At 41.3% G+C, this 72089-nt stretch overlaps 1 protein-coding gene across 2 annotated transcripts; it reads left to right on the forward strand.

Annotated features, from left to right (window-relative positions):
* The first annotated feature begins 20223 nt into the window (after window positions 1-20223).
* On the forward strand, window positions 20224-39952 carry USP38 (ubiquitin specific peptidase 38). Of its 2 annotated transcripts, XM_054392266.1 has the most exons (10): window positions 20224-20908; window positions 21887-22022; window positions 26536-26665; window positions 26945-27046; window positions 29337-29495; window positions 30484-30677; window positions 31229-31322; window positions 32135-32241; window positions 33332-34682; window positions 39627-39952. In XM_054392266.1, exons 1-10 carry the CDS (start codon window positions 20224-20226, stop codon window positions 39786-39788), a joined length of 3120 nt encoding a protein of 1039 aa, XP_054248241.1. In that variant the 3' UTR covers window positions 39789-39952. The 2 variants fall into 2 exon arrangements, with proteins under 2 accessions (XP_054248241.1, XP_054248242.1); XM_054392267.1 differs by lacking the exon at window positions 26945-27046.
* Window positions 39953-72089: the final 32137 nt, after the last annotated feature.

The following is a 72089-nucleotide window of genomic DNA, read 5'->3' on the forward strand; positions in this document are numbered from 1 at the left end:
TACTTTTGTTGCTTTAGACAAGCATGGCTATGCAATAGACCTTGTTACTTGAATCTGTAATTTCTTCTAAATTGTTTTGAGTACATAACTTTAAGGGCTTTAAGTCACCCAAGGCTTTGCTGACACATAAACCTCATGATTTTATCCTGGCATCTTTGACCAACCTCCTGCAAAACACAGACCTGATTGGCAGGGAAACAAGTTTTCATCACTAATACTGAGATCTAAACGGTTTAGCAAAGAGAAGATTAAGATATCTTAATTGGTCTGAAGTTCCTGGAAAGAATTCTTGAAATAAGTTACTTCCTCTCACAGAAAATGAGGAGCAAAAACACTGTTTGAGAGATGCTAAGTTATTTTCTACATAAAGCTAATATAGCTCAAGGGAAGATATGGAATGGCAGCAAAAGGGAATGGCTATTTTTGAAAGAAAACACTGCTGAAGCAGTATTTCATGTAACAGATTACAGCTAAAAGTCAGTAAGTAGAGATCTTCTCAGATGTTACTCTGGCAAAGAAGCACTTAGATAATTGTGAGTTGAGGAGAACTCAGCAAGACGTGGAACCTGCAGTGTGCTGCTTAATCTTTTGTCGCCTGCTTTACACAGCAATATGAATGACAGCTGAATGACAGTTGTTCTCTACATTCTGGGTTTTTAATTGGATTAACATTTTGTTTGTTCTTTCTGTAAAGGAAAAAAAAAGGAATAAAAAAGGGTTCTAGGGATTGAGACTGATGTAACAGTTTAGATTAGCCATTGCACCTCGAAAAGCAGTTAGGCTGGAAGTGAGAAATCAAGCTCAAGCATGTGCTAAATGGAGCAATCATCCAGCAAGGTGAGCAGAGGAAGGATTTTGAAGTTATAGCAGAAGAATCATTGAAACATCCATCTGTCCACTACATATATGCAACGGAGAAGGAGACAAATGAAGTACTGTGTTCTAGATGTTCTGCTGTGTGACCAGAATACAGACAAAAGAGCTTACAGTATGTATTGTAAAAGTCTCACTGCTTGCTGTGTGGGCACCACACCTTTTGAGAGCTACAGAGCAATAGAAATAATACCAGGTCCCAACACCATAAGGCAATTTCTGTGGAGCTGGATATACACTCGTGTGAAAATAGAAGATTTCAGCATGGCCTAACACGACTGGAAACTGAAAGGGACTAGCAAAACTGGTAGAAATAAAGTTTTAATGCTAGCAAGACATTTACAAGCTAGGGGAAATATCTCCAGGCAGCCTACTCATTGTTTGACTAAGGAAGTCAGACAGCTATTCCATTCAAACACCAGCAATCACACTGAATAAATTACCAAATAATCAAAACAAACATGAAATGAATTCAATGAATGCAAGTGCCAGTTTGTTTATTTTGGTGAGAAGGCAGAAGACACACCTAACAAAAAAATAATCTGCTCATACAGAGCTCTGAGTGTAGCAAATACATCCTGGGGCAGCACTGAAAATGCTCAATTTCATAGTTAGGAAATAGTCAGTGAGCTGATTAGTAGGAGACAAAGGTGGCATTTAAACCAAGAATGGCCTATTGATTTCTGATCAACCTCCCACCACTGTTCTCTCAAGCACACTCAGCAAGCAGTCTCCCTTTCTAGTAGCTGCTTAATGTAATGCTCTGCTCTGCACATAGAAAAGTCCTGCCCCTTCAGGATCACACAGGAGTGCTCTCTCCTCTGCTCTTTAGCATGGTCTGAAGTGCAGTGTACAGGGACAACTGTCAAGAGATCCTCTTCCAACACACTCCCTGGATCTGTTGTACTAACGTAAAGTGAACGTAGCCAGCATTTCTGAGCTCCTGCTGTGCAGCACAGCCCCATCTACTGATGTGAGTGTTCACCAGGAATGGGGAACAGGATGACTGCTGCCTAGGTTTAGGCAACATTTTCTGCTTGTGCAGGTATCATCAGAAAGCATTCAAGGACAGGAGCACAAGAAGCAGGGACCTGCAGGGATATAATGCTAAGAAACATGAAAAACTGTAGCTCAGGTTTACACAAATGGCAAAAGAATTCATAACTTCTTCTGAAGCAGTGATATAAACTTCTGAGTAGCCCTCATGAAAGGCAAACCTCCATCTGTGAGCACTCTCTCCAAGTCACACCAGGAATGAACTTGACCCTGGCTAGAATGAGAACATCATCAAATGAGACTAAGTGAAAGGACTTTAATTAAGTAACACTTAACTGTAGTCATATTATTTTCTTTGTATCACTGACTTTTTGTTATGTATGACTTACTCTTCATCCAGTGTAATTACAGCAATATTTCCTAAGCTGTGTAAGATTTTATTAGCACTTTGTCTTTTTTGACAGCTTTATTTGGGCACCAGCTCAGGAGATGTTATAATTGTACTTTCCATCACAAATAAATTCCTATATGAACACTGGAGTAAGGTTTTGTAACAATCTAATTGAATGGAAAGGAACCTAATTTCTTTTTAAACTGCAGAGGTGATTCTGCTTCCAGCAAGCATGAGGAATATCATACCTCAGGATCTTCTGTGGGAACAAGGAAACCTTTTCCAGTGGTCTGATAAGTCCCACATTTCAGACTAATCTCAGGAAAGGAAGAACAATTTTTAATTGTTTTGATGATGATGCTAAGGTCTATCAGTTTTCCTTAATGAATGGCATTCACCTCCCCTGGGGAGCTACCTCAAATCCCAAACTTTTCCTGTCAAGTCAGGGAAAACTATCTGCACCCTTCTCTAACCCCTGCTCTCAGAATAAGGCTCATGTATGGTGTCCAATGTGGGGAACTGCCCTTTTGGCACCATACATTCACCTGGCAGATGTTAACCTCACAATGAAACATCTGCATCTCCAAACCCTCTGTGCTGAAACATTCCTCAGGGCAGATGAGGCTACCATTTCTAACAGCACCTCACAAGCAAGCAGCCAGGCAGGTGAACAAACCAAAGTACTGCTGAAGGAAGACAGCTGACAATGAAAGCTTCCAGGCAGGCTTTTTTCCCCCCAGATGCAATGACGCTGACACCTATACCTGGACACAGGGGTGAGAAGGGAAGACATGTTGTGTACCTTAGCTTAGCTAAGCACCTAGCATCTTCCCTGAGCAGAGGTGCAGCTAGACCCCGTGCTAAGAAGCCCCAGATGCACCGGGGAACATCTTCTCTCTTCTCCATCCTTGCAGAGTCCCAGAGACTTGTCTATCCCAGCACACACTGCAAGTGGTGGCTCAGGCCCAGACTGTCAGAGCCTCGGATTACGATTTTCATAATTTTTTAGCAATTTCATCTATTCTTTGAGAAACAAGCCTTACAGTTTTACCTTCTTTATCCTGTGGAGATTATTTAACTTTCTACAATAAAATATTCACCTTCCTTGTACCATTTACTTCTTAACTGAGGAAAGATACAAACCTCTTCATCTCCTGTCTTGTCCATCCTGCTTATGCACTCTGACATGACAGGCTGGCATTTAGACCTCTGCAGAGGTCTCCTGGTGACAACCATCCTGGAAAACCTTTCCTATGGTCACTCCAGCATATTAAACCATTTAGAGCTTTCTCCAGTTAATTCCTCTGTTGTCTCCCCTATGGCTTCTAGGTCACACTTTTGGTCCTGATTTTTAACCACAGTTGTCACTCAGGAAAGTCAGACAGCTCCCAGCAAGAACTAGGTTTCACACGCTAGAGCTGTTCAGGCCATACCTTTAAAAAGGAAGACAAATTTTATTTTCCTTATGCAAAATTTTCCTGTAATTATTACTAGCAGCAAAGAGCAGTTATATTAACATAGTCAAGCTGAATAAGCAGGTTGTTATAAGTTTCTTCTAGGAGGGAAAGAAAAAATGCATAAGACATCTTTCAGTGATGACTATGTGTTTTCTAAATGTCACCACGATTTCCAAGCCTTTATTCTCCAGCTGTCTCTTTTTGAGTGCAGCAAGAGCTGGCTGCTCCCTTAGGAATAGGATCAGGGGCAGTGAGGGCTACCCACAAGGGTCCTTCCAGGCAGGGTCATTCAGGGTCCATCCCACCACCCCAGCCAGGAACAGGGCAGCTGGAGTGCTGCTGGGTCAGGGACTGTCCTTTCTATGGAACAGCCCATCTTTGTCAGTCAGCCACTACACCTGTGGAGGCTGACAGTACAGACAGACAGGCTGCACCCAACACACCTGAGTCTCCTCTGCCAGTTCCTATTTTGTTATATTGTCTGTGGACAGCGTGCAGAAGTGGAAGAAGGAGAGAAATATGTTTCCCTATCTTTCAAATTGGGGAAATGAGGTATCGAGAACCCTCACTCCAAACTCAAACTGGGATGGAAAAAGGCTCACTTGACAAATGAAGTGTCATCAGTGCTTCAGATGAACACATTCATCAGCAGAAGTATGTTTCTGCCAGCTGCTTGTACATCAGGCTTTGAGGGAAAGCAAGGGGAACTGAAGAGACAGCTATGAAAAATAGTGGGTTTGCCATGGCTTTGAAGTGGCAGCAGCCTGCAGACATCTGACCACAGGAAAGGTTCCACCATTGTCCAGCTTAAAAGCCTGAGAAGGTGGTACCTCTCCTTTTGCAACTTTAAAACATGCAGCCAGCTTGCCAGTGCTGTTCTGAACAACATTATTTTCTTACCAAACAGACCTGCAATAGCAAATCATGGATATCCTGACCTGCTCCACTACTCCATAGCCACACCAGAGAGGGATTGCATCGTGTCCTGCTGCAGCCAGCATGTGCTGCACGAGGATGAGAGAAGTGTAACAAACTGCAAAAGCTTGCAGCTGCATGGATATCAGGAGCAGAAAGTGTGCCATTAAGTAAGAAGCTGATACACTATACTCACTAAAGCCTAAATGTATTTCTCCTCGGACAGAAAAGGATCTGTTTTAAATAAAACTCTTAGTGAATCCATTAAATACTGGAGATAGCACACTAGTATTATTTACAGAACATGGTGAGGTGGCCTTGCTATTTTAAGATGGCAGTGGCTTCTCTGCTTAAAAACTTTGTGACTGTTACAATTTCTAATTCCCACACTCCAGTGAGTTCGATTATCATGAGGCTCAAAAAGTCATGGAATTAATTGGAGGAACTCCAGTTCCTCCAGAGGGATCCAGAGGGACCTGGATAAGCTGGAGAGGTAGTGCCAAGGTGAACATCATGAGATTCAATAAGAGCAAGTGCAGGGTTCTGCACCTGGACAGGAACAATCCTCACTATCAATACAGACTGGGGGATGAGGTGATAGAAAGCAGCCCTGAGGAAAAGGACTTGGGGGTGCTGATGGATGAGAAGCTGGACATCAGCAGTGTGTGCTTGCAACCCAGAAGGCAAATCACATCCTGGGCTGCATCAAAAGATTGCATTGCCAGCAGATCCAGAGAGGTGATTCTACCACTTTGCTCTACTCTGGTGAGACCTCCCCTGGAGTACTGTGTACAGGTCTGGAGCCCTCAATATAGGAAGGACATGGACCTGATGGAGCAGGTCCAGAGGAGGGCCATGAGAATGATCAGGGCATTGGAGCACCTCTGCTACAAGGACAGGCTGAGGGAGCTGGGGGTGTTCAATCTGGAGAAGAAGAGACTCTGGAGAGACCTAATAGCAGCCTTCCAGTGCCTGAAGGGGGCCTGCAAGAAGGATGGAGAGAGACTGTTTGCAAAGGCCTGCAGGGACAGGATGAGGAGCGATGGCTTTAAGCTGGAGAAGAGCAGATTTAGATTGGATGTTAGGAACAAGTTCTTTACTGTGAGGGTGGTGGAGCACTGGAACAAGTTGCCCAGGGAGATGGTTGAGGTCCCTTCACTGGAGATATTCAAGGTGAGGCTCGATGAGGCTCTGGGCAGCCTGATCTAACTGGAGTGGTCCCTGCTGACTGTGGGGAAGTCAGACTGCATGACCTTTGGAGGTCCCTTCTGGCCTGGACCATTCTATGATTCTATGATTCTATTCACAGCATCAGAAATGTGTTCTACATGTCTATTCAAATCTGATTATCATCATGCCCTTCAGAAATATGTTCTATATTCCCATCATGTCAGATTTTACATAGCATTACCATTAAATGGGAATGACAAAATCAGAGACTAGGATAAGTCTGGTAATTTATTTCCATTTTAAAAGATTAATTATATTGATAACAACCAAGATAAGGTATTTGGGCAACGGCATTAAATGGTTCTGAATTTAAAAAAAAAATCTTAATTCTATGTTAAATGTATTTCTAAATTATAAGTAGCTAAGGTAAAATAAAGCACAAATAAAAGGAATTTTCATTGAGTGGAGTTTGCTGCATTAGGAGTAGAGTATTTTATGATTAAATGGAATTCCTACTTAGCTGGAAGCAATTAGGGGCACAAAATTCATACTAAAGGTACAGTTCCAGAATCTGCAGAATTACAAATCTGTCACATTAATGCAGAAGCCTGCAGACATTAAAGGAAAAAATGGATCTAATTCTGCTTCCTGAAGATGGTATGAATTTTGCCAGTGATTAGTGTGAACAAGACAGATCTTATTAAATACACTCAGACAGAAGCTCAGGGACTCATTTGCTGTTTCCCTGGTTTGCATCTAAAGCCAGCGTGGCTGGATTCTTACTGTCTTCTCCAAAAGGTAAAGATGGTGTCATGGATATTGGTATACTTGTTTGGCACCTGTTGAGAAAGCAGGTTATCACTGTTGCTCCAGATCCAGAAACAGGATGGCTGAGCTCACTTAAGAAACATGTTAATTTAATCCCTCTGAAACCAGGAGCAGAGGGCAGGTTGTAACAGGCAGTATGAGACCTGGGCTGCACTCAATCAGCCCAGACTAGGATCCAGTTGTGTTAGTTACTGAAAGCTCCTGCCAGAAGGACTGTCTCATTATCTAGATAAAAACAATGCACAAAGCCTCACCAGAAGGATCATATTACAAACTTCTCAGCTTCATGTACCTCAGCTAAGTTATAGAGGGCTCAAATATTATGCTGGTGGTTACACGAAATGTGAAATGAATGTAGACCTGCAGCAGGCAGTGAGCTCCTGCCCCATGTCACCTAGTATGCAGGGAGGACAACGGGAACCAACAGCTGGGGTGTGCATCCTTCATCCATGCAACCTCTTAGGTACAATGCAAAGTGCTGTGCAATTAGTAATCCTTCCAAATGTTCTGCAATATTAGATTCACCTGCTGCTCACCTGTGTTGGTCAGTGCCATTCAGAGGATATTTTGTTGGCTGCATGAACATAAAAGGAATTATGCTACAAATAAATGGAGCTGTGTTATTATGCATGCTCTAAGCTTTGTCATGTCTCAGTTTTAATTAATACCAATTCAAGGACAGGAGTAAGGCTGTTGTTCTTCTGAATCCCTTCTTTCTGTAAATCTTTTCTGTCCCAGTTAAGCTAATCAACATTCTTATAATACTTTTTCATATGAAACTGTCACTATTCCTTAAATGCGTTACTATCTACCAATTACCATTTTCTATCTCTCTAACATTTCTTCTTTCTTTCATTTGCACTTCAAATAGTCTCACGTTCTACAAGATCTCATTAAATGGGAATCTTGATTGTTTCTATTGTGCTAGCCAGTGTGACACTGGCACTATAATGGTTATCTTTTTTTTCCCCTATTTTAACTATTCAAAAGAAGCAAAAATCAGTTCCACGTCACTCTTGTCAGATGAAACCCAACTCCTTTTTATTTAAACATCCCTATTTATACCTATTTCCAATGCTACACTATCCCTCTGTGTGGTGGGTTGACACTGGCTGGATTCCCACTAAAGCTGCTTTACACTCCCCTCCTCACCTGGACAGGAGAGAGCAAGTATAACAAAAGGTAGTGGGTGGAGATAAGGCCAGGGAGATCACTCACCAGTTACTGTCATGGGCAAAACAGACTCAAATTGGGGAAATTAATTTAATTTATTGCCAATTAAATAAGGGATGGATAAATTGAAATAAACCTAAACCTTAAAAACACCTTTCCCCAACTCTCCCTTCTTCCTAGGCTTAACTTCACTTCCAGTTTTCTCTTCCTACTCCTCATAAGCACCACAGGAGGATAGGGAATGGAGGATTGGTCAGTTATTCACATATTGTCTCTGCTGCTTCTTCCTCCTAAGGAGACGGACTCTTCCCCTGCTCCACCTTGGGATCCCTGCCACAGGAGACAGCTCTCCATGAACTTCTCCAACATGTGTCCTTCTCAAGGGCTGCAGTTCTTCACAAACTGCTCCAGCTTGGGTCATTTCCTCTCCTATAGCCCCCTGCTACCAAAACCTTGCCACACAAACCCAGTACACACTGTCATGAGACATCTTTTCATGGCAAGTCCTTTGCAATCTTACTGTCAGGACATAATTCTGCATACTAAGGCAAAATTATGAACAAGGCATTGGTAATCACTCCAATCTGAAGCTGTTCTTAGCACTGCAGTGCCAAACCATCCCTGTGTGAGTGGGGTTTCCTGTTTACATGTTGTCAGGTGCACCTGTATTCATCTCATATCCCTTTTTTCCCTGCTGTGCGGTGGGTGCATTATTATTTTGTCATTGCTGGCAACGTTCACTGTGGAGCAAGCCATGCTGTACATGGTATAGAAGTACAAAGTGGAGAGTAGTCCAGTTCTTGAACACTGCCAATGTAAACATGAGCCAAGAGAGGAGAGATAACAAATAGACAAAGTGTGGAGGTAATAACAAGACAGTCAAGGCCAGTACAACAGGGAACAACCACAGAAAGCAAAGTGGAGTGCTTCTGTAGGTATCACAAGAGGTAGCTTGACAGAGTCATGAAAAGAGAATGAGGTGGTATTGCAGATATTTATGAGGGCATGTGAGATGGAGTTTCATCAGGAAAAATGTTAAGGTGTTCACAGAGGAGGATTTTCAAAAGCACCAAAATCATTTTAGAACGTGCACCCTTGACTTTTAGTGAGGCTGATACTCATAAAGCACTTTGAAAGTACAAGTTGTAATTTCTTGTCCTCCTGATCCATTTTTAAAACACAGATAAATTATGATATAAACAAAATCAAACTCCTTTACCAGATAATGTCAGGCATAATTCTCTGAGACTCCCAGGTGCTGTAAAATCATTTTGTGGCCTTTGGTGAATCTTTTAGGCTGTCTACAGTGACGTCTATTTCACAAGCAAGTTGTGGGCCTCCATTAATCTTTTTCAGGAGTTCTGTGAGACAGTAGGAAAGCCAAACTTTAAATGACCAAGTGTTAAAAGCTTTTTGCCTTCAAAAGCATCGATATTTGTAGAGTATTGGAATAAAGCAGGGCTCAAAAGTACCCAACAGAGCGTATTAAGGCAGGGATGTCTGCTTTGGCAGCACAGCTTGAACACTGGTATGTCATCTACATTAACCATCTCCTTATCATCACAGAATCACAGAATGGGTTGGAGGGACCTTTAAAAGTCATCTTGTCCAACCTCCCAGCAGTGATCAGGGACATCTTCAACTAGATCAGGTTGCTCAGAGCCCCAGACAACCTGACCTGGAATGTTTCCAGGGATGGTGCATCTACCACCTCTCTAGGCAACCTGGGAGCCAGTGTTTCACCACCCTCATTAGAAAAAAAATTTCCTCCTTACATCTAGTCTGAATCTCCACTCTTTTAGTTTGAAACCACTGCCCCTTGTCCTGTCACAAAAGGCCCAGGCGAAAAGACTGTCCCCATCTTTCTTATAGACCCCTTCAAGTATTGAAAGGCCACAACAAGGTCTCCCTGGAGCCTTTTCTTCTTCAGGCTAAATAACCCCAACTCTCTCAGCCTTTCCTTATAGAAGAGCTATTCCAGCCCTCCGGTCATTTGCCCCAGAGGTCCAGAGTGGCTTTCCACTGGACCTGCTCCAACAGGTCCATATGTTTTCTTTACTGAGGTCTCAAAAGTTGGGCGCTACTCCAGATGGGGTCTCACCAGAGCAGAGGCACAGAATCACCTCCCTCAATCTGACAGGCACCCTTCTTGTGATGCAGCCCAAAATATGATTGGTTTCTGGGCTGCAAGCACACACTGCCAGCTCATGTCCAGTTTTTCATCCATCAGCAGCTACAAGTCCTTCCCAGCAGGGCTGCTCGCCATCCCTTAACCCTCCAGTCTGTATTGATATTGGAGACTGCCTTGATGCAGGTGCAGAGCCTTGCACCTGGCCTTGCTGAACCTCATGACGTTCACAAAGACCTGCTTCTCAAGCTGGTACAGGTTCCTTTGTATGGCATCCTGTCCCTCAGGTGTGCCAATCACACCACTCAGCAGTGAGCTTTTGATTTACATTAAGTTAAATGAGCATTAAGAAACCAAAAGCAATTTATAGCCACTTAAAAATTAATTTTCATCTCTGTTATCCAAATTTTCCTACAGTAGTTTATGACACTATAAACCTTCTGTGATTTTTCTCAGTGACTTTAAATCACTCTAGGAAAATGAAGATACTTAAGCACTTATAATAACCAGAGGGGAAAAAAGGTATCCCTCTTCTTCTTCATTTGGTTAAGTTCTGTACTAAGCTATCAGTATGCATTATGTCATGTTTAGAAAGGTAGGGCTGGATCTGCTTCATTTTTTTAAATGCTTTGAGCCACAAGCAATGATTTTTTTAATTTTATTTTTATATTGCAGATAAGAGGTAGTAGAGAATTTTGTCTTCAATAAAGAAAAAGAATTCTTTTTCTAGATGTATTTATGCTTTGCATTAAATGAACTTTCACTTTAAGCAGGTCCTCTCCAAGTAGAATGAGATCATTGAAATCAGGGCAGAAAAGTCCATAGTACACCCTGACACATAATTCAACAAACAAGCTCTACAAGTTTAGTATATTTGTCTGCTCATATGTTATTTGTAACACTATGAACATTTGCTTCTGTGCCGCACTGTTCAAAGCATTTTCTTTCCAACCAATTTCAGTGCATTAAGAGCATCAGAAAAAGCCTTTCCTTCCCTCTGATTAAAAGAAATCTGATACTGAAACTGGAACTGATTGAAACTGCGCCCAACTGTTCACAGAACCAATTATTTTACACATTAACCTAAGCTCCCCTCAGCAGCTACTGTAAGCGAAGAACATGTCAGCTCCTGGTTTAAGATGAAGACAAAATACCACCACTATTGAATTATCACAGGCTCCATCTGTGCTGAAATTTAAAATGGAATCCAAATAAAGAAGTGTTTACACAATTTCACATTTCAGATTACACATCTGACCCTGCCTTGTTTTTCTGCATCCCACAATTCTTCATGGATCTTAAATAAGCTTGAGGTGCAGAAAGTTTTCTTAGTGACCAAATTTTTCGTGAAGAATCCAGCTATTCAAACCAAAACCAGGGTTACAATTCCTTTGGCTGTTATGCAGCTACAGACTTGGGGATGTGTGGTTGGAAAGCAGTCACTCGGGGAGGGACCTGGGGGTACTGGTCAACAGTTGATTAAATATGAGTCAGCAGTGTGCCCAGGTGGCCAATGGCATCCTGGCTTGGATTGGAAACACTGTGGCCAGCAGGAACAGGGAGGTGATCATCCCCCCGTGCTCAGCACCGCTGAGGCTACACCTCATGTATTGTGTTCAGTTCTGAGCCCCTCACTATAGGAAGGACATTGAGGGGCTGGAGTGTGTCCAGAGAAAGGCAAGGAAGCTGGCGAAGGGCCTGGAGCATATGGCCTACAAGAAGCATCTGAGGTAACTGGGGTTGTTCAGTCTGGAGAAGAGGAGGCTAAGGTTAGACCTCATCACTCTCTACAGCTACCTGAAGGGAGGTTGGAGTGAGGAGGGGGCAGCCTCTTCTCCTTGGTGTCAAGCAACAGCACCAAAGGAGGGGGTTTCAAGCTGCACCAGGGGAGGTTCAAGCTGGATGTTAGGAAATCTTTCGTCACTGAAAGGGTTCTCAGACATTGGAATGGTCTGCCCAGGGCAGTGGTGAAGTCACCATTCCTGTAAGAGTTCAGACAGTGTGTGGACCCGGTGCTTAGGGACATGGTTTAGTGTTGATCCTTCAGTACTGGGTCTAGGGTTGGACTGGATGATCTTTTTGTGATTCTGTGAATTAGTGCATGCAACACAGCACCAAGCGTCAGTGTATGTAGAGGCTGGCTTATTTTGGAAGATCATCACAGATTCCAGACCAAAATAATCTGAATGAGATATATTACTTTGTTGCTAAGAATTCTTCTGGGGATTCAGATATTGGAGATGAAATCAAAAAGAAAAAAAAAACACAAACCAAAACCAAACAACCAAACACAACTAAACAAAACAAAAAACCAAACAAGCCACAATTGAAGAGGTAAATGAAATAGCAGCTGTGCAAACTTTTCCAAAAAGTCACTAAACTGCACTGACATTTCTGGCAGAAGTTAGAAGCTAATTGTACATTACTGGTGTGATTACACTGCGTCTTAAGGCTAAATTACTCCTTATGATCTGCTCACTTAGGTGTGAAGTCTTTGAGGATGACTGTACAAGACCAACTCAATGCACTTCTTATGCTGTCCCTTGATTTTGGAGGATTTGTGCTAGTAGGTCTGCATCTGATTTTTGTTTTATTAAACATGCATGCATGTTTGCACAAAATACTCTTTATTTTCTTTACCTTGTGATTGTGCAAAGCTAATGTGTTCCTTGCTCCACGTTACTTCATTGATTGTCCAAAGCTACTCTCTTCCTTACAGAATCACAGAATGTTAGGGGTTGGAAGGGGCTCTGCTGTGTGAACTTATCCAATGTACACAAAGTGCATGATCTCTGTAGCATTTCAGGATTCCTTGAGCTGGAAGTCAGACACCCTTGCTTAGTGTTGCAAGAAAACAAGTTGTATGTGGTCATGTTTATGTGTCTGCTACTCTCTTAATCATCCTAAGTGTTACAATAAAAGGGCTGATTTCACTTGTATTTGATAGGAGGTAGAGATTTTAGAGATTCATAGATTCACAGAATACCAGGCTGGAAGGGACCTCAAGGATACAGTTTAAATGAGATGGCCCAGCACCCTGGCAAGCTGGGCTTGAAACTGTCTAATGTAGGGGAATCCACTACCCCCCTTGGGAATTTATTCCAACATCTAATAGTTTGAATGGTGAAAAAAAAATTTCCAGCATCCAGTCCAAATCTCCCCAGTAGCAACTTGTGCCCATTACCCCTTGTCTTTGCCTCTTGGGAAAAAGGGAGTCTCCCTCCTCATGATAGCTACCCTTTATGTACTTGTAAGCCTTCTGTTCTCAAGGCTGAGCAAACCCAGTTCTCTCAGCCTTCCCTCACATGACAGGTCTTCCTGTCCTCCGATCCTTCATGTGGCCCTTCTCTGGACCCTTTCTAGCCTGTCCAAATCCTTCTTGTACAGCAGGGACTGAAACTGTGCACAGTACTCAAGGTGCAGCCTGACCAGCACTGAGTAGAGTGGGAGAACAACATCTTTATCCCCTCTTGTGACACCTTTATTAATGCAACTCAGCATCCTGTTGGCTTTCTTTGCCACTGCAGCACACTGTTTGCTCATGTTGAGCCTTTTCTCCACCCTACTTTGTTTTTTCTGGATTCCTCGTGTATTTTGGACTTGTTTTCAATGCTAATGTGCATTTGATCCTCAGTTAATTCTTCAAATGTCATCCATTCAAAAAACACCCATCTATATCTATATCTATATCTATATCTATATCTATATCTATATCTATATCTATATCTATATCTATATCTATATCTATATCTATCTATATCTATATCTCCAGAAGACCCAATAGCAGGGATGTTTTGATATTTGGGCTTGGAAAAATTAAATTCTTTGACATATCCTTTACAATACATGTGGATAATATATGAAGGAGACAACAGAAACCTGTAAGTTTTAATGGTGATTTGTACTCCTCATATGAAGAAATGGCAATAAAAATAGCAGATTTATGATACAATTTACTCCTTCATTAAGCAGCAGACATTGTAAGTGTCAGCCAATGGCTGTAAGGATTTCAGCTCCTGCTTAGTGTCTCACTGAAAACTAATAAAAGAAACAGCAGTCTAATTTAAGCTAAACCTGCTACTTTTCCAAATAAAGGATGCTGCCACACTTTCACAAATTAGAGTCTTTAACTATTTGGATATGTGTGCAGCTACCAAGCATTCCACTGGCATTTTAGAAGTATCGAATAGTGAAAAACTTGTTAAGTCAGCTGTGCAGAATAAGTGGTGAAATGCAACACTCAGTATTTTCTTCACCTACTGAATCTTTTCTTTCTAAAGAAAGGTGTGATGTTTGACACATCCTTTGGTGCAGTTTAAATGAAGTATGCATTGTTCTCTGCCACAGCCTCACAGCTGACTTTCACAGTCCATATTCTGTCTAATTTCTGAGGCACAGATGACCTTGCAGGCAATCTACTTTTATTACTTTCTGTCAGATAGCTGGGCTGATGTATAACTCTATTTCTGTAAACGGGCTATTTCCTCAGCAGGTATCTGAATTTTATCAAATGTATCATTTATCAAAGGAAGCTCTTCATATAGGCACAGCTTTTCTTGTTTTAAGAGCAGTCTGTACTTGAAAGAGATGATCACCATTACAAATTTTTTTCTGAGAATAGTTATGTATCATTGCATATAAATTCCTACATAATGCCACATTTTCATATGAACACACTCAAGTGGCATTTGTATTGCAAATATATGGATGCAAAACAAGCATTTGCACAAGCAAAAGAGATAAAGGATTGCACAAATTCAAGGGGGTTTTGCATAGTCTGATTCTCATGTGTAAACATCTACTCTTACACATCTTAAACATAAAGCAGTTTCAAAATCTGGGACATTGACTGTGAACATTTTGTGCAGCATTAGAGAAGAAAGAGATAGAGTCCTCAAAAGTTCACTTTTTAGACTGTGAGGGCTTCAAAAATGTATGCACATCTTACAGGTGAAACATAAGGTGTTGGCAGATACACTGCCTCTGGGTAGCTGCTGTGAATGTCTGGGTACCTCAGACCTTCTTGGCCTCTGTGGGAATTCACTGACGGAAGCTAAATTTCACAAAGACCTAAATGAAGAACAATAAAGGAGAGTCTAATGCACAGCTAGTTTCCAAGTGTCCAAATATCAACCTAATCAGTATTGTTTGACTATGGCTAATACATAGTCCCTGTCCTTAGGGTGTGCAATGAGACAGATGTCAGTAAGGACAGTATATCTAGCAACAAGTCATTTTGCTTATTCATGTAAAGGAGAGTTGAGAGATTGTATAAAGATTTGCCAGTCATCCTTTCAAGTTAAAGGATGAAATACAAAATACACTCATCACCGAGGACCAGCTAAAACCCTTACCGAGACAGAGTACTTAGTAAAGAAGGCAGATGTATCTAGCAAAGAAACCTGAGCCTAAACACAGTATTTCAGCCAAACTACATCTGAGCCATGTTGAACTACTGAGATGCTGCTTAGTCTTGGACATTTCCAGTGGCAGATGCAGTCTCCCAGTTTATCTCCTGTGGATGTACCTACCTATTAAGACTGAGACTCATAAAATGCTTTGGAAGAGACCTTTAAAGGTCATCTAGTCCAACCCACATCAACTTTCTGACCTCGCAGTCCACATTGTATGGCTTTTAATCCCAACAGAGGCCTGAGTCTCCTTAAAATTTTTTAGTGTCTCAACTTAATACCCAAGCAGATAATGGGCACACAAATGCTGAGGAGCTACCTAGATCTCCCTCAATGCTGGACTGCAGCCTTTAATTACAACTGTTAATAATCAGTTAGCTGAGTGAAGCAACCAATGCCCCTTGTTTTCAAGGTGTTTGCTACACAGTGCTTCTGCATACCAACATCTTGTGCAACATCTGTGGTTACAACAGAGAAAAGCAGAGGTAGTAAGAAAGTCACATTCAGTTAGAAGTTGCTCCTTGACATGGCAAATATTTGTATATTATACGGGCAAAACTGAATGATGACAGATTGTATCTGCAGAAAATCAAACATCTCTTTCAAATCAAAGCTTCTCTCCTCAAAAATAAATTATTGCACTGTCCTAACAGGCTTCAGCAAGACACTGGGGCTGTGTGCTGTGGTGTCTTGATTTTTGGATAAATAAACCTGTGCCTTGTTTGTTGGATGAATAACCCTTAGGGACATGTGACTGTGTAAAACTAGAGTATGGTGACTCAACATTCAGGCATTGCTAATCAACACTTTGAGAATTAAAATAATTAATACTTGGTAAATAATATCTAATTGAACCTTACAATCCTCTCAAGTACCTAGCTACTACTATTTATACTCAACCAACACTACCCCTGCAGTTAAATAAGCTGCTTGCAGCCACCAATAGAGTTGATTAGGGCTCAGGAGCTCCAGACTCATGGTGCAGTTTCATGTTACAGTGAAACTGATCTAACAGCAAGCTGTGACTTAAAAGGGGCTCCTGCTCCACATCTCCCCCAGGCTCCTGCTGCCTTGTCTCACACTAGATTTAGCAGTCATGCAACCCCACAGCCAAGCTACGTAACACTTAATGACAGATGCCCGGAACCTACTCCAGTTCTATGGGGACCCTGCTTCTCAGGGAGACTGAACTGATCATATATACAATGTGAATATGTCTGTACATCCGCTGCAAGTCCACAACACTAGACTTGTTCATGTGGGAGGCATGAGGAATGAGCTGATGTAAAGCCTCACCAGCCCTTAGGATGGTCATGCAGGATGGACCCTTTACCTACAAGATGTTCTGCTAGAAAGCAGTTGTCTTGTGCACAAAGTGTCTGTAGGCTGACAGGAAATCTTTAATCTGGAGTTCTCAGTAAAAATGTCTCCTTTCTGCCTTACTGTCTTTGAGATATTTGGGTCATTAATGAGATGCCACCATGCTTAACCTTCTGCTGCTATTTGTGCTGTTTCACAGTAAAAGTAACTATTGTTCAGATTGGTCAGTAATCTGTTTTTGATGAAACATAATGGGCTTTGTCTCACTTTTTCAGAGCAAATATTTTAAGATATATTTTATTTGCTGAAGAATTCACTTCTTTTGTCACAACTTAATAATATATAGGAGTTAGATTTCACTGAAAATAGAGGAACAGTCCGTGTTCCAAATTTCAGCTCCTAAGTATGTATTGATGATTGCATATCTAATAGTAAGGATGTAACTAGGATCATCCTTACAGCTTATTCTTAGCTCTGAAGTCATAAACATCCTCAGTGAGCTCTGAAGCCATAAACATACTCAGTGATTCAAGAAACCATCATTAACTCTTAACTACTTGTTTTTCATTGATAGTTCTGTTACCTAAAATAAGTTCATTAAATAAAGACTATGCACACCTGGGCATCTGGATGCAAATAAGAAGACTATTCCCATGCTCCTATGCTTGAGGTACCTTACCTTCCCTCCAACTAAACAGCTCCAACTACCAGTTCTAGCTTTTCTTGGGGCTGTAGATTTTCATCCCTTTCTGTGGCTTTTTTGGAGGTGATCACAGTGATCACTGTGACCAGGCTGCTAGGCAGAATGCTCTGGGACTGTCATGAAGACTGTTCCCTCATCCCAAGCAGCCTCCCCTCCTATCCTCAGTGTTGTGTAAACAAACAACAAAGCACTGAAAACTAGCTCAGACCTTTGATCTCCCAGCTCACAAGAGTCCCTGATCCTGTTAATCTGCAGCTGCTCATGCTTTCTGCATTCCCTATATCTCTATGTGCCTCCAAGCCATTTATATGTCTCCAGCTTTTCAGATTGCCATTCCACCTCTTTCACATTTGTTTTTCTGCTATTCAGGGTAACTGTTCCTCTCCTCATCCCACTGTAATCCATCAGGTACCCCATGAGCCTACCACATTGCCTGCCTTTCTCCATTTCTCCTCCTTCATTCCCTTTATTATACACCCTGACACATCTGAGCACCTTTGCAGCTTCCTACGCCTCCAAACTTTGTTTCTTCTTCCATTCTCCACATGATCCTCTCTCCAGATAAGGTTTCACTTTACCCCTTCCCATACATGTGTCTCTGTCATCTCAATTTCAGTCCTTCCCCTTACTTTCAGAGTTCTCACTGGGCTCCTGAGAGGACTCCTCTCCCCATGAATAGTGCTAGAAAGTATTTAACAAAATTAAGTTTGTGTTAGTGTACTTAAGAAAATTAAGACATTCCTGGTACACATCACAGAAGGCAAAGCATTAAGTTCTACACGTAAACAAGCTGTGTAATCTTGCACCTTCTTCAAGGTTATTTTTTTAATGGACACTAATTACAAAGTCCTCTTGTGGGGGGGGGGGGAAAGGGAAGGTAGCTATCATTTCAATGCAGCACACATTACAAAGACAATTTAGATAAAATATGGGTGGCAACAGTCTCTGACCTTTGTACAGTTCTCAGAAAAAAAGCCCTTGATCAACAAAGTTGGAATGTAATGACTCAGCAAGGGCCTTTTTTTTTTTCCCCCCCCACAGCTGTTTTTAGAACCAGACCTTAAATCTATAAGGAGCAAACAGAGAATTGGGGCAAGAAGGAGCAAAGTTAAAGTTATCTGATCATTTTAACTGAACATTTGAGATATTTTATAAACAGTGTACGCAATTTTCAAGCTAACTCTGAACTTCTTGGTTTCATGTTCTGCCTTTTGACGGCTGTAGTATCTTACAGCTGTCCCTGCAGGGTTTGTGGGTCTTTTTTTATTACTCTTAAGACTATCTGCTGGCAACCTAAACTCCAGCTCAGATTTTGCACCTGTCACACATCAGATATTATCAGGGAATAATTAGGCTCATTTCTCATACCTTCCTGATGCTGAATTACAGGTATTAGTCAACAACATAGCATGAAGGTGTTTGTGTTGAGAAATGGACAACCAAGCAGAAGGCTTTGGCAGCACACCCAGTTTGTGTGACCAATTATCTGGCCTAAAGGATTTTATTTGACTAGAGAACTGGTGTTCAGTTTCCAGTTTGCTTACTGACAATGATGGTTTTCATTCAGTTTTGTGACCTTTCACATTACCTAGCTCCCAAGAGACAGTATTCAGTCTTTGGAAATTGCAAAACTGTCATGCTGGAAACTTAGTCTTGTGTGAAAACACAAGGAATACAAACAGTATATGAGTGTAGGAGCTCAAAAATAGATCAGCCTGATCGGGGAAGGAACTTTAATCTTGGTCGGACCTTAAAGATCATCTAGCTCCGAACCCACTGCCCCTGGCAGGGACACTTTCCACAAGATCAGGTTGCTCAAACTGGAGCAAAACTGGATCAAAGTGAGGGATAAGCAGGGCTAAATAAAGATAGGAACGCTCTCACAGTGTGTAGGTGTAAGCTGGCAGTAAGTGCTGCTCTGTTAAAATCGCTTTTAAGCAACAAAGGCTTCTCTGAGGAAGCACTGCTGGTTTCAAGTACCCTTATAGGTGAGAATAAGTGATAAAAAAGGAGCAAATACTAGTCCAAAGAGGAGAGAGCTGTGGGACAGCCCTGGCCACTGCACACTGGGCTTCCTATGAGAGAATCCCACACAGGGATTCCTATGAGAGAACTAGAGGGACCTATGGACATTAGGAATATGTTCTTTGGACATTAGTAAGCTCTTTACTACAGTGTTACCTCCTGGAACAGGTTGCCCAGGGAAGTGGTGGCTGCCCCATGTTTGCAGGCATTCAATATCAGGCTTAATGGGGCCCTGAACAACCTGAGCTAGTGAGGTATATCCCTGCTTAGTGCAGAAGGGTTGACCAGATGTCGTGTGAGGGTCCCTTCGAACCCAGTTCATTCCATGAGTCTATGATTACGTGTGCGGCGAAGCAAGGAGATGCTGAACGTCACATGCCAGGTTTAGATCATGCAGCATGCCTGAGCCCTTCACACTGACTGGGCCGTTGAGATTGGCCCGGCTGGCGCCGTTCCCGCCTCTGCGCCCCATTGGCCGGCACCAGGAGGCGGGCGAGCAGCCGCGGCCGGCCCATGCGCGGTAGCCGGAGGCGACCTGGCTTCCTGTTTGCGCCTCTCCGCTTCCGGGTCGTCGGGGAGCGTTCGGCGGTTGCCGTTGGGGCCGCGGTGCTGCCTGAGCCGGAGACGGCGGAGTGCGGCCACCGCCGCTCGGGCGTGGGGCGGGTGGGCGGGAGGGACGCGGGAGCGGCAGCACCCGCCGCACCCGCCGCCGGGGCGGTATAGCGCGGCGGGGCCAGGGGAGGGCCGCGGGGAGGCGGCGGCGGCGGCCTCCGCCGAGGCCTGGGCCGGTCCGCCGCCGCCGCCGCTCGGCCGATGCGCCGGGAGATCCCGCCATGGACAAGATCCTGGAGGGGCTGGTGAGCTCGTCGCACCCGCTGCCGCTGAAGCGGGTAATCGTGCGGCGGGTGGTGGAGTCGGCGGAGACGCCTTTGAGCCAGGCGCAGTGCCGCGCCATGTTCGCCCTCAGTACCCGGCTGGTGTTACAGGGCCCCGACCCCTTCCAGCGGCAGGTGGGGCGGCAGGTGCTGGAGGCCTACGGCCGCTACCATCGCGCCGAGTTCGAGGCCTTCTTCAACCGCGGGCTCGTCCTCGGTCTCCTGCAGCGCGGCTACGGCGAGCTGAGCAACCGCGACCCCGCCATCCTCGACTACATCCAGGCGGGGCTACGCCTCATCATGAGCTGCCCCTCGGTGTTGGAGCTCTTTGAACTGCTGCAGGTGGAGGCGTTGAGGCTGGTATGCGAGCGGCCGGCGCCGCCGCTCTGTGCCCGCCTCTGCCAGCTGCTGGGTGACTTCCCGCAGTGTTTGCCCCGCGGCAGGAAGCTCTCGCTCGCCTTCTGCCAGCAGCTGGTGCGCAGCATCGCCCACTTCCAGAGCCAGGGCAGCCGGGAGGCCGAGCTGCGCCTCTACGTCTCGCAGGTGACGCAGGTCAGCGGGCTGTTGCGGAGCGTCTGGAAGGCCGAGCCCGACACGCTGCTGCCCTCCCTGCAGGAGCTTTTCGCCGTCATCTCCGCTGCCGGTGAGAGCCGTTGCCCGCCTGGGAGGCAAGCAGGAGAGTGGGAGCGTAGCGTAGGTGCTGAGGGAAAAGCAAAGTTCTATTGCTAGCACCGGTCGCTTTGCAGGCAGTGTCTTGAAACCGTTGATTTCATGCCTAGACACTGAAGTGCAGGTTTTTTGTTTTAGAGTACGCAAAGGGTTGTTTCCTTTTACTTTTCTTTAAGTTTTCCCCCAAACAAAAACTAGAGGGGAGGTGGTGCTGCAGAGCAGCGTGTTTTTTTAGAAAACTACCGTTGCAGTGCTTTATATGGTAGACTGGAACACAGCTTTGGGTGTCCCGTTAGGGAGAAAAAGCGGTATTAAAAGCAGCCCTTCTTCCTTGTTCTATCCAGAGGGATGCCTTCAGTCTCAGAACTGTTTAGTCTACGAAAGTGGAATGTTTGTAAGGAGTGCATAAAACTAGGGTATCATAGGAAGGATTCACTGCCTGAGTCATGTAGGTGCAATGGTAAATAGATCCCTTCTGACCTCAGAAATCTATGAGGTGCTTTATTAGCTTACATTGGAAAGTACCGTTGCAGTTGGGGCACCTGGGAAACTTCACATTCTAATATTGTTTAGTCTTAACTGGTTTGGTTAGCAGACAGTCATTGTGATGGGAAATAGCTGCATTGGGTTCCTAACCATAACATCAAATATGATGGTCACTTGTAAGGTGATAAAACCCCACTTCCAGCTCTCCTGTTGGAGGAGGAAGTTGGCAGATAATTGCTGTCTTAAATAGATATTTGATGAACCAAAGGAGTTTGTAGCTTAGTGTTATTCATTGTCCTGAATCCATTGAAAGTTTTTAATTTGGTTTGTGATAACAGAATGTTAAATGTAGGATAGATTTATCGTCTGAAAACTTTACAACTACAGTGAAGTTGTAGCGTAGATAAAGTACACTTTCTTTGGGAGTTTTCGATTTCTTACCTTGTGTCATGTTCAACTGTTGCAGATACTTCATTTGAACCTTCTGTTGCACTGGCAAGTCTTGTGCAGCACATACCATTACAGATGATTACAGTACTCATCAGGAGCCTTACTACAGATCCAAATGTGAAAGATGCGAGTATGACTCAAGCTCTGTGCAGGTACTGTATTTCTTAAAGAGGAGAAAAGTCTCCATTTCTTATTCTTGCTTCTTTTTTTTTTAAGGTATTGGTTGCTTAGGTTTCATTTAAAAAAAAAAAAACAACAAACAAATAAAAGAACACCCCACAATCAAAACGTCTTACCCCTTTTCAAGTGGCATCCTATGTTACATTGTTTAGAATGTCAAGGTAGTCTGTGTTTGTGATGCTATGGATGCTGGTTGCTGTCTTCATCGTTAATGTGGCTTCTTATTCTTTGCTAGGGTAGATGAAGAAGAAAAAGTTAAATAGAAACCAAGAGGATGCCTTTTAAAGCTCCCACCTTAACAGAGACAGCATAAATAGGGAACTTTGAGGTTTACAGTCGAGCTGAGAAACAAAGCCTTCTGTTCAGTTGCCTTTTCTGCTTTTTCAAAGAGCAGAGTGGCTCTCTCACATGATTGTCTTACCCATCATCTCCTCTGCAGAGAGAAGATAGTTAGAAATGAGCTTTACTGTTTATTTCTGAGGGTTCTTTTCTGCTTAGGTATCTTAATGATTTTCTACTGGGATTCACAAGGGACAGCCTCTGTTTCCATCCTCACTCAAGCCTCTAGAGTTTTCTTGGTTGTTGTTTGAATAATGGAATAGAAATGATGTGAAAACAGTTGCGCATTATGCTGCCTGTCACTCATCTAAACATGAGTCAACACTGAGATTAGTAATACTCATAACAGCCTGTGATTCAGATTGCAGTCTTGGTCAGTATCTTCAGAAACATGAATAATGGTGATGCAGGAAGATGCCAGGTAAAGATGAAAACCTTCAAGTTCTTAATTTTTTTTAAAACCTAGGGAAGAGGCTGTTACTAAGCCCTGAAGGGTAGAAAATGATTAAAGCAGTTAAGCAGGAGGCTGTGAGAAATTTGTGTTGTTTGAAAAGCAACTTCTGAAAAATTTTACAACTAAAAACTTACTATCTGCTGTATTTTTTTCACCTGCATCCATTTGAGTGTAGTGTAATACATTCATGTAGAGCAGCACTTATATGTTGGTGAAATACTGAAGTTTTTTCACATTGAAAACATTCCCTATACTTATATTGACTTGAGAAGCCATAATTAAATTGAAAATATAATTAAATAGAAGAAGCAGCATTAACATCAGTTTGGCATAAGGCATCATTTGGGGACTGAACAGTTTTGAACTGGGAGCTGGGAAATTCAGAGGGATTTGTGCATGCTAATAAATTGCCAGTGATGTGCTTCTCTCCATGTTAGTGCAGTTTTAAGATTTTTTTGTTATTACCTGCTTCAACACAATGTGATTGTATGATTGTCGCTGTAGAATGGCTTCTCTATATGCCTTTGCTTAGGGAAGTAATGCAGTGCTGAGCTTTGGGTATAACACAAGCTGTTGTTCCTCTTACTTTTGAGAGGGTAGTACAGTCTTACTTGCCTTGTTTATTCTTGGAAGTAATACTTGATTTTAAGAGCCTCTAGTTCTGTTCCATGGAACTAACATTTTTGGTGCCCTTTGTTTTTGTGTGTAGATACTCAGGTCAGTGGTTGTATTCAGTTTCTTTTTCTACCTCTGCCAACCCTTTGCAGTAATTACTCTCTTCTGGTTTAGAGGAGTAATTGTAAAGAGGATAAAGCAGCTGCAATGTCTGGAGCATCAAATGACAGTTATTGTCATCAGGCTTTCATCATTCCCAGGAGATGGAGAACTTGGGCACAACAAGGTCTCCAGATGAGTCAACAGAGCTCTGGTGACTGCAAGTTAGAGAGCTTGTTGCTCAGTTCCTAAGGATGACTTCCATGGCACTGCAGAGTCTGGCTCAGGTTGAACACGGATTAGTAAATCTGTAGTCAGAAGACTAATTGATTTAATCACTTCACTGAGGTGTTACACTAGGCACAGATTTTAAGGAGAAAGGGTGCTTGCTTGTTGGCAACATTGATCTGTTTTTAATTGGCTGAGTTGTTCTTAAGCTCAGCTGAATCATGAAACCTTACCTGAAGCATCTGTGAGGAAAAGCAGAAAATAGTTGACTCCTCTGGAATATATGCTTACTTTAAGGGTTTACTTCAGAGAAAGTTTACTGCAGATACTCAATTTACACTTTAACACAAATAATCTTTAAGAGAAACTGAAAATTTTGCAAAGTAAAACTTCAGACGTGACTACTCCTTTTGTCCTGTTGGTAAGAATGTAAACTACTGTAAAAAATGTGATTTTTTTTTTTTTTTGAGAGTGCCTGGTAGTTGAAGGACTTTCTGCTTTTGTTTTATTGTTGGGGTTTCTTTTCCTGATCTGAGGGATTTGCACCTGAGCTGCCAAATTCTTTGATGTGGCTAAGAAGATATTTTATGTCTGGCTGAAGTTACACAGATAAATTTTCTTCTCCCTAGCAATATCAGAATTAGTGGCATGTATGAGCAAGTCTGCTGCCTGTATTTTAGGGTGGTATGAGGCAGACAGTCCTGTTGAGGGTTTTAAGGTTATTTTCATCTGGTCAGACTCAAAAAGCAGCCTCTGTTCTTAATCAGGATCATGCCCTGTATTAGTATTTGCCTTTGAATAAAAAATGAGTCATTGATTGCACAAAGCAGGAGCCAAGTAAATGCAATCCAAAGAGGGTTTAGTAACCAAAAAATTCATTCTTTAGCTACCAGATCGCATATTTGATGCTAAAAAGCATGTCCTAAAAAGGACAGTCTCAAAAATGTCTGCAAAGCATACTTCTGTTTCTTCTTCTGGCTTTCATTTCTGCACTTAAGAGCCTTGACTCTACTTTTAAGAAGAGAAACATACTTAAAGGAGGGAATTCTCTTTGTAGCAATTATCAGAGAACAAGGCTTTTCTTTACAAGGTTAATCTTACTGAAATGATAGCTGTTGTCCCATTAGTAACAACGTTGAATACTTGAGTAGTTAATTGGAGATGACCCAGGATGGCCCATCACATAACCACAGCAATGGGCTGGAACATGGGGAGCTCCATCTCCCACCCAAAACCAGATTTTCATTTGGAGTTTGTGAGTCATTGTGGTTGAAAGTGCACCTACTTTAAAGATGGTAATTAGGTAGTTTAGAACAGTGATTCTAATGTAGGACTCTATAGAATACTCTACACTTGTCTGAAAAGTTAATTAAGAAACACATATATTGTCATTAGGCATAATTTAACTGTGCAGGTGTTTGTGCCACTACTGAAAAAAATCAAGCTTACAAATGGAGGAGGAGATTTGGAGACTACAACTATGAGGTTTGAGGCCTGGTTTTAGGTTGAGGTTAAGTCTTTGCAGGCAGAAGCAATTGTAGCATTCTTTTTTTGATTCCCTTAAAACCTGATTCAGGTTTTAAGTGGTATGACCTTAAGATACTGTCTCAGAATTGCTTCTACTAATTTGCTTAAGTGTCAGTGTAAATTGTGTATTAATTTAGAAAGATAAAGTACCTCTGGTTTTCGTTATGGATATCTGACTATATTTCCTAGGCATAGATAAAGTCTCTTCACATTTCTTTTTTCATAGAATCATAGAATTGTCAGGCTTGGAAGGGACCTCAAAGATCATCCAGTTCCAATCCCCCTGCCATGGGCAGGGACACCTCACACTACAGCAGGTTGCTCACAGCCACATCCAGCCTGGCTGCAAAAACCTCCAGGGATGAGGCTTCCACCACCTCCCTGGGCAACCTGTTCCAGGGTCTCACCACCCTCATGGGGAAGAACTTCTTCCTGACATCCAATCTGAATCTCCCCATTTCTGCCTTTGCCCCATTCCCCCCAGTCCTATCACTACCTGACATCCTAATAAGTCCCTCCCCAGCTTTCTTGTCGGTCCCCTTAAGATACTGGAAGGCCTCAATAAGGTCTCCTCAGAGCTGTCTCCTCTCCAGACTGAATAACCCCAACTCTCTCAGTCTTTCTTAGCTGCAGTGACATTTTTCCTTTTGGGGCACAGATAAATTTCAGCTATTATAATATCCTTGTAGCTCCTGCTGCAATGTATTTTAAATTACCAGATTTACCTTTTTAACTGAGAATATGAGCTGGTTTCCAGGAATGTAGCTCTGAGTTCAAGAAACTTCCTTTTCAGATTTGAACTCGGTAGTCTGTTTGGTCAGGTTTAAAGGGGGTGTTGCCAGGTACAGGAACGTTTCCACCCTCAGTAGCAAATTTCTTACCATCAAATCAAAACACTAGCTTAGTGTTTGTAAACCCAGGGTTCATATTCTTAAATGAGTAACAATAGTATACATAATACTTAATTTTGTATGTGTACGTATTTGAAGGGGGGGAGGGTTGTATTTACTTTTGTTGTATTAAATAGGTAATAATGACTTGAGATAGAATTAAAATTATTTTGCTACCTGGCTAACATTCTTGCATTACTTCTTGTAAGTCTCTGTGTAAGTGTCTTAACTGTCAAGGTAATATGTAGGATTTTTTTTGCTGAGATGAAAATTAGTGGCATATTAGGGGTTTGGTTTGTTATATTTTTATTTTCTTTTTCATTGATCTTTCAGAATGATTGACTGGTTGTCCTGGCCTCTGGCTCAGCATGTGGAAACATGGGTTATTGCACTGCTCAAAGGCTTGGCTGCAGTCCAGAAATTTACCATCCTCATTGATGTCACTCTGCTTAAGATTGAATTGGTATGTTGGAATGTTGGAAAGAAAACCAAACAACCTACCTTTCCAAACTGAAGGAGAGGGGAAAGAATTTGCTACATCTATGTAGTTGTGTAGCATCTTTTGTATTACTACAGATAATATTTACTATTCTGCAAAGATGATCTAAATGTATCTCTAGCTTTCAGTTACATGTAGTGTTTCTGTCTGTTTCAAATGACTGTGGAGTTGGAGATCTATTTACATTTTTACTGAAATTTCACTTTCTAGACTTACAGAAATGAATGTGGATTTTTTTTCCAGGTCTTTAATCGACTTTGGTTTCCTCTAGTGAGGCCTGGTGCCCTTGCTGTCCTTTCCCACATGTTACTTAGTTTTCAGCATTCTCCAGAAGCTTTTCATTTGGTAAGTTACTAAACAAATGGTCTTCAGTTCTTGGAAATGTCATTGAAGTGTGATTTCTATAGTGGCTATAAAGAGTAACAGAATCGATGCACTTGAATTTCCTTTGTTTCAAGGTTTCAAAGTAAGATTTTTGTGGTTCACAGGCCACTAGGCTTTCTGACTTCTAGGTTTGACCAGTAATCTATAACTGGGAATGAGTATTGTTCTTCTTGCTGTGTGCTTGTTTCTGGCAGTAGCATCTGGATACTGTATTCTATCTTAGTATACTTCTGGAAAGCCATTTTTTTTGTGGTGTGTAGTCTGCTGATAAAGTTGAGCTGCAAGAACAACTGCTTGGGGAAACAAAATAACCAATTATTTGCTAGTTATGAACTAGTTACCCTGGATAGGTGCATGAGACTGCAGAGGCCTTTGCTTGAAGCAAGCTAAGCTATTTGTGTTTTGATGTAGGTATGAGCAAACAGAAGGATACTGTTTTTAATGGCCACTCTTCAATATACAGTTCATCAGTTAAAGCAGTAGAATAATTAGGATATGAGAATGATTGTTCATATTAGTACAGCAAGTCATCAGGACTTCATCAATACCATTTTCCCTCCGTTTACGCAACCTTCTTCACTATCCTTTTTTGAGCTACTGTTGTCATTTCATACCCTATAGAATTTTCTTGCACTTGAACTACTTGTTGACTTTTTTAGTAGTAAATGGTCTGAACATAAAATGATTAAATACACATTTGATAAAAATGTTTGTTGCAGTGCATCTAAGTTAACTTTCCTCCTTCCAGTGCTTGAGCATCAGTAAAAAACATGTCATTTATGTTAATAGCAGAAAAACACTGGTTTGCACTTACATGTAGAACTTAATCATGATGTGGAATTGTAAAATCTACTGACATACACAATTTTAATTCAACCTCAGGCTAGAAGTGATATTTCTCTGTGATCCAAGTGTAACTTCAGCATCATGCAGCATGCTATAAGTACGAATTTGGCTCTCAATTTTAGAGCTGAGAACCTTTTCTCCGTTCTTCCCATGTGCTTTGTGCAAAATTACTGTCTGTCTCTCATTCTTGGGGATCAACAATTACTTGCTTATTGCTGTATACCCACATACAGAAAGCAGAAGAGGGACGTTTTTCATTGCAACTTTCACTGTTGGCTCTGCAGTACACTGAACAGTTCATCTTTGTGTTTTTTGGATTAGTAGATATATTGCTTACCAAAAGAATAGGGTTTATTTCTCTGAGGTATAAAAATATTCCTTATACTTGGAACGAATGATAGTTGAAAAAGTGACAAATGAGTATTTTGCACCTGAACTGGTTTACTTTGGTATGTTGAAGTATATTAATTGTTACAATTTATATACTTTTCTGGCTATCATATTAATGTAAATTCTGTTCTGTTTCATGTCTTTACTACCAAACAATTTGTAATCTAACTTGCAATGAGAAATTATTCCATCCACTTCTTTCACAGGAAATCCATTTTGATCACTTGGGAACTGACAGAGGTATCTAAATTGTTGTGATTCACTGTGGACAGTCCTTACTCAAAAGGACTGCATTGACATAACCTTCTACTTGATTTAACATTTCTATTAGTCTCATTCGTTTAAAAACACAAGAGAGCTGAGCTGAAGAAGGGCAAGGGGGTGGAATAAACATTTCTGATTTGTACCCAATTTAAAATAATAGTCTGAACTAAACCATAGATATGGTAATGTGAGGAAGGCTTTTTTTAGCTTGTAGTAAATTCATCCTGGTTTATTGAGCCTAGCTCCCTTCCTCACTAGGTGGAGCTGTGAGCCAATTTCCCTCTTGTAAATTGAAATCACAATAATTTATTCACTTTGCTTCACATCTGAGAAGCTAAATTCTGTTTAAGGAGAGTTTTGAGTTTTGTTTTAAAACTTTATCTATCATTAGAACAGGTTACTGTACTGTTAGTGGAGGCACAAAAGCAAAATGTTTGCTGTTGATGTCCTTAAGATGAGCATGTTGGACCCTTGACTGTTTAAAAGCTTACCATGCATTTCCTAAGCTCATAAAGTTCCAAAACTTGGTATGTGAGGTAAAGAGATCATTGAATAATTAATTATGCTGTTTGGCAATTGTCATGAGTAAAGAATAGTGCATGTTTGTCAAGTCATTGTTTCTCAGTCACTTATTTAAGAACAAAAGTCCTCTGTCATTCGGCATGTGTAAAACAGTGAAGTTGTTTGTAGAACAGAAAAGCTGAACAAATGCAATTAATACCCTTTTTTGTTGGTTTGTTTTCCCATTCAGATTGTCCCACATGTGGTCAGCTTGGTTCACTCCTTCAAAAGAGATGGCTTACCTTCCAGTACAGCCTTTCTGATGCAGTTCACTGAGTTGATACACTGTATGATGTATCATTATTCAGGATTTCCCGAGCTCTATGAACCCATTCTGGAAGCTGTTAAGGTATATTAGGAGTGCTAAAAGGATGGAATGGTTTTGTTTAGTTTACCCAAATATGGAAGCTATAATCCTGCAGATCTCAACATCCACTAAGAGAAAGAAAATTTGTCCTGGTTGTCCATGAGATGATTATAGCAGGCTTTAAGAAAATCCTGAAACGAGATCCCTGGTTAAAAGTGCAATCTACTTTCTGAAGCTTCATGTAACTATTAGTATACTTATGTGAGACTTATTCTAGGCATTTAATTTCAAGGCAAGCTGGAAACAGTAACTCTTCAAATAGAAGTTCAGAGCACCAAAAGTGTTGAAATAGGTTCTAAAGTGTACTTGGCATGGTGTTATCTTCGGCTAGCCACCAAACAGCATTGTTAAGCCTTACGTTTTAGTACTGCAGTGAGTATTGCATACCTCTGAGGCTAAAGGATGCTGGTGGTGTTCCAAAGCAAAATGCAGCTTTTAAAAATAAATAGTTAACTGCATTATGCTCTTAAAAATACCAAAACAACACCCTAAAACAAGTCAAAAAATTGGGGGGGCACACAAAAACAAACAAAACAACAGAAACCTCACACAGTTGCTTGTGTATTACTGCCTGATTTGCAGTGAAATGTTTTAGACGTTTAAAAGCTCTTGTCAATTTAATTCCAAGTTTTCTGAACTTGATTCATTCTTACATTTTGCTTTCTAGGAGGATAGAGGATGCTTTAGGCATCTCTTAAAACAAACTTCAAATTTGAGAGGTAGTTCTTTGTGGCAGTGAGGATTCTGTGAATATGCAGATCAGAGATGACCACCAGCCTCTTATTCCTGCAATTTGAGAGTTAAGCAAGCTTTGAAGAAGAGAGCTTTAGTGGGGGTTGTATCTTCTACCCTATCAGGGATAGCAAGACCCTGAAGGAGAGTGCAGGAGCATGTGAAGGCTGCTGAATGACAGTACCTATTTTAAAAGTAAATACAAAAACCTACTAAGTGTTAAATGTCTCTCTTACAGGATATGCCCAAACCTACTGAAGAGAAGATTAAGTTGATTCTCAGTCAGAGTGCCTGGACTTCTCAATCCAGTTCTTTGCCATCTTGTTTATCTAGACTTTCTGGGAAATCTGAAACTGGCAAGACAGGTCTAATTAATCTAGGAAATACTTGCTATATGAACAGTGTTATTCAGGCACTTTTTATGGCTACAGAGTAAGTCCTTTTTAACAGCTCTTCTCATTGCAAATTAACTATTGCAGTTGTTGTTGTATTCTTGCTTTACAATTAATATTGACGTGGGCTAAGTCAGCTTGCTAGAGCTGAATGGGTTTCATTGTACTCAATTATCAGTTGCTTTGTTAAAGTCCAGCTCTGCTAGTCTGCAACTGTAAACATGAAAAATCCTGATCCTTCTGTCCAGTGTCGAAAGGCACTGTCCTTTTTAACTCCTTGTCCTTTCTCCCTTCAGTACTGTAAAAGCTTATGGTTATGCTTTTGTTTTAGTCTGGAAGCTACTGAAATATGTTTTCTCTGTTAATAGTCCATTCTTACACATTTAAATGTTTAAAGAAAAAGGCTTTGTGCACTGTTAGCTCCTACTGTACAGTAGGTTTGCATCCACACTAGAGCAGAATCCAGGTATTGAAGGAGTGTGTTACATGTTCTGGTTTCTTTCAAACTGAAGTTATTACCTGAGCTGGACTGATAACTGTTGTTAGAAATCTAGCGAGGAAACTCATGTCTATCCCTCCTTATTTTTTCAGTTTCAGAAGACATGTTTTATCTCTGAATTTAAATGGGTGTAATTCACTAATGAGAAAACTACAGCATCTTTTTGCATTTTTGGCCCACACCCAGGTATGTCAGTGTATTTCAGCTGCTGTTCTTTAAGCTTAGCTCTGTATACCAAAATTTATTAACAAACATGATGCCATGGGTGTCCTCTTGAGCCTGTTAATGTAAATACAATGGGTTTGTAGGGGAATGAGTCTGCCTCCAACCATTCAGATGGTGTGGATTGACTTAGAAATCTCGATTTCACAAGCAGAACATCTTGACGTTGTCTTGTTTTTATAGTTGGGTGGTAACAGATTCTCTTTGAGAATCCAAAATTAAAAAATCCAACTTGATATGCAAGCTGGCTTATGTAACTTTCTAGGATAAACAGTCACTTACTGCCGTGGCTTTTACACTAGATTTTATTCTGGCTCAGATTCTAAAGTGGACTTTGTTAAATGTGCAGAGTATTTTGCTAGTGCTAGAAAGACATGAGACGCTTTTGTTCTCTTTGCATAGCAAGCTTATTATGAACGGGTTGAGACTGGATGGCTCCGAAAATAAATTGGTACTTGGGAAATATTGGGGGATTTTTAAGCTTGCCAGCAAGAACAGCAACTGCTATTGCATGTAACACCTGGTTGACACTCAGTACATGTTTAGTGTTCACATGCAGGATCCACTACTTTTCTTTTGTACTAGAGATGATTAGTACAAAATTAGTGGCTCTCTCGTCCTATGATTAAGTGATTTCAATGTTTGTACACCAGGTGTTTCATATGGTTCCTGTAGAATAATGTAGTCCAAAGTTCAGTGGTAATTACCAGAATAATGTACCCAGCTTTTAAAGTAGTTCTTATGTAACCTTGTCTGTCCCTCTCTTACATGAACAGAGGGAGGCATATGCTCCTAGAATTTTCTTTGAGGCTTCCAGACCACCATGGTTCACACCTCGATCCCAGCAGGATTGCTCAGAATATCTCAGATTCCTGCTAGACAGGTACAGTTCTTGTGCCATGGATGGGAATGCATCTACAGTTTTATCACAGAAAGTTGGAGCAGTCACGGTAGCAGTTCCACTGCATGAGCTGAGACTCATACAGGCCTCATCCCTGGCTGCCTCTGGTTTTCTGTTTGGTCTATGAAACGCTTTTCTTCCTGGGTTTAATCTGTAGTAAAGTCTGAGTACCATCTTGTATTCACATCATATAAAGTAGGATATAGTGGTAGCAATGTTCCAATTTTTTTTTTTTTTGCAAATCTGAATGTGGGTGTTTTGTTGGAGTCATGATCCCATTGTAAAATTAATGGGGTTGCTCCAAGATTTTAGTTTTGCATCTGGGATTTCATGTTGGTGGAGACAGCTACATTTCATACAGGTCCAAGAAGTCATGAAGAGATGTACGTGCATTTATAACCAGTTTAATAAGCAAATGTAACTATGGTACAGGAAAAGAAAAACCACAAACAAAATCAACCTGCATTTATTTGTCTTGCAGAGATGTGGTTTAAGTAATAGTGCTTTATGACATGTTCCACCTCTGGAGAGAGTTTATCTCAAAAGTGGAATACTGTTCTTTTCATTTCCCTTGTGTTGGGTTTCTCTTTGGATATTCTTGCTGTAGTTTCTTAACTTTCTTGGCTACAAAATCCTGACCTTTTCTTTTCTTTGGAAATAGTCTGGCACTAGATAAATAGCTACTTGTTCTCTTACAAACCAGTGCACTGGAGAACTGATTTATTAAGATAATGTAATGGTAAATAATAGAAACTTTGTTAGAGCGTGTTTTGTTTTTTTTTTTTAATACTTGCCAGTTCTCTCAGTTACATCCATTGTGTTTTGTTTTATATGTAATGAAACTTGCATTAAATGCATCTGTACTTCTCATACTGTTTTGGGTAGTACTGACCTGTATGGTTTAGCTTGCTTATATTGAAAATAGCAAATAGTTGGGGTTTTTTAATGTAAGACTATTCTATCCACTTTTTAAATTTAACTGGGGGGGGGGGGGGGGAAGTCTGATCTACTGCAGCAATATTTGTTTGAAAAATAACACAGCCACTTGGATTTATTTTTCTTTTGTCCTCAGGCTGCATGAAGAAGAGAGAACCTTGAAAGCACTGTCTTTAGCAAAGAATTCTGAAAGTATAATGAATGAAGAGTCCCAGACCCACGAAGCTGTTCATAAAGCACAAGTATTTGCTGAAGCACCTTGCATGGGAAGTGAGGAAAGAACGCTGATAGAGAAGATGTTTGGAGGAAAGTTAAAGACTATTATATGCTGTTTGAACTGCAAAAGTATGTCTCAAAAGGAAGAAGCCTTCACAGACCTTTCTCTGGCTTTCTGTCCTCCAACTTCCTTGGAGGATGTTGGCCCAAAATGTGTGGAACACTCTGAAGTGAAAGATGACTGCGTGGTGCAAACTAATACTTTAACAACTAGTCCTGCTGGAGAAATGCCACTCAGTAATTTGGAAGTAAATGGTGAACATGACACAGTCATGAATGAAGAAGCCATAAAAGATTTTTCTACTGAGCCAAACTCTGAGAATACCACAAATTCTGAACTCAGCAAAGTTCAAGATAATAGAGATGTGTTTCAGGGGCTAGTAGGTAAAAACACCCTGTCAGTTACAGACTTACTTAATTATTTTCTGGCACCTGAGATCCTCAGTGGAGACAATAAGTATTATTGTGAGAAGTGTGCCTCTCTACAGAATGCAGAGAAAACTATGCAAATCATTGAGGAACCTGAATACCTCATTCTCACTCTTCTGAGATTTTCATACGATCCAAAGTGTCACATAAGGCGCAAAATTTTGGACAATGTGTCTCTGCCACTTGTTTTGGAGCTGCCAGTCAAAAGAGCAACATCCCCTCTAGCTGTAGTTTCAGGTGGTTGGTCTGCTGGTGTGGAGATTTCTGATATTGGGGAAAACCTTGCTAAAAAACTGAAGCCCTCAGGTGCTGATGAAGTGACCTGCCCACAATTGGTGCCCTACATGCTAAGCTCTGTGGTGGTTCATTCTGGTGTGTCCTCTGAAAGTGGACACTACTATTCATATGCTAGAAACGTTACTGGGTCGGGGCCTTCAGGACTCTGTCACCAGTCTACAACTCTTTCTTTAGTTTCTCCTCAGGATAAGTTGTTGACAGAGGATAGTCCCTGTACTGTTATAGAAAATGATCTGGACTCTGAGATGCCAAGAGAATGGTTTCTGTTCAATGACAGCAGAGTGACGTTTACCTCATTTCAGTCAGTCCAGAAAATTACCAGTAGATTTCCAAAGGACACTGCTTATGTTCTGTTTTACAAAAAACAAAACAGCACCTGTGGATTCAACACCAGTTCAGCAAATGGACTCTGGGTGAATGGAGACCCTCCCTTACAGAAAGACCTCATGGATGCAATTACGAAAGATAACAAACTGTACTTGCAGGTAAGATGGAAACTGTATGTCAAGTGATCTCTTTAAAACTCACAAGAGACAGTGTAAAAGAGAAAACAAGTTAGCTTTTGAATGTTCTGGTGTATTCACCTTAGGAATCACTCATCTTGCTCCCATCCTCATGATGCTGAGCAGGTTTCGTAGTAATGTTGCCACCGTTAGGTGGGAAGCATCGAAGAAAATGGCTTAAACTCATTTCACTTTGAATTTTTAGTGGAGGTGTTCCCACAGGCTGTGTAATCCCTGTGTAATCTCTATGCAGGAGAAGCTTTCCAAGAGTTTTCATTTTTGTTGCTTTAATAAATTGTAAGAGTAGCTAAAGTATACTTCAGCTTCTCAGTGGTGTGCTTACTAATGCATTTTCATTTGGCATGAAGGTCTGTTTATAAACTCTGCTTGTCCAAAGTTGGAGCCACTAAAATGAAGATCTGATACCAGTGACTAGATTCCATATCATCTTTGCTGCCTGTTCTGCCTCTCTATGTGTAGGACCAGCACTGCCAGCTGGCCATTCCGTGTGGTCTGAGAACTTCACCCAGCTGTAGTCACCCCTTCAGCTGCCATTACAAAACACCACTGTGCTCCCCATGTTGTGCTCTGCTTTGAGCATTACTGCTGTGTGTTTGGATGGTGTACCAGTGGAAGTGTGTTTTACTGTGTGCTCTTTGGGTGAAGGTGTCCCTATAAGAGTTCTAGGCTCATGCAAATTAGAAACTCTAGATTCAGATTAGAAATGAACAGTAAATTTCACAGTGGAAAATCTGTTCTAATAGATACAGGTACTTTAGCAACAAATAAGGACTATGAGTTTCAACTGAAACTGTTGCTGTTTTCACACTGTGGTTAAAGCATTTGTGTCCTAACCATCTTTGCTGATGTGCCACCTCTCTTCTTCATTGTGCAAGGTAGTACAACAATGGGCTGGTGTTTCACCACCCTCACTGCAAAAAATATCTACCTTGTTTCTAGTCTGAATCTCCTCTTTTTTAGTTTAGAGCCATCATCCCTTGTCCTGTAGAAACAGGTCTTAATCGTTCTTACTAGCCCCCCTTTAAGTATTGAAATTCTGCATTACGGTCTCCTCTGAGTCTTCTCCAGGATGACAACTGCAACTCTCTCAGCCTGTCCTCATGGGGGTGCTCCAGCCCTCTGATAAAAAAAAAAGTCTTTTAAATAATTAACATTGATTTAATGATGACTACCTGGATATGTGCAGTGAAGGCTTTTCTCAGATCTGAAGAGATGCTATAGCTGTATGGAACAAGGAACATTTTCAGGGTATCAAGAAAATACTTTGTTAAATAATGAAATAGATCAGAGATTTCTTTAAGAATAAACATTTTCAAGACCACTTTGATACTATTTCTGGAATACCGTAAGAATTTAGTTACTTTCATGTTTTTTAATACTGCTGTATGCCTAGGACCAGTGAAATATCAGTATGATTTTATAAAAGGTGAAGTCACTTGGTGCACGAGCACAAAAGTTTGGTGTGGGTAATCCTCTGGACTAAAGCTCTCTCTACAGAACGTGTAGCTGAAGTATCACAGTGTATCAGAGGTTGGAAGGGACCTCAAGAGATCATCAGGTCCAACACCTCTGCCAGAGCAGGATCACTTAGGGTAGTCCACACAGGAATGCATCCAGGTGGGTTTTGAAAGGCTCCAGAGAAGTCATATAAACCTCACAGTCAATTTCTCTTAGAGCTCACTTGTGAAAGCCAAATTGCTGTTTCTTAAACTTTTCCTTTACAATTAAAAAAATTAAATATGTAGTCTCCCCAAAATGACATAAAATATTTTTTCCCAAGTACACAGTTGTGGGATTGGGATTTTTGTTTTGTTTTAGATTCTTCAGTATTGGTTTTCTTTGTAGTACTCAGTCTCAGAATTGTTGAGATACTGTCTTTTCCTCAGTTTAAATGAGGCTGAATGCTCAGTTCTTGTTTCTCTCAAATTAACACTAACGTTATTATATTTTTGAGAAGTCCCATTTGATTGTTATTCAGAGTTCTAAACCAATATTTTCCTGCTAAACTGAGAGTGCGCTTTGCCCTGAGAAAGCCTGTTCCAAAAAATTTCTAGCTTACTGCTTTTGTTTTACTATTGCATACCAGCTTACCACATGGTAAACGAAAAAAGTTTTCTCTTTAAGTAACAAAACCTGCAATGTGGGTAGCTCCCTCTCCAGTTAAAACAAATTAAAAATCCCATTCTGGGAACATGTGGAGAACAGGAGGGGGATGCTCTGCGTTATTCTGAGTTTGAGGAACTGTATTGGCTGTCAAGTTTTACTTACCTGATGTAGTGTAGTGTTTTGTCTAGTTTGGGGATAAAGTCAGGCAGAAAATATTCTGCATTTTTTTCAGAAGCAAGGATAGTTGTTGCAGAAATACCAGTGCTGTGTGCCATACCAGAAGAGTTTCATGCAAGTTAATATTAATCAAATCAATCTATACCTTGAGTGAATGAAGAAATGTGCTCATTTAGCCCAAACTAAATATAATAATAAAGCTGCATTTTACCTTTAGTTATTTTTAACATCAAATACATAAACGGTGCATGGGGTTTAATACCAATACTGTGTTCAGGAACTTTAATGATTGATAATTTGAATCACTGCTGCATGTTCCTTTTGTTTGTGCACATCTATTGAGCCCTTTTGTCCCTTACAGAAAGTATTTTCTACATGGTAGCAGTGAAGCATGATCTCAGCTGAGGATTATCCAGTTCTTAGTGCATTATGGCCGCTTAAAGACACCCTTCAGAAGTGGTTGACAAAAGTGGTACTTGCAGCTTATTTGCACTCTGTACTCAATGTGCTGCATGTCTCTAGAGCTGCAAGTCACCTCTTGCACTTCAGTCACATGCAGGGCACTGTGTGGCTGCTGTTCCTAGCAGTGCTGCTCCTCTCAGCTCTGTAAGGTAGCCTAGTGACATGGAAGAGTCAATGGCATTGTGAAAGGTAGGTCAGAGAAGACTCACACCAAGTCATGTAGCTGCATAGCTGTGCTAAAACCTCTTGCTGTCCAGTAACTGCAGTAAGGCAAATTAAAATAAATCCTGTGTCTAGCTAAATATGGCAAAAAAGTCTTAGCTATAAGACTCCAGTGTTCTCTGTTTCTACAGTTTTAATTTTTGTATTTAATAGAGCATAATCTGCAAGCTATTTTTGATGCTTAAATTCTTCTGTGGTACATTTTGTTAGGTAAAACTCAGCTACTCGGGTTTAAGAGGCATCAACTTGCTGGAAAACAGTTCTCTAGAGAGAGATGTAAGTGGAGGAGGGAATAATGAAAACTCCATTTCTGCTTTGGTGCTGTGCTTCATTAAAACAATTTTTCCTGAAATATCTTACAAAAAAGCTGGCCAGGTAGAGTGTAGGAAGTCTCTCACTATTTTTGAAGAGATTCTGTTCCAATCTCAACAGTTTTGCAGTGTAGCTTTTCAGCTAACCAGGCTATTTATACAAGGCTAGTTATTTTACATAAAATTTTCTGTGCATTTCTAATATTAGAAGCAAGTTTTCCATATTCCTTTCTTATTTCTAGCAAATTTACTTAGTTTTTGGTGTGTGTTATGGTAAGCAGATACATAAGAATTCACATATTGCTGGAGATAGTTGGAGGACACTGCCTACACAGACATTTCCTGAAGGACAGTATTAGGCTATCTTTTACATTTGGGAATGAGGATGCATTTCAGTCCTCAGCAGTGTGAAAGAGTTTCAAACTTAGTCTGTGTTTTTCTAAGAGGGCAGAGTAATTTAAGCCCACAAATACTATTTCTAGCACCTGTGAAAGTACATGGGAAGGCTGTTTAGTGCTTCCATGGTAGTATAATAGGAACAGTCTTCCAGGTCCTTGGCTCTGTTCCTTGCCTTCACCAGGAGGAGAGGAAGAAAAGCAGCAGTTCAAGGTGACCCATGTAATTACTGAAACCCTGTTAAAATTTCCTCTCATTGCCTTTGGGGAGGTATGTAGTGACAAAGTGTCATGTGAAGGAGTCTATCAGTATGAGCCTTAGTACTTGAATACTCTCATTTTGTTTCCTAGAGAAGTAAAGCCTGTACAGTCTGCTGTCTCTCTTCCAGAGCCCAATACCTGCCTTCCCTCTATTTTTTAAGCTCTTGGCCAGTTTGAGAAAAGAATACTAAAGGCAAGAAATGGCTGCAAGGTGTATGAGACTGGTTGGCCAGAGATAAAATAGTGTATGGTATCTCTAATGAGGGAAAAAAAGCCTGTGCTCATTCCCTTTTTAGATGCCTGAGAAGTCAGATGCATTCAGCTGAAAAAGCAGCTGGCAGGAAGCTGTGGTTTTTATTCCTGATGCTTCTGCAGGTACTTTTTACAGCATCTGACTCTCATTTTATGGAGTGCCTCAGAGTTCCTGAGACTACTAATGTTGAAACAGAGCTAGCAATTACCCATGAAAGTTAAAAAGCTGCACTGAATGGAAACTAAATAGCTTGTCCATCTTTTTGCCTTTCATCTGAGTAGGTTGTTACTCTGTGCAGTTGGAGTAGAATAAAGAACTGTATTTTAAATAATTAACATTGATTTGATGGTCTTGCCTATTGGGCATCCAAGAACAAGGGCATCTTAAAATTGGCGGGATGAAAATGATGTGAAACATACTAAACACGAATTTTAGCTCTCGATCAGCAGTCTAATTGTTTAGTGACATCCCACATTGCTGTGAAGTATGACTTTAGCATTAACTTCAATGGGTTTAATTATAAATCCCATATCCTTAATTATGTTCAACAAAATACAGCAATCTCAGGTTGGCAGTGGATGGCCAACTTGAAGTTCAACAGAGCCTAGGAGTCTGGAATTCAGTCATGTCACTTCAAAAGTGGTTTCAAAATTTAGTAGAAATAGAGGGGTTTGAGGTTGTTGGGGGTTTTTAAATTGTTTTTATTCTTCCCTTTCAGGAGCAAGAGCTTAGTGCTCGAACACAAGCACTGCAAGCTGCCTCAGCATCCTGCTCTTTCCGACCCAACGGATTTGATGACAATGACCCCCCAGGAAGTTGTGGACCGACAGGTGGAGGAGGAGGGGGTGGGTTCAGTACTGTTGGTAGATTAGTCTTTTGACTATGAAGACAACCTGGAAAACACTGGTTCCAAAGCAGCCCCATACTGCTGAGGACAACTCAAATACTGAACTTTATCAAATGTTGTACCAAGTTTTGAGACTTGATCCTTGCTCAAAAGCAGATGTTGGGGGGGTTTTGGTTATGTTGTATTTGAAATAAATAAGTGCATAATGGAAAAAAAAAACTACCTCTTAAAAATTCAGTTGTTTTTCTAGTAAAGTTGTGCTTGCCCAAAAGACAGAAAATGGAGATTTTTAAGTAGTTGCTAATGACACTGCATTGAACTGAACAAACGTGCTTACATCTGTGTCTATTATCCTCATCCACTGAATGAAGAAAGCTCATTTTTCACTCTTGATGGTATTGCTTTATGTGGAAATCCTTTCAGATGGGCTAAACTACATAGATGGTCTCTCACCCCCACCTTGTTTTCAAATCCAGTAGCTTTATGGATTTCCGGAGAGAATGCAATTTATAATGGAGGCAATAACTTCAATGTGACATGAGACAGTACTTTCCAGATGGAAAACTACTCAATACATTTCCACTGTAAATGTAAAGAAAAGAATAATTTATAAATATTTGCTAAGTTGTTTTCCAACAAAGTGCATGTTCAGTAGGAACAATGTTTTTAAATAGGAATTGTTAACTTTGTAGCATTTCTAATTGTTTTGAGGATTTTACAATTATTTCAGGGAATATATCTCAAGTGTGTTGGAAAGGATGAGATTTTGTATGTGCCTTGCAGTACTGTAATTTAAACTCTCTGAGGCTGCAGAACAGGGGGAAAGATGTTAGTAGTAATTCATTTATTTATTTTCGTCAGTATTAGAAATCAGTACAGTTAAAGAAAGCAATTAGGTTTCCATAAGTAAGAATCTGGTAGTTCAAAGTACAGTAAGTGTAGTGCCCTTTTTTTTTTTTTTTTTAATTAAAACCAACAGATACCAAGTGATCTAGAATTTCTGTGGCCTGCCTTGCTACAAAAATGCTGGTCATGACTCCTAAGCTGTGTGTAGTAATCCTTGCTGAGGAACTGTGCTTCTTCCTTTGATGTTTTGCCTTCAGATTTTGCTTGTGGTGAGAAATTTCTGGTGAATTCAGGTTTTAAACATCTGCAGAAGACCAAAATGAAGTTGTCCATGGATCAGTGTTTGCTTCCTCTTTAGGGCCAGTGGCGGCTAAGGATCCCCTATTTAGTCTTGACAGAAATAGCAACTTTGGGTTTGATGTGCAATGAGAATAACAGAAGTCAAGGAATTATTACACTGTTGAATCTGGTGATTTAATCCTTAACTTGAATAATCTTAAGTGAAATGTAAATTTATTTAAAGTATTTTTACAAAATTCTGCACTGTTTCAATGTGGTTTTATATTCTACTATGGCAAAGTACATCCTTAAAAGCATGCAAACCTGGCAGGTGTTAGCTTAACTGTACAAAATAAAGTTCTTAGAAAATGCCTTTTTAAAAACATTAAATAAGTTGAGAAAATTAAACCTTGTTGATACGAAATGTATGGAGTTTAGTCTGAAAGGTAACTTGGCTTGCAAACTATTTTTTTATTGTTATTAAAATTCTACTTGCTCTGTTATGGGTTCAAATGTTAGAGCTCAAGGAAGTGAGAGCAGATAACTTAAATTTTCTGATAGTTTCCAAGCTTGGTTTTGGCTGGTTTTGGAACTTCTACTTTGACCGATACTTGGATTGCTCTCACAGTGGAAGGTCTCTGAACCAGAGGTTCAGCCATGGAAATGTGGAATGTTATGAGACCAGTGTGAGGAACGTTCTCATTTCGTTGTGCTTGGACAAGATTTTCTTGAAAGCTTAATTTGCCTTGAAATTTCTGTCACTTTCAGTCCAAAAGGAGGTTTTATTTCTTGTTAAGCTTCTCTGCCAGTTCTGATTTTTAAATGTTTCATATGATGGATTAATTTGGCTTTCCCAGATTGTGAGGGCACAGTTAAAAGCTACTTACTGTTTGCATTACAGTGGGAGTATTTTTGTCTCTCTGAATCAGTTTACTCTTTGTTTTAAAATGCTAGTAGGTAGAAGCAGAAGCAAGTGTTTTTACTCTATATGAAATAATCATTTTGTAATGGTCAGTTTGGTTTTTGTGTTCTGACAGTAAAAATCCCAATTCTGTAGCCTCCCTAAGAAGAACGTGCAGTATGAGTTTTGTATACCTATTGTAATATTCGTTTCATAAGCTCTTAGAAGGCTTTCTCCACCCTTGTTGGCCTGTTCTAAATGAAGTGTAAAATATGAAAGTTTTATTGGTATTGCTCTCACATAAGCTTGGGTCTCCTGAGGTATAAAATGATGGTATGTCTCAAACTGAAAATAACTTTCCCCTGTTGACTTCTGTTGACACAGTTACTGGGTTTTACAAATACAGCTTAAAATTCAGAGTGAGTACTTACAAATCTGTTTGCTGACCTGCTAACTGTCATAGGCCAATTCGTGCCTAACTGGGAAAGTTTCCATGTGGAGAAGTATTTCAGACTCTAAAATGTACACTTTTTTTTTTCATTGTTTACATGGTGGTGTTGCATGCTCCTCTCTTCTGGGCATGATGTGAGAGAACATTGTACATCTGGTACTTTGATTTCTGTTGTCTGTGAATGAATGCTGGATGGTTTCTTTATTACCTCTTTGGCTCCATTCTTAACTTGCTTTCTAAGTTGACTCAGAAAGATGCAAAGTGCATAATACTCTTTCTGAAGCTTAGGGGGTTTGTTGTTTCCTTTTATGAAGGACACAATGTTGTACCACACTCAAACTGAAGGATTGCTTGTCTTTTAAAATCACACTTCCTTTTCAGAAGAGAGTTTGCCTTTTGGTCTTTGTTTCAATGGTCAGTGGAGTTGTGTTAACTTTTTGCTGTGAAGTTTTTGTACTGTACTTTCATGTGGAGCATTGCAGTGGATTGCTGTGAATGTCACCCTGTGACAAGTTACAGTATCTACAGGCTTGTTTATCCAGGATGAGGAAAGAAAAGATTTCTTTGGATAACTAAACAAATCATACCTTCTTATTAGCCATTCCCCCCCACACACTTTTCCCCCCCTTTCTCCTCTTTCTCCCTGCTCTAGAAGGTTAAATAGTTCTATTTTTTTGTATGTTGTGAAAATTTAATTTCATGGGTAAGCCTTTTTTTGTTTTCTGCACTCTGTAGCTTTAGTGCTATTTCTTATTTTATACAAATGACAAGCAAAGAGCAGAAGCACTGAGAGCTAAAGGAGTGTTAGAACAAAAAGCAAGTGGGTATCAACTTTCTGTAAATAAGATGAAGATTAGAAACAAAGTTCTTAATTACTAGGACTAATTTTGGAACAGCCTTCCAGGCAGAGACCTTCTTTGAAGGAAGAGCCAAGTATATCTATGAAAGAAATTAAATGCAAAGTAGTGTCTGAATAGTAGGCAACTAGACTTGATAAACCAGAGGTCCCTTCTAGCCCCTTCTTAGAGTTTTGCACTTCTGTTGGGGTTCCCATCTTGGCACATTGCCAGTTTTAAGGCTCCAGGATCCAAGCGTAAACGGAGTACTGAATTGTGACATAACGACAACAAAGCTAGACTGCTGATTTAGGGGAGTGAGGCATTAAAATGATGAAGTGGTGTAAAGTGGTACCTAGGAAGACTTGTGATCTAAAGAAATGTGCTCAGTTTCTTCTAATGTAAGGGCAGTTCCCTGGTTAACAACCTACTGTGGGATGCAATGGGTTGTAGCACTTGATATCCTCAGGAGGCTGTAATCAGATGTTAATCAATGGACTTTTTCAGTGGGTGAGCAAATGATCCATGATCTGAACGAGATTAGATGATCTCAACTTTCATGTCCCATATGCCCAGTCATCATAGGTCTACCTGAATCTGAATTCACAGCCCTGAGTAACATGCTCTTAAATTACAGGGGTGTCAGGTCAAATGTAACAGTTGAGAAGCAAAAATGGTGTGACATTGGCTTATGTACAGCCTGTTGTGTGCAGAGTCAACTAGCAAGTAACCCTGTTTGAACAAGCAGGTTATATAAACTTGGCCTGTGAGCTGAGCTCTGGCTGTGATCTGTGGGGGGCTGTGGTGTGTAGTGTAGCATTTGCTTACCACGTGTGCTGCTTCATGTGCACATGCACCCCTCTATTCACTAGAGTGGTGGAAGTAGCAAGATTGAGGGGAAAACAGACTTAAAACCAGTCAGAGTGAAGCAGAGATGGACTAAATACCATATGCTGCTTTGTTTAAAACACAAGTATTTTTTGGTAAGTCTCCTGAATTCTAGGTAGATATGTGGATTCAGGGTGGGTATCTTTTGTTCCTTGGGATTTTTTTTCCGGTGAGGGTAATAGTTTTAGGAATCAGTTGTAGAAGTGCTGGAATGAGCCTGTTAAAATGCACAACCTGTCACTGCCAGCTTGGTAAACAGCATGCTGCCACATGCACTGAAGAGCTGGGATGCTTGCTGGCTGGCTTCACCAGATAATAACTGGGAAGAGCCTCTGAACTGTCCCTTGCTGAGTGGCTGTTTGGGACTTCCACCATCATCTACATCTGTGGGTGGCCAGAGACAGTCACCCCTGGGGTGCTACCTCAGCATGTCTCTGCAGCAGTGACCACAACAGAAGTCTGAGATGTAACAGCTGTTCAGGTGCTAGCTCAAGTGGGGCTCTGTCTCTAAACTGGAAGGACAAGTGCTGGTGCAAGACTAAACTGCAACTACCAAACTGCAAAAAGGAAAGGATTGCTTTGCTTCAGAAGCTGCATATATTTTAATAAGTTCAATTTTACCTGCTGTGAAGTTGTAGCTTTAGTGCAGTGCCACCAAAGGATACTCTCTTGTCAGTGCTTTGTTATCCAAGCCTTCTATAATATCAGTGTACTTGAGGGGAAAAAAACATCTTCATAGGCATATTGAAAATATGGCATATTTCAGATTGACATTAAAAAAAATAATTCAGCAACAGGCTGTGATTGGGCTAGCAGCTGTAGTATCTTACAGCATCCTTGAGGCCAGTGGTCTCCAAACTTTTTGATTGCATGCCCCTATCAGTAAAAAGTTTGTGTGTACCCAGTATATGTATATTTATTTAAAAGTGATATATGTACTACTGACCTAATATATTATGTACAGACACAAAAGCAGAGGTTGGAAAAGTATGAGCTAAAGAGGAAATAAACACTATTTTAAAATTATTTAAAATCTTGCCTTTAGTGATACAAAAAATAGTTTCTTGCACCCAAATGAATTGTCCTGCACACACCCTTAGGTGTATGCACCTCACTTTGTAGACCCCTTCTCTGGGCTGTAGTTTTGAAAAGAGTTTTGACATGATGGGGAAGAGGTCCCTAATGATGGTTTCTTTTACTCAGTGAATCTAGACTGTTGTCATTACTTTATGCTGCATGACTATGTTTTGGATCTGTGTTTATTAAATAGATTCCTTACAAAATTCAATGCAAGGGCTGTGAACTGTTTCACCACAGGTTTTCCTTCAGTGTGCATTAAAAGACAATAAAAAAAGGCGTCAGCCTTAAGTGGTTTGCAGAGATGCAAAGCCATTCCAGTTCTGAGGGGAGAGCATATCCCTTGCCAAACACAGGAATGTGTTAGTACTTGGCTTTAAAGGTCAGGACTTTCAACTGACTCACCCTTCCTCAAGTCTTCTCTGAAGAACAACAAAATTTAGTGTTGAACTCCTTCAAGTTACTGTTTTTTCTTGCTGCATCTGTCGTGGTGTTTGTTCTGCTGAACTACAGTTGAATTAACTTTCGCAGTATGCCTGTTCTTTAATCTTGTTGTAAACTGGCATCAATGTTTTAATAGTATTTCATATCAGTTTTTTAAAATGGCTGGGGCAACTGAGTGTTTTACTGTACATGTGTTGGACTGCTTAAAAAAAGTCAAAATATATATTTTAAAATCCTTTGAAGGTGTCTGCAAGTACCTATGTTTCAATGTGCTTGATGTGAGTTGAAAGACAAAATGTCTTGGTAAAATGTAACAGTGGTGGGGTTGGGTGGTTTTGAGTTGTGAATTGTATCTGTAAATAGGATCTCACACAAAAAATGTGGAAAATAAGAGCAGAGGGTCCCTGATGGGCCAGCTAGATCTGGAGAACTAAGTGTAGGCAGTAGCTGAATTTCATGTGCATTTCAGTTGCAGTAGCATGACAATGTTTCATTAGAGTTGTCTTTTCAGTTGGTCTGTCTTACATCTTCAAAGAAGCTGAAATGCCCTTCAACTCGTTGAATTAAGAATGTGGTCATGGGTTAAAATGCAGCAGTTCTCAATCAACATGGAAGTTATGGCACAGAAACATTCCAGCCACCTGTAAATGAAGACAAGGTTCTTGAAGGCTGCTTTCAACATCTGTGTTTCTCCTCAAGTTTCCCCAGACAAGTTGCAAGGAGGTTTTTAGGTTTGGTGTTGTTCTTGACTGCAGGAAGATCTAGGAAACTCAAACAGTTAACAGGCCAGTTAATAATCTAATAATCTGTAAATTACTCCTGGGTGATGAATTGTGTGAGAGGGAAGGGAAAGGCTTGGGTTGCCCTTAGAATGTGTAGTTTGAGTCTCCTCTAGATGGCTGCCCACACCTCCCTCTGGCATTAGAAAAAACTGCCTTTGTGTGGTCTCAGGATTAAGCCTGGTACTGCCTGTGAGGATAAAATCGTGGGAACCTCCCCTTCATCCAAGACCTATTCAGGCTAATTGAGGAATTACTCTTGACCTGAGCTGTTTCAGTTCTGCTTTAAGTAACTTGAAACCTTCTAACTGCCAAGGTAGAGGACAGAGCAAGCTTTAACGTAATGAAGGATCTAATCAGACTTTCAATGAAAATTAATGCTTTGGCTGCAGGAGTTGCTGCTCCTTCTTTGCTGTGCTCTAAGATCCCAGGGCTGCAAGAGGTGTTCCCTGCTGCTGAGGCCATGAAAAGAGCAGCTATGGAGAACTCACTGGGGCGGGGCAGGGAACTGGCAGCACTATTGAGAAGCAGCTAGGTGGATGATTGCATCATTTGGGTTTGTCTGCTGTATTTTGCATTTGGGGATTGATGTGAATGAAGACATGTGTGAGGATCAGCAGCAATATGAATGTGAGGATGTGGAGCAGGAGGCAAACAGGCCTTGAGTAGTTAATGTCTTAAAAGCAGTTGCTAATATTTTTGCAGAAGAAGGATCAGTTCCTGGAATGGGATCCTAGGTAGTGTCAGTGTGACCTTGCATGGCAGCTTACAAAAGTACTGCTTCACAGGGTGTGTGAAGGTGGAAGGCATGTTGGAAAGACTAAAATGCTGTTAATACCTTAGACCTGAAATGCACTTTCTTTTCATAGGCCCCAGGCTGCAATGTCGTCGTAGATGGGAATATTTCCTTTCATGGCAGGTGTGGAGGAGCAGAGTATTTATTTCTGAAACTTCTTCCCTGGGAGAAAATTGAATATGGTGTTTGGACATTATGGTCAATATTTCTTAGCCAGCCAGGAATGCACAGTGTAAGCCACGAGTTGGGAGAAACTTGAAGTGAGCAAGTTTGTAACCACTTGTTTGACAGGGCTGCTTTTCACTTCAAAGTCAGCTCATCTCCATCTTACCTGGTGCTGGGGATGTGCTGAGTGGGAGAGACAAGGAGGAACTAGAGAGCAGCAACTCCACATTGCCTAGCTCACATTCTGGGAATGGTCATGAATGCTTTGCTTTGAGGCATGGCGGGGGGTTGATGAAAGGAGGATAACCAGAGGACTTTAAAACAGGGGAGTGAGGAGCTGGAAAGAAAGTGAGCAGGAGCTTCAGAATGTATGCAGAGCTGTGGATTTTTCTACCCTTTTTGCAACCAAAGAGAAGTTTAGGCAGAACCTTACTAACTTCACATGTCTTGTGTGCATAGAGGAAAACCATGTGGGAAAAAGCACAGCAATCATTTGGTCAAGGTAATTGCGACCTGTTTGTTTTCATTATCTGAGCTTAGCTAATGCCCAACCTCCCATTTCTCTGCATTGTATTCAAACAAGGTTTTTCTGGGACAAAAGTATGTATTTTGGGGTTGTCTTTTTAACTTAAATCTCCTTTGGAAATAGCTATTTATTTTTTTTCCAAATAATTCTTCTGCCTAAATGTTCACACCACTTTTTTAAAGGATGTGAGGAAGAACTTCTTCACCATGAGAGTGGTGAGAGCCTGGAATGGGTTGTCCAGGGAGGTGGTCAAGGCCCCATCCCTGGAGGTGTTTAAGGCCAGGCTGGATGAGGCTCTGGCCAGCCTGATGTAGTGTGAGGTGTCCCTGCCCCTGGCAGGGGGGTTGGAACTGGATGATCCTTGTGGTCCCTTCCAACTCTGACTGATTCTATGATTCTATGATGCACACTGTCATTGAAGAAGCTGTGGGGGTGTATATCATAAGAGTTAGGCCAATCTAATGTGACGGGTATCTTATTTTCAGTCATAGCCTCATCACCAAAACTTCCTGAACCCCAGAAGTTTTTAGGATGTTCTCCTTCAGATCATTTGGACACAGCGAGAGTATTCTCTGTACTTTAAGTGCCTTCAGGAAAAACTGAGGGGATGTAGCCAGAGACTCACTGGGTGAGAGAAACTAAGCAGAGAAAATGGTAATTCAGAGAGCTTTCTCAGCAGCTCTGTGCTTAGTAGTGGTTTTCCCCAGTTCTGCCCAGTCTGTCAATTCTTTCTTTTATCTTACCATCCCCTAAATAAAGTCAGTGGAATAAATTATCATGATAGTTAGAAAGTGTTTTCTGCTGTGGTCTGATCAGTGTTGTGGTGGTTTTTCTCTTCACATCCACTCTCTCTCTTCATGCTGCTTGCAGCAGCCTTGTTGACTTTGATGCTAACCTCTCCAAGACACAGATTGTCTCTTCTACACGGCATGCATGGTAATACAGGACTGCAGGTAATGCTGTTTCTTTCTTGCTTAGCTTTAAACTGAATTCCTGAATGTATCTAACATGAAATAACAAAATGCATTTCCAGTGAACTATTGCATCTGCATAACCTGATGTGACGCTCTGTAAAGCCTCTGTTTTGCCTGTAAACACTCAGGCAAGTAGCACTTGAAGTGAAAATGGTTTTGTGTCTATTCACCTTTTCAGGAACTGCTAAGAAATCTGCCTGCCCAATGGTGGAAAGAAGCAGTGTAGTGGTAGTTGTACTTCAGGTGTCTGTAGGGAATTGCATTAATAGGAGGTTCTCACAAAGGCCAATCGCTCCTCAATTTTATGCAAAGCCTTGTGGTTGCAGGTGCTTGAACCACCACTACCACTTCCATGCCAAGTTAGATATTTTATGTTGGGCTCCAAATCCTGCTGAACTGGAGAGAATGGCAAGCTATGGCTCTGTGGGTTCAGATGGAGCTATAGGTTGATTTAGCTTCCTTCACCTGGAAGTTGCAGTGAAATAAGTAACACCATTTAGTCTGACTGCCAAGTAGAATCTTGATGTGCAATTGCAGGGTTTGAAAAGTGATGAAAAGAATAGTTTTGTGACTTTCAAATGCACTGACTGCTTTTGAGGGCAGAGGGATTTCTGAAATTGAATTTTACACTTGTTAGCTGTAAATTAATATATGGGCATAGTATGTGAAGAAGAGGAAGGAATATTTATGATTAAAACTACCTGAACTCATGTGTTCTACAATCTTGCTTGGTTTTGCTTTATGTGACCTACTTCAGAGTTGCAACTTTAGCTGTGGTTAGTTTTTAAGAACTTCTTTATTTCCTTTTTAACTTGCTTTCAGTAGCATAAGTTTTATGTAGTCCAAATGTTACAATTTAAATACAAGTGGTTTCATACCACTTTGTTAGTGAGGTCCCTGATGTGCTGTATGAATTTTGGAGTAATGATACGCTTATCCAGTAGAGAGCACTAACGACACTCCTAGCTGTCACTTGATGTTCCCATCAAATTATTCAGTGTTGTTTTGTCATTTTGTATATGGGACACTGGGCTGGTGTTGGAACTGTAGGTTAGTTTTTTTTTCTCTTAAATCAGTGCACTGTAGCTGTGCTGTGAATAGTTGGGGGTGACGAATGCAAAATCTGCAGGAAATGCGAACCTAATGTTTCCCCACAGTTTGGGGTTTTAGCAATGCTTGTGTCTCTCCTTTGCATGGAATAGCTCAGTGAAGGCTTTTAATCTGGAAGTTGATCAGCATCCCTCTTTCAGTGGCTGGCTGCTGGTGTTTCAGGTATCTTGAAGGTCTTAGGGAAGTCTGTGGTATTATCAGTGGTGTTCTTTGTATGTAGGCACAATCTTATCAGCAGTGGTTAAAAAAAATTTTATGAATAACCTTTGTGTCTGCCTCTACCTTGGAACTAAGACATCTAAGCTGGACATGAGAAAGTGTACTGAAGCTGGAATCCTAGAGTACTTACGGATGATGCAGCATGAGTGAGAAAGACTAACCTTGTCTTTGAGACATCCAATGGAGTTCGTGGCCAACAGTTCAAAAATAACAATCCCTTTGCTCACTTTGTGAGGAAATTAGATGGAGCCAATGAGAAAAGATAAACAGACCCATAAAAAAAAGATTTCAGAATAGCTTTAGGGGACTGTCTCAAATTTGTGTCCTGGGTAAAACATCTTTCACCATGTTGCTCAGCAGTCCAATTGTTTGCTCAGTGAACTGTTAATCTCACTTCTGGAGCATGAAGGTGCTGCCTGTAGGATAAAAAGGTGTTTTAATTCTCCCTTAGGGTTACAGAAGAATTTAAATCATGTGACTGTTGTAAATTAATCTTCCTAAATATACAGGCAATCTGAAACAAGTACTGAGAGAAGCATGAGTTGCAGTAATTCATCTCAGTTTTGAATGAATTTAAGAGCAGCTGTCTGGAGGCAATATCTTTATTACAGTATTTGTAAAGGACTTAAAGGGAAAATAAAAAAGCAACAGCCAGGCCATGAAGCTGAGTGTGAAGTTGTAGTGTCACCTCTAGGCTTATTGTGTTAGCTGAAGTTTGGTTTGAATTTGGTTTAGGAGAGCACAGTATTATCTCAGAAACAACTCCCAAGTTTTGATCCTTGCTACTTGATAGAGAAGGTTGTGTCCAACACATGGGGGAAAACAGATCTAAGCATGGTCAAGATAGTGTATTTATGATTTGTCTGAATGAACTGTGTGGCTTAGATCATTGAAAAAACAGCATCTTCCTGTGTTTTAAAGTCAAATAGGTATAGAAAATCTTGCTTGGTTTGAGGAATTCTGTTCCAATCTTATATTGGTTAGAGGAATTATAGGGTAGTCATAGTTGTTGCTGGGAGATACATTAATTTTGTGTATTGTTATTTGACAATATGAATGCAATTAATGCAGCGATCACATCAGTTGATTCTTTTTTTGCTTTTAATTGCTTTTTTGTAATCAGTCCTAAAAATCTACCATCTGCTAACAATCTGTGTTACAATACTGCCCTGCCTGAAATTAAGGAGAATCTTGCCACTTACTTGTCTAGGATTTCACTCTGCTCTTCATTTTTGCAAGACTGTTGCTAGTCAGGGTGTGGCAAATATCCTATGTTCTGCATTCTGATTTATGTGAGCATGTGCTGAGCAGATGTTAGGGTGCTCAGCTTGTTGGTTTCAATCCATCTCTCCTATAGCAAGTAAAAAGTGAGGCTGGATCAGTCTTCAGTGTAATTTTGTTCACTCAGGATGTTTAGAGTTATTGCAGTTCCCAGTTTGCAGTCAGAAACGTGGTGCTGGGCTTGAAAAATGCACCTATGAGCTGAACAGAGGTTTGTGACTTCTGCTGTTGTGAGCAAACTGACCAAGCCACCCTGCTGAACAGAGACACAGCTGACAGTTCCAGCAGCGTGTGGACCTGGTGCTCAGGGACATGGTTCAGTGTGGACTCTTGAGTGCTGGATGGTCTTGGAGGTCTTTTCCAACCACATATATTCTGTCATTCTGTATTTCTGTAACAGAGTGGGATGTGGTAGGTGTGCTGGGCTTTTTTTCATCTGCCTGTGAGGTGGTGCTCCTTCACCAGATAATCATCTCTCCCTGAAGTGTGGTCACTGCCTAGGCACCTGTGGTGAGAGGAAAGTGCCTTTATATGCATAAAGCACTGGAGTTCCCATTTCCCAAGGTATGCATTGTTCTGAAACCAACATGAGCAGCCCTTACTGACTAGTTTAAAAAAAAAAAAAACAACAACTAAGAAAAGCCTCCCTTGCTAAGCTTTTCCCCTTTTTTTTTCAGTTGCAAAATACCTTGTGTACTTCATCAGTTCAATAACCTTGGCAGGGGGGAAGAGTGTTTGTCAAAACACCAGTTTACAATGGAGATAAAATAAGAACACATAACTGGCACATCTTAGCCAGAACCCACTGTGGGAGTCACTCCCACAGTTATGTCTGGTGCTCGCCAGCTCCTACTGAGCCTGGTATTTTCCCATTGCATTGTTTATATGGATAGCCTCCATTCAATGGCAACAGAAATCTTTGCAAGGGTGAGAGAGATTAACATGCTTTAAAATTGAGTAAAGAAGTGTTAAGTGATTTCTGAAGCTATGGAAGAATGTGTAGCCTATGAGAATGTAATCTCAGGATTTTATCTTTGTTCTCACTGAAAACAGTTGAGTGTTTTATCCCCTGTTCAGATATAAAATAAGACCTTTCTGGTTTGAATCTCTTTTGGGGGAGAAGCAGTAAATGAAGGAGGGAGGAGAGAAATACTAAAATGCCCAGCTCCTATATATTCACAAGATGAGGCTTTTCAGGGTTTGGTGTGGCAGAACCGTGGAGTACGTTTTTATGAGCAATAGTAGTGAGGAAATAAAGCAGTCTTAATAGAATCAGATAATATTTTTTCCTGTGTGTCTTCCTATGGAAGACCAATAGAGAATCACAGAACTGAGTATGTGACAGAATCTGTTTGAATGTTCTTTCTGTTTAACTGGTAACTCCTGACACAGCAGCAGTGGGCAAAAGCTAAGCTGAGTTTCATGCTGGATAAGAAGAATGTGCTTGAGAAGTCTCTGGCTCTGTAACATCCCCCACTGCAGAGGGATGTTGTCAGTCCCCAACATTCAGACCCTTTAGACCCCCACTGCCCTGCGAGTGCAGAAGAGCCACAGTAATACATGTTTCCATCTGCTTCTGGTTAGGAGTTTGCGTCTCATCCTGTCCTCCGCAGCCATCCGTGCACTTGAGGCAACCAGGCATGATTATTTCCATAGCAAGAACCAAGATCACACCCTGAAAAGCCCCATCTGGTCCAAATCTGCTGTAGATTGCTTGCTGAGCAATGCAGGTCACTAGAAGATCATCACACTGATTGTCCCAGATGCTGAGGAGGTCCTTTTTTCTTGACTATCTTGCTCTTCCAAGCCCTCTGAGGGGTTAGCCCAGCAGCCTGAGGCGGTTGTCCCCTCTCAGGTATGGCTTCCTGCAGCAGATGTTTCCCTCTGGCTGCAGACCTGTGTGGTAAAGCTAGAAAAACTGCACGTAGGAGTCTTAACTTCTGTGTGAGTTGGACCTTGGTGCTGGAGCTGTGTCAAAAGAGGTACAAGGCTGACCACAGGCTCTGAATGTTAGGTATGAAGTGTTCAGCTCCTCCAGTGAGCTTTCCTCAGTTGCCCTGCTTCTGTTTCCCTCCCCTCCAGCCCAGCCATCCAAGTCAGGTAATTTACGCCTACCTGCTAGAAGGAAGGAAGGAAGGAGAGGTGATTGATGGTGGTGTTTTTAGCTCTTGCAAGGTGCTGGGAGGCTGTGGTGGTGACTGCCAAGTGAGAACCTAAGCCTATAAACCACCTGCGAATCTTGGTCATGCCTCAACTGTGTGTGAATTCTCAGTGAAGATTAAACACGTGGGAATAAAGCTTTGTACTACATCATCTCATTCCTGAGTCTACTTAATATTTGATTAATGCAGAGATAGGAAGCTGGCAAATGTTCACTTTAATAAGCATTTTTAAATTTGGGCTGAAATACGCAGTTTACATAGGAAGCTGTTTGAAGGGGAGGTGGGGGTAGAGAGGGGGAGTGCCTCCTGAGCTCTCTGTAAACTCTGCTGAGCAAGGACCATGTGTACAGCAGTATCTGGCTGGTACATCTCTATCCATAGCTTTTACATCTTTGTTCTGTCCATAAAATCGTGTTATTGGCAAAATGAGTGCTAAAGAGTAGTTCATAGCCTTGTGGAATTTTTTTTTTGTCGTTGAAACTACTTTGAGGTTTTTTAGAAAGAGCCACTCAGGCCAGCATGCCAGTACTTGTGTTAAATTCCTAAATTCCACAGTGTATTATTCAGTGTGTTTCTTAGTCCCTCTTCTCTTCCAGGTGATCTCTAAGAGTCTGTAGAAATTATTTCTCCTCAGTCTTTATTTGTCTCTCTGTCACATATCCTTGGAAATAAGCTGGAAGGAGTGGAGTCTGCACACTGACCACAAGTAGCTTCTGATTCAGATGTAAGCTCATCAGCACACTCTGAAAAAAAATCTGTTCTTGTGTCATTTTACAAGTAAAATTTAAGGTAAAGATGTGTAAAACATATTAAACAACATATTCAAGATAATGCAGTGCCCAACTCTTTGTGCGGGTAAGCACTGACCTGCACAGAGATGCATAGAAGCCCACAAATGTGTCCAAGAGTCTTAAGATACAAAGTTCCATCGGTGGATGAGCCACATCAACAAATGACAACTATCTGAAAGGACAGATACCATCTTACATGTCCTTACACACATCCTAGGGGATCCTCAAAGGTCCCTTCAGACATAAACCATTCTGTGATTCTCTCCTCTCCTCTCGCCTTGAGCTGGCTTTGGTGTTTGTGAATGAGTTTAAATCACCTAAGAACACTTGAGTGCTGCTCTGTTCTGCTGGATGTTCCCACAGATATTCTGGCTTGTTTTCAAACCAGCGTGGGGTGGCGGGTTGGGTTTGCTGCTGTTCTTTTGGTGGGTTTTTTTTAAGTGGGATAGTAAATTGCATCAACCTGCTTTGCAGTGGGACAAGTGCTGGTGTCAGCACAAGGGAGGAGGTGAGCTGCGCAGCTGGGGGGTGAAGAGGCTGAGAAAAGAGTGTTGCAGAGGGACAGAGGGGAAGCATTCCATTTCTAGAGGGGCTGGCATGTTAATTTGGCTTGGTTTTATCATGGTGTCATAGAGTTCTCCTTCCACTTACTATAGGCATCCCCTTCAGAAAGCAAAAGGAGTGTGAGGAAGAGAGCAGGCAGAGGTCTTGCCTGTGAAGGATGTAAAATCCTGCTAAATAATTCATTAAGGAGATAGACATATCTCTGTCTCCTACTCACGTGTGAAGAAGGTGTTAAAACTTGCATTAGCAGACAGAAGGCACCATGATAATAACATTCAGAATGGAGCTGACCTGCCCTTGATTTATTAATGGCACTAGTGGAATTTGAGTTGATTAATCAAGATGAGACTTTATCATGCTTAGGATTTCTACATAAATAGCCCATAAATCATTCCTCAGTTACACCTCATTGAAAGTTACATTTTGTTGTATTTTATTTTTTCTCAAGCCCCTGGAGGCACAGAAAATTGTTTTGATCTGTGTTCACATGTGATAAAGCTCTTTCTCCCTCTCCTCTCACAGTATTTCGTTGGGGTTGTTTGTAAGGTTAAGGATACCAGACTTGTACCATCAGTAGCAGTAGTTTGAAAGGACATGAGTTTGTGGTGCTCTTACAGTATTAAAGGGCTGCAGGCAGGCAGGCAGGTGCTCTGGAGAAGTCTGGCATCCTGGGTCATTTGGGCCTTGCCCTTCCAAATGGTGGTGGGTAAGGTTTTTCTGGATCCTTTCAGAATGAGGAAATTCTGCCCTTTACAGATGAAAGTTTCTCTCTCTAACAATTCTTTACTGCCCTGCTTTGCACTTGATGATGCAGCAGTTACGTTTTCCCAGCACTGTGAATTCAGCAGTCCTCTTCCTGCTCACCACTGCTGCAGCTGAGGGCTGTTTTAGCTCCCCTACTCCTTACTAGTAGCACACACTCTTTCCACATAACCTGTTCCATTGCAGCCTTGATTTTTGACTCTGAACTGAAGTACTTTCACCTACCCATCTAGGTCTAACATTTAATGTCTTTCTCAGGGCATGGCCAATTGTAAGTGTAGATATTACAAGATTTTTACTCCACCTCTGCAAAAAATACTTTATGGCCACAACTAACTGCTCTCAGCCTCCCAGCTTTCCTCCATGAGTGTGCAGTAGCTGCTACAGGAGGGTCCCTCCACCTAGTGTAGGATTTGGCTGTGGAGTAGGAGCATAGATGGTGCCTGCTACCAAACACACAAGGAGCCTTTCCTGGGCTGAGTGTAGTAAAGCATGAAAGGAGGTTGTAGTGAGCTGGGTGTTGGTCTCTTCTCCCAAGTAACTAGTGATGGGATGAGAGGAAATGGCCTCAAATTGCACCTGGGGAGGTTTAGATTGGCTGCTAGGAACAATTTATTTACTAAAAGAGTGGACAGGCATTGCAACAGGTTGCCCAGGGAGGTGGTAGAGATATTAAAAAAAACGTGTGGGTATGGCACTTAAGGACATAGTGGTGTTGGGTTGAGGGTTGGACTCGATAATGTTAGAGGTCTTTTCCAACTTTAATGATTCTATTCTGTGATTAATGGTTGTCAGCAAACAAATGAAAAATGGCCTTGATGGTCTGGTGGCTAGCAGAGTGTGAGGAGCAGGGCAGACAGTGGCTTTGGGTCTTGGTTTGTTGTTTTTTTGGTTTGTTATTGTTTGTTTTTTTTCCCCTGTGAACAGGAAGCAGCATTTCTTCTCTGGATCATGCCTTATGGAAACAACAAACAAAAGAGGAAGCAAACAGTTAGAAATAATTGACATAGGGAAGGGAAATATTTTTTGCCAGACAAACACAGAACTGCACAGAACAAACAAATTTTTTTTGCCAAACATTTTTAAAATTTTTCTTTTTTTTTTTTTTTTTTTTTTTTTTAGGGGACAGAAATGAGTAGAAAAAACAGAATAGCCTCTAACTACAGATTTAGAAGAAGCTATAGCCCAGGAATAAGATGGCTAAATGCACTAATGGAAACCAAAACTCCTCCTGGTAAGTGATAGAGGTGATCACAACAGACTAAAATTAGTAAAAATGCAAGCTGACAGTGCCAGGAGGGAGAGATTGCCTGGGGGACTTTCGTATTGTAACTTTTAAATATCTCAAGGCAAGCCAGTGAGAAAACTGTTCCCATGAAACGTGGATTGGCAGTGCTTTTTCCAAAATATTATTTTTGGGCTGCTCATCTCTAGTGCCTGGTGACGTGGCTTCAGGGAAGGAGACTGCACATTTACATAGCATGCGAGTTCCTGAAACCGTGCTGAGCCCTGGGGGATTCTTTATATGGTAACCAAAACCAAGGCAGAGCTGCTAGGAAGAACAGTGTCCTCCAGGCAGTACTTGGTATTCAGCAAAAATACTTGAGCACTGCAATCTGTTGGAGATGTTTCCTCTCCTTGGACACTTCAGTCTGCCTGCCTGTCAGCTCTCTAGATAGTAGAAATGCCTGGATTACTTGCTCATGGTTGGATTGAAATGCTTTGCCTCATTCAGCCCAGGAAAGCCTAGTCATTTTGTTCTGGTGCTCAGTCCCTGCCTAGGATTTACCAGGAGGTCTGGAGCACCCTTCAGCATAGTAGGCTTTTATTCTGCGTGTGTACCCTTGTCCCCATCCAAGTTTCTAACAGCAATTGTAGAAACTGTGTGCTGAGTAGCTATCCTTGTGGACTTGTTATTTCTTTTTGTTGGACTATTGCAGGAGAAGGTGAGAATAAACATCTCAGTATGGTGCATAAAATTTATGTGTATTAAATGCATACAAAATATCTAAGCAAGATGATCTCTGTAGCCATGAGAGCTAGTGGGGGTGGATTCTTCTACTGCAGTGTGAGGACCGAGTTACCACGGGCTCCTAAGGAAAGGAGAAAGAGGACTTGGCATGGATCAGGCAGGGGAAGGAAGGAATTAACTGTTGAGAAGGAAGATAGATACGTGGATGAAGCTTCTGGAGCAGAATCCCAAATCACCTTGCATAACACTTTGGGAAAGTTGCCCACGGTAATTGTACACCCCTGGATATACAAACAGGAGTCAGGAAGAATGGAAAGTAAACAACAAAACCATCATGTCTTAAGAAAATTTACAGAACTTAGAAAATATGCCTATTTTAAAACACACTTCATAAAATAACTTGGGGGAGTGCTTAACTCAGGTTAAAATAACTTTTGGTCAACAGGATGTAATTGGCTCCTTCTCGTTTTGAGCATTTGTACCAACAGATAGGCTTTGTACAGGAGTGTGAAGTTACTGAGACCATGAAAGAGGGAATGTGAAGAAAAGTGCTTACTTGGTCTACTTTAGATCACTGACAGAGGAGGTCAGATTGCCCAGGTTTCCTCTGCAGCTGGTAGAAGGAGGGACAGGCCAGTGGCTTTCTGGAAAGGTCTATAACTCATAGAAACTGCAGCAGCTACCATACATTGCCAGGCTTGACCTTAAAGAGGAATCTAGGTGAACTATTTTTAGTGCACATATCAATGTAATTGTATGTCAGTGACCAGTGCTAGCCTAATGAGGTGATGAGAAAGGCAACTTGCCAGTTACCAGGTAGTCATAGGGATCAGCTGGCCTTGTGTGACCAGCTTATGTATTGCCAAACAAAAACATGCTGCAGAGTAAACTGTCTAAATAAAAAGCAAAGCAGTCATCCCCATGTAACATCCTGCAGTGTGTGAAAATCTGACCACCAAGCTTTGAGTTACTCAATACATATGAAAATGCACTTAGGTTATCTCAAGATAAGCATAATCTACTGAAAGCCCCAGTAAGCATTCACTTTTTGCTGACCTTGTTATCATCATCTGTGTTTTACTGTCTTAAATGAGTAATTTAATAGCAAGTGTCTGAATGTGTTCTTAGGTTTCCATAATAGCTTTTTGGATTCCTTTTTGGGGGGAGAAGTTCAAAAGAAATGACTAAATGAGGAGAAGTGTTAAAAACACCAAGCTGGTGTTGTGTTTCAGAAATCTCTTGCCTGTCTGGATCAATCCATATGGGACTGCAAATCCACCTCCCTTGGCAGCATCTCTGGAAATAGCCATGCTGCTTGGGATGGAGCATTAGGGAAAATGCCTGTACTGAAGGAGTGGTCAGGCATTGGAACAGGCTGCCCAGGGAGGTGGTGAAGGCACCATCCCTGGAGGCATTCAAAAAATGTGTGGACGTAGTACTTTGGGAAATGGTTCAGCAGGCATGGAGGTGTTGGGCTGATGGCTGGACTCGATCTTAGAGGTCTTTTTCAACCAAAACAATCCTGTGATTCTATGAGACTCCAGCAGAGTACAAATAACTCCAAAAAGCTGGCACTCAGGCAAGCAATCATACAGACACTTGGGTCTTACTGGGGAACCAGAAGTGACAGCTAAGCCAATGTGCAAGTCAAGCTGCAGAATTTTTGTCACTAGTTGTGCAGTTTCTCTACAAATTTCAGCTTTCAGGAGTTGGAGCACTGACAAACCATTGCTGAAGTTGTAGTCTAAGCATAGAATGCTTTGGATTGGAAGGGACCTTTAAAAGTCATCTAGTCTAACTCTGCAGTAAGCAAGGACATCTGCAACTAGAGCAGCTTACTCAGAGCCCTGTCCCTCCTGACCTGGAATGATTCCAGAGATGGGGCTCCTACCACTTCCCTGGGCAACCTGGGTCATTGCAAACAATTTCTGGTTTACACCCAGTCTGAATCTCCCTTCTTTTAGTTTAAAACCATCACCACTTCTCCTGTCACAACAGGCCCTGCTAAAAAAACGTTCCTGTTTTTCTTATAAGTATTGAATGTTTTTGAAGTGTTGAAAGGCCACAATAAGGTGATCCTGGAGCCTTCTTTTCTCCAAGCTGAACAACCCTCTCCAAGCTGAACAACTCTAAGCCTGTCCTCACAGGGGATGTGCTTCAGACCCCAATGATCTTTGTGGCCCTTCTCTGGACCTGCTCCATCAGGTCTGTGTTCTTCTTATGCAGGAAGCCCCAGAGCTGAGTATTTGCAGAAGATGCTGAATTAGGTTTTAAGTAGAGCATGCTGAAAGCTGCTCAGCTAACTTTCACAGCACAATGGGGAAACTGGGATGGAGTGACCTGGGCAAAATTGTGTTGCTGTCAGTAAAGCTGATAGTTGTGCTCTCAGCATTGTCAGCTGCACCATGAAGAATAAAGGGGAAAAGGTAAATGGCTTGTTTAATGCTTAGCAAGGAATTAGTTATTTAGGAAAGAATTGCAATAAAAAAAGATCCTGGTGTGGGTGTAAAGGCAGAATCTTTGAAGTCTGGCTGTGATAAGTTATGCATACTTGTGGTTGGGGGAATCTTTCTATCTAGCATATTTCCAAAGTTGAGTTTTGTAGAAGACAGCTATATTTGATTGTAAAAGGAAGCTATTCTGAATGCCTAAGCACATATGTCACTCTCCTCATTAAAAATTGGATATTAAAAATAATAGTAAAATTCATGTAGGAGAGCCAAGCTAGACAGCTGAGCTTTTGGGTCCAGTCTTTGTGAACTTGAAATAAGTGAGCACGTGAGGAAGCAAGCTAGAAATGTAGGATTCTAGCTGAGTTTGGGAGTGAGCCAGCTCCTTCTCTTGACTCTAGAGAAGGGATTTAGATTTGTTCCTCTGTGAAATGTAAGTGCAGGCAGAACTTCTGATTGAACCAGGTAGATGGGTTCACAGAAACTGAGATTATGCTTTTAAAAATCTTAACCTGGAAGTGGTGTAGCCACATCTTGCCTTTGAAAAACAATACAAGGTTGATCTTTTGTTGTGTTATTTGCCCATGTTGAAGGCTCCAGAATTCCCTTGTATTCTTTTCTTTGTCTTTCTGAGTTGAAACAATTTGTGGTGAAAAGCTCTGAACTTCTGTGTTCTTAGATAAAGCAGATAGCAAGGCACTTAGAATTATTAAGGCTGGAAAGGACCTCTAAGATCATCAAGCCTACCCATCAAGCCAACACCACCATGGCCACTAACCCACATCCCAGAGTGCCATGTCTACACATTTTTGAACATCTCCAGGGATGATGACTCCACCACCTCCCTGGGCACCCTGTTCCAATGGCTCATTCAGTAAAGAAATTGTTCCTAATATCCAACATAAACCTCCCTTGGTGCAACTTGAGGCCATTTCCTCTTGTCTTATCTCTTGTTACTTGGGTGAAGAGACCAACCCCTGATCAATGGAAGACCAGGAAAGCAGAAAGAGGGCAAACCCCTTTGTCTTTTCTGCTTACACAGACAGCAGAAGTAACAGGATTTACAGCAGCTAAAGAAAATCACATAACTGTCTCAAAATCTCCAGAAGGGTCCATATAAATTATTGAGAATCAGGTATCAGTTTATAATAGCATCTAAAATAAGCTGTTTTCTGGAAAATTAAGGTTAATTTGTTAACATCTGGAAGGGACTGTGTTGCTGACTTAGCTGGACAGCGGGGAAAGTTCTTGACTGTGTCTTCAGGTCCCCCCAGCAGGGCACCCGGAGTGTGCCCCAGGGAGGAAAGGTTCACTAGTTTGCAGTATGACTGGTTACAGATTTCTCCTTTTGGAGAAAAGATCAAATATTTTGTGAAGACCTGTTCCCCTGGCTCGTGTCCAGGTCCTGCACTTGGGTTGCAACAACCCCAAGCAACACTACAGGCTTGGGGCAGTGTGGCTGGAAAGCTGTCTGGCAGAAAGGGCCCTGGGGGTTCTAATGGACAAGCAACTGAATATGAGCCAGCAGTGTCCCCAGGTGGCCAAGAAAGCCAATGGTATCCTGGCTGGGCTTAGAAATGCTGTGTCCAGCAGGAGCAGGAAGGTGATTGTCCCTGGTACTTAGCTCTGGGGAGGCCACACCTTGAGTCTTGTGTCCAGTTTTGGGCACCTCAATCCAAGAGAGATGTGGAGGTGCTGGAGCCAGTGCAGAGGAGGGCAAGGAAGCTGTGAAGGGCCTGGAGAATAAATCTGATGAAGAGCAACTGAAGGAGCTGGGGCTGCTTAGATTGAAAAAGAGGAGGCTGAGGGAGACCTCTTTGCTGTCTACAACTACCTGGAAGGATGTTGTGGAGAGGCTGCTGCTGGTCTCTTCTCACAGGTAATTAGTGATAGAACAAGAGGGAATGGCTTCAAGCTGCCACTGGGTAGGTTTAGACTGGTCATTAGGAAACGTTTTTTCAGGGCAAGAGTGGTCAGACATTGGAATGTGCTGCACAGGGAGGTGGTTGAGCCACAAACCTTGGATGTGTTTAAAGATGTTTTGGATGTGGTGCTTGGGGATGTGGTGTAGGGGTGAACCTTACAGAGAAGGGTTATCAGTTGGACTTGGTGATCCCGAGGGTCTTTTCCAACCTGAATGTTTCTGTGATTCTGTGTGCTGCTGTGTGCCACCCCTAGGAGCCCATTGCAAAGTCACAGCTAGACAATGAAGATCCCTTTTCTGAAGGTTAGAATAAGGTGACCATAAAAAGTACTCAACCCATAGGTGCACTTTAAATCATATTTCTCCTGTTTTCAGAGTCCACAAATAGAATGGAAATTCAAGAAATGAACATTTCTTACCAACAGCATTTAAAGACAGCATGTTCTCTTATGTAAGCAGCATGTTTTTCAATAAATTGTTTCAAGCTGTACGAATGTGTGTGCCAATCCTCAAAGCAATCATCTGCAGCCAGTTTTTTTGGATGATAATAAGATTAATGATACAATAACACTGAAAACAATTTTAAAATAACCTTAGGGATTTAATATAAATCCATAAATACAAGGAAATTTTGAGTTAAGGCAGCCAGAGTGAGTTTAACTTGGTCTGGTTTTGCTTCCCAACTACAACACATACAGTCGTTCATTAGGAGAAAAGGGCCTAAGCATACTTGATAAAAGCACAAGCCATATGTGCTGTTGGAAAGAGAATGTTGTGTTTATCTTAATTGCCAGTGGTTCTATCTGTTTGGTAGAATGGCTCCACAGTTTTGAAGACAATATTATGTATTTTATCTCCCACTTCTATTTTTTAATTTTTTTTTATTACTACCTGACTCACATTACATCTGGTTATCACCAGCTTTTTCTAATGTCCCAGTTTACAGTGTAATGGTGATGACTGTAGCTAGACTTCAGTTCTCCTGAACAACAACAACAAAGAGGTATTAGTTGGTGTATGAGAGATCACAAAGAAAAGTTTGATGTAAAATGACATCATGATTATCATTGTATAGAATCATTGGGTTGGAAGGGACCCTCGAAGGTCACCTGTAACGTTTTGGTTACACAAGTAATTGTAATTACTGTGGGGAAAAAAGGCTATACTTTTTCAATATAAAATATACTAACAATTTTCTACTGCTTCTGTTCATATAAACAAACGAGAGAAAACTCCCAGAAGAATTAAGCTGGTATTGAAATAGTCCTGACCAAATAATTCTGGGGAGTCAATATGCCTATTTACATCATATGAAGTTTCATCTAGGTGGGTAACTTTTTAGAAATACTGTGTTAAAAGGGTGGTGCTGTAAGTCAGAGCTTGGTCAGGAAGTCCCTTTCCCATCTTACTGCTCCATGTAATGCAAGTTCAGATATGGGCTGTGTGAGATCACTTTTCCCCCATGTTTTTGGCAGGTAGTCTTCATCTTGTACATTCCCTATTCTTCAAGTGGCTGACTTCGAGACCTGAAGCAGATCTGTGGGAGCCTGAGAACACAGAGCTACAGCTGTGTCAAGCCATGTGCTCCAGAAAAAGAGTAAAAAGTAAATAAATCAGATAATACTTTTTGGCTGGATACGCAAAAAACAATGAACATGTTTGGCTTTAAACTTTATATATCTCAGCTGTAAATCTGTATGATAGGTATAATAATACTCACTTTGCATGGGTTTTATACTGTGTTTCTTTTTAAAGGAGAGCTTTTATGCCAAATTTCCTAAGCTCTTGAAAGATGCAAACAAGAACAATTCAGCTGTGTAATTTTACCCATAATAACAGGATTTATCAGCAGGCTAGAACTGTTAAATCTGCTGCACAGGCCTTCAACTTGATCTGAAAGAGCAATTTTTAGTGGTGTTAGATTGTAAACCTTCCTGCCACAAAAAAGCCTTACAGTGTCTGATGAGCTTGGTGTGGACAGCATCTCTGAAGAGATACAGTATGAAATTCTGGCAAGTCTCTCCTGAAAGTGTGCAAACTGGAGTTTTCCCATCACTAAATTTCATTTGATTTTCAAAAGCCAATTCCTTAACTCCCCCTGCACCCTGAATATCTTGTCCCTGCTCAAAGCTGCGTGGAGGCTAGAGTTTTCATATGGAAGATCTAGCATCAGGAAGAGAGCATCTCTCTTTTCAACTGTATTCTTGGAAATAAGTATAGGGTTTGGCAGAAAGTTGTATTTGAAAAAAAAAAAAAAGACTGAAGAAGGCTCATGGGATTAAAGACATCAGGTCAAAGAGTTAAAGCTGCAAAATTACAGACAATGCAAAAAAGGGTCTTAGAAGGCTTGGGCAGCTAACATAATAATGATCGTAGTATATTAGTCTGTAATTAGATCATTTCCTTCTGCAATGGCCAAGAAATAAATCCCTCTAAATACAAGTTGGTGTGACACCAGTGATGAGATAATATCAGGCCTTGCACAAGTCTTTGCCTGAGATCCAAAGACTATATAGAAATAGAAACTCCCATCACAGAAAGGAGTGATCAGCACTTTGCAACAGCACCTTTGGAAGCAGGTGGCAGGCAGGCACGTGAGGCAAGGACAGGTGAAATCATTCGACCCCGGTGCCAGGCCTGGATCCAATTGCAAGGTACCCATCACAGACTGGATGTTTAGAATCAAAGGATCACAAAGGTTGGAAGAGACCTTTTGACATCATCAAGTCCAACTGCCAACCCAACACCACTGTGCCCACTAAACCATGTCCCAAGGTGTCATGTCTGCATATTTTTTTTTTAATACCTCCAGAGACAGTGACTCCACCACCACCCTGGGCAGCTTGTTCCAATGCCTGACCATTCTTTCAGGAAAGAAATTGTTCCTAATATCCAACCTAAACCTCCTCTGGAGCAACTGGAAGCCACTTCCTCTCCTATTGACAAACGTGTCAGGCATCTGCATGACAGAAATGAGCAGACCTATTCATCCTTTTAACATCTGTGATAGAAATGAGAAGACCTACTACTCATTATTTTTCCACCTATTATTTCAGAAGACGGTAATCTAAAGTCATCCACTGTGGTACAATCTAAAGCCTGAAGTCGTGTCGTGCATTGATGTTATAGTGTTGACTGAGTTTGTGATGCCTGCTCCCAGGCCAGAGTTTGGTCAGCCCAGGGCTGTGGGAACTCACGCCTTGAAGGACATGGGTAGAGAGATTTGGGCTGGGTTTCCTTGGCAGTTTCTTCTATTTCATCGTGGAAAGAAGAACCACTCTCATGAATCTTTTCCTGTTAAGAATTCAACTTATTCAATTACCTGGCAGTAGTGCTGATCAGAATTCATCCCTGTACTTGATAGTGGCTTATCACTGGGGCTTCAGACATAACAAAAAACTGGAAATAACATTCAGAAATCAGATTGTTAGATGAAGTATATTTAGGAAGAGCTGAAATGCTTGAAAAAGCTCTTGAGGTTGTTGTGAGCATTCCTAATTTAGCTCTGTTGTGCTGTGTGCATTACAGTACCTTCAGCAGTAGCATGATCATTGTCTTTCCTGCAGCTTCACATACAGGAGTTAATGAGTTTGTGTAGGCTTTAGATGGTAAGCAATAAGGAGGCCACTAACTGTATTGTGAACAGTAAATACCTTATGGCTGTCAAGCTCTTTGAACAGTGAATTCTGTACTTCAGGGCAGATTCTGGTATAAAAAAAAAAAGAAGAGGTTTTTCCTGTTAAGACAAAGAATATCATTATAAAGTTCATGTGGAAGGGACCTGAACAGCAAGTGTGTAGAAATCTAAGTTTTGGCAATACCTGGGTTTGGGAGAGCTTGATTTTGCCATCTTGATTGAGCACAGGTGGAGCTTGCACAATTGCTTGTGTGTTGTTAGCATTACAGGAATGAATAACCAAAAGGTCTTTCCTATGTGTGTTGTGTACTTCTGTCCCTGAGGATTAGCTCTTTTCTAGGCAAAGCTTCAAAAGGGGAAATTATGTCCTATTGAAGTAACTCGTTTTAGAGCTTCATATTTCTTAGATCTTAATCAAGCTATTATTGTTATTAAAATATTCTGAAGTGAATTCAGATTTCATAAATATGGATTTTTTTTTCTGAGCTAATTTTTCATGTAGAGCAAGTTAGAAATGTGCCTACAGCCTCTAATAGGGGTTGTGGGTTTGTAGAGTATTCACTTACAGTTTCTTCAGTGACTCAACAGGAGACCCCAGTGATCTCTGAAGCCTTTGCCACATTTATTTTTCTGGCATCTCATAAAGTCCCAACTGCAAGAGAGTCTCTTTCTAACTCCTCAATGTACAATTTTCCTAAGAGTGTCAGAGAGGTACATTAAAAATTGGGATTAAATTAGCAAAGCAAAATGAAATAGCTTGGGATCAAGCTCCTTTTGTGTGCTTGGGTCCCCTTTTTTGTGGCTAAGTATTAATGCATGCTCAGAAGGATTGGTTGTGCCCTTTAGCATTTTTAAGGTCAGTTTAAAAACATCTCTTGATGTTTGTGTTGTATCTCTAGGATATTCTAATTGAGCTTTATAGTAACTGTCCTCTCTATGGTCATGAGCCCAGCAACTCTGTACCCTTGCTTCTGTGGCCTTTCAGTAGCTATTAGTGCAAAGCTGTGCATCCACAAATACACAGCAATCTTTTAAGTTAAAGTAGAAATAACCATTTCCCTTCTTCCACACACACTTAGACCATTTCTTCTCCCCAGCATCCATTTTGCTCCTGACCTTTCGTTCCATTAAAGCCATTTGTGATGAATGAGACTGTAATACCTAATGTATTCAGGTCATTATACACCAGGCAGTCAACCACAGGAGGAGGCTGCTAATGGCTAGATTTCTCATTTCAGGGTGTTCTGGTTGCCTTTAGCCATCCAGCAGCCTTTCACTGCTACATGTGATAGCTAATAGTCTTTTTGTGTTAATGTTTGAGTTTCCCTTTCAGTTTGTTGCTGACTCTGTCCCTGTCACCTGTTCTCTGTTCTCAATTGAGCACCTTCTAATGCTCTTTTCTGTTTTTCAATCAATACTTCTTCTAGTTACCATAATGAGTGAAAAATGTGTGCTGCACAGATGTCTTCCCTCCAGGTGACCCCTGTGAGTTTCTGAGCTAAGCAGCTTTAGAAAGCTGTTGGTGATGTGGCTTTGGGACATAGAATCATAGAATTGTTTAGATTGGAAAAGACCTTTAAGATCAGGGAGTCCAGCCTAGATAATAGCTCTGCCAAGTCTGGTGCTTAGCCATGTCCCTCAGCACCACGTCTCTGCCTTTTGGAAACACCACCTGCAGGGGTGGGGATTCAACCACCTCCTTGGGGAGCCTGTTCCAGTGTTTGAGAACCCTTTCAGTGAAGAAGTTTCTTCTGATATCCAACCTGAACCTCTTCTGGTACAACTTGAGACCATTTCTTCTTGTCCTATCACTTGTTACTAAGGAGACCAACACCCACCTGGCTCCAGTCTCCTTTCAGGGAGTTGTAGAGAGTGAGGTGGTCTCCCCTCAGCCTTCTCTTCTCCAGGATAAACAGCCCCAGCTCCCTCAGCTGCTTCTCACCAGACCTTTTCTCCAGACCCTTCACCAGCTTTATTGCCCTTCTCTAAACCCACCGCAACTCATGGGCAGCTCATGGCTGCCCACAGCACAACAGTCTGATACCAGTGCAACACAGGGAAACCTAAATCCCATTTCAGTTCCCACATACACCCTTTGAATCTGAAGTAAGTGACTCCTGATTTATAGGGATGCAAAGGAGAATGGAAATGAGCCAGTATCTGAGAGCTCCTCTTGCTGGAGCTGTTGGGTGTGACGCCAGCTGGCTGTGGGGTTTCTTTTGGCAAAAACTTTTACAACTGCAGAGTTGCTGGATACATCTGATGTACTGAAAGAAATTCCTGGTTTAAAAAAATTATGGAACTGGCTTTTTGGAATTGCTGTTTAAGTGAAGAAAAAATGCTGGACTGACTATAAAAACGCTGGGTTTGGTGACTAAATGTGAAGTGACCATAGGAGATGAGGAAAATACTGGTTTGGGTTGGGATAGAGTTAATTTTCTTTGTGGTATGGTGCTGTGTTTTGGATTTGTGGCCAAAACAGCATGGATACCATACCCTTGTTGTAGTTACTGCTGAGCAGTGCTTGCACAGCATTGAGGCTTTCTGTGCTTCATGCTGTCCCACCAGTCAGTAGGTCGGGGGAGGGGTGCACTGGGCTTTGGCAAGGGGCACTGCTGGGACACATGATGTTGTGCTCAGCAATAAAGCCTGAGGGAAAGGAGGAGGAAGGCAGGGCTTTGGGGATAAGTGTTTGCCTTCCCAAGTAACCTTTAGGTGTGACAGAAAACTGCTTTCTGGAGGTGGCTGAACACCCACCTGTCAGTGGGAATCATAGAATGGCTTAGGTTGGAAGGGACTCAGAGCTCATCCAACATCCCTGCCATGGACAGGGATGCCCCTCAACTAGACTCAGCTCTCAAGACCTCATCCAGCCTGGCCTTGAACACCCCCCAAGGGAGGAGTCATCCACAATCTCCCTGCACAGCCTATTCTGTGGTCTCAAGACCCTCATGCAAGCTTCTTATTTTGCTTCGCTTGCACATGCAGCTTCTGCTTTATATGTTAAACTGTCTTTATCTCAACCTATCAGTTTTGTCACTTTTAGCCTTCCCATTCTCCCTCTTGTCCCACCTGGGGAGGGGTGAGCTTTGCAGGGCTCAACTGCCTATTTGGGTTAGCCCACAAAAAAAGAATAACAGCATTCAACTGGTGCAATTCTAAACTCTTTTCTCCAGATACTATTTCAATCAGGATGGATCAATCCCAGGATCACAGAGTTGCTGGGTCTGACAGTTACCTCTGGAGGTGGCCTTCTTCAACCCTCTGCTCAAAGCAGGGTGAACCAGGGCAGGTTGCCCGGATCTGTGCCCATGCAGTTTGGTATTCTGGTCCCTCTACAATTTTGTTTGGAAATAGCTCTTAATAAGACCTAAATAGAACACAGTTGAATATACTGTTTTCCCAGGAATTTAGGAAACATTAATTTCCACTTCTCTAAACAAAATTCCAACCTTAACCCAGCCTCAAGTAGTTTAAACATTTTAGGCCAATTATAGCTGACTTTGAAAGGGTTTATTACATGCAAAATGGATGGTTAAGTTGTTTCTTTAATCCAGTTGCTCCAATCAAGCTGCTCTAGAATAACTGTTTCTCTATTTGCTCTTTTTAGTGACCTTCGAAGCATAATGAGTCAAACTGTGCTGTCACACATGGGATTGGTACCACTAATAATAGGTCTTGTTTCAGTGATCCTGACAGAGGCTTTGGTCCAGTGTTTCCCAGCACTGCTGCAGAAGTCTTGCACCTGCTCCCATCTTCAGTGCATCACAAACTCCATGGAGTGCAGAGGTATAATTATTCATTTTCTCTTTTAAATAAAAACAGCAACAGAAGCATTTCCTCGCTGTGACAGAGAAGTGGTTGCCAGGTTAAAATGTGGTTGAAAAAGCTTTGCCTCTAGAACTGGTGATGTGATTATGGAGTGTTTTGTCCGTGCATAGTGAACTGGAATCAATACCTGTAGGCCAGAAAATTGATTGTTTGCCAATTTGCACCACTGTAGCACTTGCAAAACCCCCTTTATGGTGGGCATCCTGTTATGCCAGGACCAGAGGAAGACACCTACTCTGCCCTTCCTAAAAAAGCCTTTATGCCCTATAAATTAAATGAGCACAGGGAGATGCCTGGGGATATAAAGTAAAGATTTTTTGTGTGTTTGTTTGTTTTTTAAGAAATAGATCTTGTCATGGTCCAAGACATTTGGATTCAAATTTTCCAAAATTCAGAATTGTTTGAGAGCTGAGCACTTACCCTACAGCCACTTTTAATTTGCAAATTAATTTCCTGGGTCTTCCCTCTCAAGTTGTTCTTAAATATTTTTAGTAAATTAAAACTAAGTATTGCCAGCTCTACCAACAACTTTGCCTTCATGGATATTCCCTGAATAACTTCTGCTTAACAGAATCAAGTGAGAAATAATAAATTCAACCTTTCTTTCTCCCACTGTGCAGTCCACTCCCTTGCACAGAGCTCAGCTCTCAGACCAGACCACCCACATCATGAATGAATGCTCTGATCTTGCCCTCCAACCACCTGGAACTGGATAACTGCCTTTGAAAACAGACTACACCCTCTTTTACTTCCTAGTGGCTCAGGTATATTTTTCAGTACTTAAACATTTGCAGACAAGCGTAACAGGCACTCTGCTGCTGTAATTATTACTGCAGTGTTTACCACCTGGGGAAAATGAAAAATAAAGGACAAAAGCTATCAGCACACAAAACTTCCACTGAACTAAAATTACACCTCATTATCCCTTTCTGCACAAGGAGAAAGACAGAATTTCTGTAGGGAACCTGAGCAATTGGGCTTGCAGCCCTGTAATCCCTGTGACTCTAGAGCCTGCAGAAATTTGGGGTACCCAAAATTTCAGAAGACTTAATGTTACTGGTTGGTGCTTTAGGAGAAACTAGTTCCATGAATCTGCATAACAACCTCACAAATCTGCAAATAGTTCTGGAGAATAGATGTCTCTCAGTGGCTGTTGTCACTCAGACCACTCCTAGATGCTGGATAAGAACCAGTCTTGGCCTTCTTAGGACTTCTGCTCTGAGAGAGGTAGTGCTGAAGGGAACGTAGAAGCCTGATGAGGCTGTGTTGAGAGACCTGAGAAGCAGTGCCATGAACTGTGAATGGAAGGTTCAAGGAGATATCTCTGTCTCTCAGGTCTGTAGGGGATTTTACCTTCCTTACTCCTTGGCTTACACACTAAGAGCAGAAAACAGACCAGAATGATCTAACTAGAATTCAGTTATCGAAAGATATCTAAATGGTCTGTTCCTATCTGCCTGACAACTTCAGAAATGAGGTCTGGGAAGAAAATTATCATCTGTGCTCTGAGAAAGAGCTTGAATTTCACATCTGCTAACGGTACAGCTGACTGCAGGAAGGGCCAGAGAGAAGGGTCCTGCTCAAGGAATTACCAGGGCAAACTTTTGAAAAATAGCAATAATCTATGGAAATACCAGTATGAGTTTCTGCCTAAGAGTCTGCATTTCTAGACACTGCCACAGCATCAGCAGTCAGGGTTGTCCCCTATTCCTCTACTTTTTTTTGTAGAAGATAATTTCTTCTGGTGCTATGCAGTGCAAAAGGGAGAGGATTAAACAAAACAGAAAACTGTTGATAAAGACAACCAAAGTGAAATACTGGTCAACACCTAACTGCATATAGAAAAGATGGTTTGCTGTAAATTATGGACTTCGTTCTTCAAATCATGTTCAACTGTGGTGTAATATCAATAACTGACCCTAAGGATTGTCTTTTACTTTTTAAATGTTCTTATCTTGTTTCTGAACACAGCCCCCTCACATGTGATAACAGATTTGCAGTGTGTCTGACCTACATTCTTCAAGTTTATAGTGGTCCAACCTAGCCCAGTTTCACATTCCAGTGTCTCCTCCTGAATAAACCCAGCCACCCTCCAGATGTGGTTCATACTGACTATACCCTGCACTGCAAAAGTTATATAAAGATCTCTTAATCACAAGCATTAGGTTTTATTTAGTTTAGGATTTTGCCTTCCAGTAAGCTCATCTTTTCATAGTGACAGAGCCAGTTCTGCAAGGTGCAAACTAGAAGCTCTTTGAGGTTGGTTTCCTGCCAGTATGGGAGGAGTCCATCACCACTGCCTTATCAAGCCAAATAAAAGGGAGGAGGGAGAAACACAAACAAACTTGGAATTTTCCAAATTAATCCTTCACTGTAACCTGGCTTACCTCTTTTGTCTTTCACATTAAAAACTCCATGGGGTACAGAAATGCCTACATTTGGGGATTTGTGTCACAGTGTTGTCACAAGACTTGTAATTCAGCACTGAGAAAGCAATGCCAGCTCTGACAGCTTTGTTTGGAGACAGAAAGAAAAACAGTTTTAAATGCATCAGGATCTGTTTTAATGTGTTTCAAGGTAGAATTCAGTTCCCCTTACAGTTAGGGCTTTAGAAAACATGTTAGATATTCACAGGCCTAGTGTATTTTAAATTTGTTCCTCTTGTTATT

This window comes from Indicator indicator, chromosome 25, assembly GCF_027791375.1.
Source record: "Indicator indicator isolate 239-I01 chromosome 25, UM_Iind_1.1, whole genome shotgun sequence".
Taxonomy (NCBI): domain Eukaryota; kingdom Metazoa; phylum Chordata; class Aves; order Piciformes; family Indicatoridae; genus Indicator; species Indicator indicator.

Bases quoted from the DNA above. Each gene is read 5' to 3' on its own strand.
- USP38 (XM_054392266.1), top strand. From the start codon at position 20,224: ATGGACAAGATCCTGGAGGGGCTGGTGAGCTCGTCGCACCCGCTGCCG. The intron at 22,023-26,535 runs GTACTGTATTTC...TTGATCTTTCAG, and splicing joins ATGACTCAAGCTCTGTGCAG to AATGATTGACTGGTTGTCCT. The intron at 31,323-32,134 runs GTATGTCAGTGT...TTACATGAACAG, and splicing joins CATTTTTGGCCCACACCCAG to AGGGAGGCATATGCTCCTAG.